Raw genomic sequence first — 60,948 nt, 5'->3', positions numbered from 1 at the left:
TGTTTATAATTGTGGCTCTGTTGCACTTTGATTATCTTATTTATCTTATCTTATCTTATTTATTTATAGTAGTTAATGCATCTTTTTTTCCGTACCACTCTACCATGACTTTCTCATTCTTTTTTGCTATTCTTTGTTTTCATCTTGTTTTTGATATGCTTGTCCTTATTTGACTTTTTATCTTATTTTCCCCTCTTAAAGACGAGGGTCTTCCGAAAACAACCGCCCTACCTTTCAAGGTGGGGGTTAGGTCTGCGTACTCTTTATCCTTCCCAGACCCCACACTGTGGGATTATACTGAGTTTGTTGTTGTTGTAAATAATGATATAGATGAGCCTTTTTCTCAAATAAAAATAACATACATGAACCTTTTCTCAAAGTTCGATGGTATATTCAAGTTTTTTTTTTCTTGATTATATAGAGCCCGTTTGGATGAGCTTAAAAAAATAACTTTTATGTATAAAGTGTTTTTAGAACTTTGAAGTCCTGAAAGTTATTTTTATAAATAAGCAGTTGAGTGTTTGGATAAAAGTGTTTATGCCGAAGAAATGAGAAAAATAATATGAATTTTAGGGTTAAAAGAATAAAAAGGGTAGTTTGGAAATTTAGTTAAAATATAAGGGATATAAAAGTAATTTTCATGGTCAAAGAAAATGGCTTTAAACACTTGGAAAAAAAAGTTAGGAATCCTAACTTTTCATTTTTGACTGACTTTAAGAATTTTATGACTTAAAGTTAGCATTAGACAAACACCATAATAAGCTAAGAAGGGCTTAATAAGCCCATCCAAACGGGCTCATAGTCCTAGAAATTAATTACTACAATACTTAAGTAGTACACAATATATCTATATACGCCTTATAAACTCTTCACTTTTGTTTATATGAAATTATCTAAGATACCGTGTATATATATATATATATATATATATATATGGCCATTGGCCATCAAATGATCAAGTCACGGACGATTGATTAAAAAGTTGAGTTGTGATATAATGGTGGGATTGCTTCATCTTTAATTAGAGGTTTTGAGTTCAAGTTTTGAATATGATTTTTTTTTTTTATTGAAAGCGTCAACCTTGAATGGCTGTGCAATGCGCAATTTAAATTTAATCAGGACTTTAAAAAATTGGGAAAAAAAAATCAAGAAGCAAAGGGACAAAAGCTCACTTATTGCTGTGCTACTTTCACCTATCCAACCTTTTCTCTTTATGGTGTATGTCACTTGTTTAAGATCTTTAACAATTAATTATATATCTATATATATTGTACATGTGAAAAGACAACACTAGCTTATAGCTCGGGGAAAATTGAGTTAATATATGGGGAGTTAGCCACTTTAATATGATATCAATGTTCTTCTTCAAAAGGATAAAAATTACAACATTTGTCCTCTTTCCTTTTTAGTTCTATAATTAGAAATAATTAAATTTGAAAATTTCTTTTTCTATTCTTAATGAAGTAATTTTTAGCCACACAAATATCTAAGAATTGTTTTAGACCATAAGTTTTAAAAATCTTTTTTAAAATATGATGTCAAATCAAACAGTGCCATATAAAATGAAATGAAGGGATTAATTTATTTTAAAAAGTATTTGTTGGAAAAGTATTTTTAAAGAGTTGCATTTAGATCAATTTGAAAAATATTTTAAATATAGTATACATTATGCTTCTTTTGAGCCAAGGGTCTCTCGAAAACAACCGTCTTACCTTGGTAGGAGTAAGGTCTGCGTATACTTTACCCTCTCCAGACCCCAAATTGTGAGATTTTACTGAGTTGTTGTTGTTGTAGTATTCGTAAAGGATGAGATTTGGAGTGAAGACGCAACAAAATGAGTCTTTTTTAATATCGTACGAGTCTATTAGATATTTATCAATTAGCTATATCGGATAAACTATATTTGAGATTTATTCTTTTATATCCCGATGAATTTTCACCAGTAATAGTTAGCATGTGAGTTAAACTGCTTTCGTAATTTTATTTTCAAGGCTTGAACTCGAAAAAAATATAATATGTAATAATAAAATAACATTTGTAATGTGAGGACAAAATCACCCCATGCTATTATATTTTTTTTGGAAGCGTCACCCCAAAATGAATCTTGTAATGTGCTATTCAAATTTAATCAGGAATTCACGAATTTTGAACACCGAGCAAGAAAGCGAAAATAAATAAATCCTGTCATATCTTTGTGGGGGCCAGACTGGTTGGTTCCTACTTCCCATCTACAATATTGGTCAATTTAGGTGCCTAAAATATAGTCCTTTCAGAAAATGACATAATATCTAGTGTTTGTTTGTCAGGATTCGAAAAGTGACCGATAAAACGATCGCTAATAAAGATGACTCAATGTCTAGCAGGATTCAAAACTCAAAAATTTTAATTAAGAATAAATATAAATATTTATTATTCTATCATAATTCTTATTGGTACATTAGAGTATTGCTGTGGTTCAATGTGCGGGCTAATATTAATATTTTTAGCATTAAATGTCGTATTGTATTTTTATTATCATGAGTTCAATTATTTTTTTTAATTATAAAGTTAGTAATAAAGTTTGAGCACATATATAAGGCATTAATAGTAATATAAATAACTTAGATTTAATAGAAGTAGACTCATTATTTGCATGTCTTATTCTTGCAGTATTGGGTAGTTACAATTTACAACTTGATAGGACCAAAATATTAAACACCATGCATTCATATTCATTTAATTTGCCTATTGACCTAGCAGCTAGTAGAAAAGATAAATGTTATATTTAATGTTATCACCTTCCCCTCAACTACATATATATATTTTTTTATTTTTCATTTGATGTTTGACACTTATTTGAAGTTCGATTTATGAAACTTTATTAATTTAAATTCGTCAAAAAAATTCACTTTGAAAAGTAAAGTGGTAATCTCTATTAAAGATGACTATTCACAGGATTAAACTCAAAACATTTGATTAATACGAGATTAATTTAATCTATTGTCATTTATAAAATATATATATATATTATTTTTTTATTTATTTACATAAAAAAATATGAAAATAACACTCAAGAAACTTTTATGGGAGACAAAAAGAAGACTTGAAAAAAGGGGAATTTGAACAAAGGTGAAGCCATAAACTTGCCACTTTGCCAATCACATTCCTATGCAACTACCACATGATAATAATTCTGAAAGGCACATAATTCCAAGGAAACTAATTAATCTAACAAAAACTTCTTTTATATTATAATAATTAGATCTTTTATAGAAAAAATATGACATGCAAAATATATTTATAAAGAGTTACAAAACAAGTTAAATTCTATCCCAAAACTGTCAAGATTAGGGTGTGCGTTCGGTTCCGGTTCGATTTTGTATCGTTTAGTTTCGATTTTTTGATTTTCGATTTTAAAAAAATGTAATTCAATTTAAATTAAAAAAAATTAATTTGGTTCGATTTTTCTCTTTTCGGTTTGATTTTTTTTTATTCTGTTAATCGGTTATTTCAATAATTAATGGCATAATCAAAATTGTATTTGCATGCTTAAAAAAATAAAAATTACGTACAAGAAGGAGTGATAATATTAAATCTCTTAAATATACTTTCTAATATAAGTCACGATTAAAATATTAAAACATAATAACTTAAATTATATATATATATATAATTCGATGCTTTTGATTTTTATTTTTCTAAATCCAAAGCCAAATCAAAAAAATCAAAAAAATAATCCAAATTAAAATTCGATTTAATTAAAATAATGCAAACCCCTAGTCAAGATTGCATCTTTCTTCCTTGAATCAAATAATATGGTAAGGTAGTTATAATCTTTCTATTCTTAAAACCTCTTTTTAGGAGAAATTAACCACCCCGGAACGTAAGAGTACAATAAAATGGCATTGTTTGATCTCCTCTTTAATAATCATATTATGCATAAATAGGGAAAATAACACATACCTAAAAAGGAAAAATATTTGCTCTTAAATGTCTCATTACTTTATATTTTTTTTAAAAAAAAATTAAAATGACATAGATTTATTTCTATGTCATTTTAAAATATAGATTTATTTTAAAATTTACACGTTGACATCATGCTGAAGTCAACGCCCACCTATATAGTACCGACATAGTATAACAGATGATTAAGCTTAGTCCTATATGATACCAATATGATATTAATATACCGATGGAGTATCTCAAAGAATATATTTTCTACTGATTTAGAGTTTAATAAATAAGATTGTGACTTTAATAAATTTTTTCTTAATTGTTTCATTTTTATTTCTTAAAAAAGAGCTCAATCCTATATGATACCGATAGGGTATCAATATACCGATGGAGTATCACAGAAAATTAAGTTCAATCCTATATGATACCAATATGGTATCAATATTCCGATTGAATATCATAGAGGATTAATTTATAACAGTGATGATGATGTCATACGCGAAATAAGAAAGGAGAAGTGGGGTAAGAGGGTAAATAGTTTGGATCATGGGTCAATTAATGATAAAAATAGTTTGGGTTGTGTTCAATTTGGGTAAATAGTTTCACAATTGTGTCTATTTTGTGTAGTTTTTCCTAAATTTAAATTAAGGAGAAACTCTTTATTATAGACATACATCCTTACCATAAATATTAATTCTATCTGTACTTTCAAATAATTAAATATCTTACCATTAATTAAGAATTTTTATCATATATTGAGAAAGATACACCTAAATAAATGCATTTTTGCTAGAGAGAGATGCGAGCGAGATAGTCATGTATCCAGATACAAAGAAGAGTGACGAGCGAGATGAGAGAGAAACGAGCAAGATTTGTCTGTGTATCTCGGATACATGCGAATCTATTTGGATATAATATGTCCAAAATAAATTACACCTAATTTTGACCTCAGGTATATATCTGAATACACCAAAATCTAATAAAATTCATAATATTACAAATTAAAGTGTACATAAATAATTAACTCATAAATTAAATTAGTGGATTTCCTTAAGTTTGTCATAAATTAATCATGTAATAAAAAGAGTACACCTCATGATTAAGGAAATAAAACCCAAAAAACCCAGATGTTTTCCTCCTCATGAAAATATCTTTAAACACTTTATAATGGGACAAAATCAATTCTACTATTTGAAAAAAAAAACGATAACTTCGCTTTCAAGTCCCAATTGAAGAGTGAGTAATTGTAGTAGAAAAAGGCACGGCCCTTTGTTCTTCCCTGCTGTTTTAGTGTTTTCTCTCACTAAATTCTATGGATTTAATTTGTGATTGATTGCTAAGAAGAAAGGATTTGTTGTTTTTAGAAATGGGTTCATGTGTTTCAGTGCACAAAGACCCTCAATTTCGTCTTGTTTTTGGGTCCAAAACTACCCCATCAACTCTCCAAGAAAAACCCATTCATCGATCTCCTCCTCCTGTTACTGCCTTTCCTGATTTTGGTATTCTCTTCTTTCATCTTCATTTGATTATTGTTTCTCTTGCATTTGGGTACAGAATAAAAAAAGTTGCTGCCTTTTTGAGTTAAATCACATTCTTGTCTATGCTAATTAGGGGTGGATGTACTTGTTGCTTATACCCTCTATTTAATTGTGAACCCACTAATATGAGTTATGGGGATTCCTTGTCAATTCAGAACTCATAAACTTCAAATCTTAGTTCCACTAATACTATGTTGTGAATTTTGATTATGTGGATGTTTTTTTAAAGAAATAATTAAGGAGGTAATTTGTTTGATCTGATGAATATCTTTTAGGTATATTAGTACAATATGTGACTCAAACACTGATAAGAATAGTTGAGGTTGGTGGCTAAAAAACAATAATTTTATGTATTACTTTAGAGTAGTTCTTAATTCCTCTTGTGGAATGAAGAAATAATTGTAAGAAATATTGACCAAAAAGCTATTTTAGAATCTTGTATAATGCCAAAATTATAGTTGTTTGGTAGATAGGGAGCCCCTATAGCTGGTGGCGGAGCCAGAATTTTGAATATGGGGTTTAAAATCACACGAACTATTCGAAAGGGGTTTGACATCTACTATATATACATAAAAAAATATTTTAATCATGTATAAATAGTATAATTTTCTGTCGAAGAGGTTTCGGATGAACTCCCTAACCACAAGGTGGCTCTGCCACTGTCTATAGCACATGTTGTCATGAGCAGGGTAATTTTTTTATTTATGGAGACAGACATTGTGAAAGCAGCTTAAGATATCACTCATAAAACAACAAGAAAATAGCTTCCACGTATAGTGGTATATTTAGAATTGCTCAGCTCATAACATGAATTATAAAGAATTGATTTTTGAAGCCTTGTAATTAGTCATTGCATCATTCTATTTTTGTTCGCTGATACTTTGATTAAATCAACATTTCTTATAAAAAGCTACAACCTGCTAACTCTTTGTGCTTGGTGCCAAATTTGTTGTGTTTTCAACAGAGATAGTCACATTATTCACTGAGTTTTAGAGCTGAAAACAACAGGTTTTTTGTTAATAAATAAAATTGATACACTTTACAAGTTTTATTTACCTTACTTTTCATTGTTGATAGCAGAAGAAAAATGTTATACAATTAGTTTGATATTGCTAGTTGCATTCAGCCTTCTCGAAATTCAGTTCTGTTCATGTAGATCAACAAAGATCAGTAGAGTACATCTACCCTTGTCAAGTATTCCATTTCATTACATTGTGTTCTTGATCACGTGCTGAATAATAACTCTATTTCTTGAAGATCATTCATCTTTTTGTGCATCTTACTATTTACACGTTAAAGACCTAAGCTGCGTGGGTTTACCAATGAATGCTCCCAACCAATCTGATTTCTCTTGATCTCTATTAGATATATTTATTTTGAGTATGCATATTAGGCCTTATGGTTCAATACTCCTTTCAGCTTTCTTCTTTAGTTTCTCAAAGTACCACTGAATGAAACAGCTCACCTTGCAGATTGTTGGAGTATCTTCCTGAATAGTATTTATGTGTACGGTCGTGTAATTTAGTTACGGCTTTTTATCTGAGAGTCGAAGACATTTCTTTCTTGTTGTAGGTAGTAAGGAGGAGACATTCTTTGATTCCCAGGCTTGGTTGGATTCTGATTGTGAAGATGACTTCCTTAGTGTGAATGGAGGTAAGATATGTTCTTCAATTGATGATATATGCTTCAGTTTTTCATTAATTAGCAGCACTCAGAGTGTAGTATGTACAACAAAAAACAAAAGAGCTCCTTCCTTAGGTCTGCAAGGAACTGATACTATCGGCATCTGCACAATATTCCTCTTTACACCAAAAGGAAAGCAATCAATTGATGGCACTTCAATATTCTTCCATCATCTCCCCTGATCCCTTTCCATAGGTTTCATAAGCTACAATATCTATTGCAGTGTATTTGTATTTTGATCTGACTCATTGGTAGTGCCTAATGATTCACCCAGAGGAGATCCAATCTATGAAAGCAGATGTATATCAGCTTTTGAAAAGTGCTTGCAACACCCTTGCTACTCAGCCATATATTTGTTGTTTACTTGTTATCGTCTTTTATTTAATTGCAGATTTTACGCCTTCTCGTGGGAATACTCCTGTCCATCCCAGCTTGGATGGAAATTTAAAAGGTAACGGAGATGTCCCTGCTTCTTTTCAGCAATCACCGCCACAGGAAAAAAAGAAGCGATTGTCTGAACTTTTCAGTGAAAGCTTGAGAAATGAGCTGGAGCTCAATGCCATAAGTACAAAAAAGGAAACTGCATTTCCTGGTGATCGAGTTCCACCAAGATCCACACCTGGGACACCTTATGTGTCTGTGTGTAACAGCGAAAGAACTCCCAATGGAGAGCTAAGATGTGATGTCAAATCATCGAAGCCATCACAATGTTGTCTTCCAAGGTTACTCTCAAGTCGTAGCTTTAGTGAAAGGAGGAAAAGAATGAGCCCAGCACGTACTGTTGGCTGATAACTAATAAGCTGTCTCTCTTAAGGTATATACATATATATGTTTGTGTGTATGTGCATGTGCATGTGCATGTGCATGTTTATGTTTAAGGTATAGAATTATGAACATTGATGGTCAGTAAAACTTAATGGCCATGAGATTTCGGCGCAAATACACAGATGTGTAGAGTTATGGTATGTTCATTCTTGAATTTGATGCTTTTATGTATAAAGATAAAGAAAAACAGCTTTTTCAATTAATCAAATGTAGTTCACTTTCTTGTTTATATATGTTTCAGCTCCTCAATGAGCAGATTGGCATTTTCTCTCTTAATAGCTGCCAATTGCCATGTTTAGGCCCAAACACATATGATCTCTGGTATGCCTTTGGGCCTTGCAAGAGAGAATGTGTTAAACAGCACCTTTTCCCCACTTTTCAGCTCCTGTAATTGAAAAATAGTCATTGTTTTCGGATTCCACTCCTGATGATTATTTGTGAATTTTACCCATTCGGATAATTTGGTTGTTGCTTACGCATCCTAAAGTTGTTGGTATTAGGGTAGGAAGTAAATAGGGGTAGAGTGTTGTCTTTCCTTTGTTATCTATCGATTATCACACTAATTGTTGGTATTGTCCATTCTTGTAGTCGTTACATTACTTTTTATATTTACTGTTATGCTTTCTTCCTCTTTTACTTGAATTTGATGCACTTGATCCGAGGGTCTTTCGAAAACAACATCTATACCTCCACAAGGTAATGATAAGATCTGCGCATATCCTATCTTCCCAGACTCCACTTAGTGAGATTTCATTCCACTTAATGGGATTTCACTGGGTATGATGTTGTTACACATCCTAAACTTTACACTATCCAATGGATAGAACATATTCGTATACCAAAAGTTCAAAGTGTTGGCTGCTGATTATGATAGATTAATTAGTAATTTCAACCTAATATTTCATAGTTTGACCAAAACAAGTAGTGTGCATGTTATTCATCTTTTAACAAGAAAAAGCAATTCATGGATTAGCCAAAATTGTGCAATTTGACTCGACATGTTCCCATTTCCATGATCAACGGCCTCATTAAATTTTGTTTCCTTTTCAAGGTAAGCACGAAATTATTGAGTGCATTCAAACTTTCATAACCAATTGATTCGATTAATTCAGGTAGGAAAAGAGTCAAAAATATCTTTAAATTATGTGAAATGAATAAAAATGTCATTTATTTATAATTTGGTTTAAAAATGCTTTTGTCGTTGATAGTTTGGTTGAGAAATGTCTCTATTGTTACTAAATAGGTCTAAAATGTTCCTTTTCCAAAAAAGATATTATTTCTTTTCTCTTTAAATACATTTTGTTCCTAATAAAAAAAATTACTTTTAAAGAGCTTTATTTTTGTTTTCTTTCTTTTAAAATCACTTTAACTAATAAATATACTGAAAATAACTTTCTGCTTCTTAATCTCACTTTATCTATTAAAATAGAATAATTTTATGTAAAGATCATAGTAAATTCATCATTCATTTTTTATTTAAATAACGATAAAAAATAATTATAATAAATAAGAAGTATTTTTTATTTTTATAGAATTGAAGTAGGATAAATATTTGTTAATAAAAAAATATTATTAAAAATAGAATGTGTTCAAAAAGAAAATAAAAAATAGTCCATAAAGAACATAGCAACAGATTCCATGAATTATGAGTCACTTGTTTGATTGCTTTGACGTGTGGGCCTTTACCAATTACACTATATTCACCTTCAATTTCTTCTTCTTTTATTTTTTTTCCATATATATATATTATGTCATCATAATTATTCTTATAACTATATGTAATGTATTAGATATACGTTATCGTTTCAGTCAGTGGATGATCTACGTTGATATTTCCCTATTTATAAAAGCTTGTTTTGTATGGTCGCTGCGATATATAGATAAAATATATCTCATGAATTGAAACAAATGATATTTATGATAAAAATCAATAGTATCAGATAAAGTACATCTCACATTTAAAAGGTGAATATATTTTAAAATGAGATTTTTAAGTCATGATCTAAAAGACCTGTAAGGTACAATATTTTAAAAAAAAAAGGTCATTTACTAAATAATTTGTTATGATTTTTAAATTCGTTCAATTTATATAGACAAATTTTTTTAATTTCTTCACACAACGAAAATAAAGATATAATAGTACTGTACTCAATTACTCATGCCCTATGACATGATTTTTCTACATTTTAAAATATATATTCCTACGTATTATCTTAGAATCTATTAATTTTATAACAATTATTTTCAACATACGTGAAACTAAAATAACGATGCATAGATACAAGTAGCCAAAAAGCAAAGTAACGATGGGCAGCATATTGGCCTTTATTGAAAAATTCTCAACAAGATAGGCCGAAGCTCCCAACAAATTGGCCACACTTTATCTCCCTAAAATCTAAATAGCGGTTCACCTTATTTCATAAGTTTTAAAATATTTAGAAAAAATTATCTAAATATATAATTTGTTTTATTCAATTCTCTAAAAAAAATTATCATTTAAAAAAATTAGAAAAATTTCTACTCTCTTCTATTCTTAAATACATCACGTTTACGTAATGTATCGGGGTATGTGTGTCTTGTATCAACAAAGATAATGTATCGGAACGCAATGTATCGGGATGTTGAGCGATGTATGGGGACAAATGTGTCTTGTATCAACAAAGGTAATGTATCGGGACACGATGTATCGAGACGTTGAGTGATGTATCCGAAATCGGAATGCGATATATCCGAATATTGGGTGATGTATCTAAAATCGAAATGTTGAGTAATGTATCCAAAATTCTTAAATGTTAAGGGATTTTTGTTATTTAAAAAATAGAAATATAATGTAATTAGCTCTTAACACTATGAGATTTGTGTAAAATTACCAAATATTTAACATATATATTAGTTGAGCTTCAAACATCAGAAAATACCCATTTAATATCATAATCGCATATCATTTGTATTTACACTAAATTAAGTAATAAAAAAAAGTGAGATTTTATTTAAATTTAATGACCATTAATGATCATGTAATTAAGAGATGCATATCTTGTATCTTTTGATTTGTTATAAAAGTCTAGCAAGTTTTTACTATAATTCCAATATGTATGATAGTGTAAGTTATATACTTTAATTTGTTGTTAAATCAGTCCAAGTTTTTCTTTTATACTATCAACTCAGCCAAATAATATAGGAGATTTATAATCTTGAAAATAAGATATGACATGTGTCACAATAAAAAAAGTGCACTTGATATTTTATAATCTTTTTAAAATATGAGGTTTGTAATCTTGAAATACAAGATATAATATATGTTATAATAAATGATAAAAATAATTTGATAATATAAATATCTGTTACAATTGACGTTAACGTTAACTATGTATATAACTTAATATTTTTTCTTTCTTTACACTTTCTATATATATCAAGAAACTTCCAAATTGGACCCCAACACCCATTCTCTTAAGAGTTAGTGTGTTCATACTAGAAACTGGAAATTAACAATACTATATGAGTAATATATACGTAGTGCGATGTATCGAAAAGCAAAATAAACTTTTTTTAAAAAGGTGTTTTGTAACAACTCATTTTCACATCTTCATCTCTCACTATAAATATCTGTGTTTTCTTTAAGAGTTCAACCATTGCCCACCTCCTCCCTTGTCCATTACTAGTTTTAGATATAGAAAATGGGGTTTATTGGAATAAAAATCTTGTCATGTTTACGTATTATGAACCTCATGATAATACTAGTTATGTTAGTGCTCGAGCCTAATGGAGTATTAGGCTCGAGACACTTGGGCTTCATTAGTCACGGCGACAATGGGGCGGGTATGTGTGCCTCCATCGTCGCCGCTCATGGTTACAAATGCCAAGAATTTGAGGTAAAATGGATTTAATTTCGTCTTTTATCTACTTACGTATCTTAATTATTATATGTCTTTGGTAAATTCTCAGGTAAAAACTGATGATGGATACATATTAAGTGTCCAAAGAATTCCAGAAGGCCGCATAGGAGGTGGTGGGCAAATCAGGCAGCCAGTGTTGTTACAGCATGGAGTTCTTGTGGTAATTGCCACCTTCAAATGATATGTACTCTTTCAGTCCCATTTTATACGCACATTCTTTCTATTTTAGTTCGTCTCAAAAATAATGTTATAGTACTATAATTAAAAATAAGGAAAAATTTCTGATATACCCCTCAATTATATCAGTTGATATATCCTACTGAAAGTGGCTCATATATACCTCTATCATTACACAAATAACTCACATATACCCCCATTGATTATCATTATTTGAGTTTTTAATTTCTTATTTTTTTAATTCTTTGGTGTAAATATGAAATAAAAGAAGTGTTAATGGAAAAAAAAGAGAAAAAAAATTAAAACTATTTTTTACAGCTATATTGTAATTTAAAACTAATTCTTTTGCTTTTATATTGTAATTTAGTTTTTATATCTATAAAAAAAAAATGGGACAATGTATAATAAAATTTTACAATAAAAGTAGTGAGAAAAATAGATTTGACCATAACAACAACAACCCAGTGAAATCCCACATCGTGGGGTCTGGGGAGGGTAGAGTGTACGCAGACCTGACTCCTAGCAATGTAGGACGGCTGTTTCCGAAAGACCCTCGGCTCAATAAAAGCATAGAAAAAGGTCAGACAAGAATATTAGAGTAAATAAGTAAATGACGAAAACGGTCCACACAAAATAAATAAATTATATGTGAGAAGGATCAAATATACCCCTATAATGTATACATTTTTTTTTTAATAAAAAGCTTTAAAAATAAATTTAAAATTAATTTTTCACTTCCATCAGAAGAAAAGAGTCATTTATTTAACAGTAGGAATATATACTAGCTCTAAATGAAAAAGTTATATCATACTCTTTTCCCTAAAAATAATTTAGCCTGAAAATTTCCTTTTTTTACTTTTAATTGATATGATTCTCATCCACACAACAAAAACCTTTCTTTTTTATTAAACATCAAAGATGCCAAAATCGGACGGATCACATATCCGATCCGATATTCGTGGAGTAAAACTTGGAGATAGCCAACTTTCACGATAAATAAATACATTAAATACTATATACTAAAAGAGTGATAATCATGATTTTCTAAGTGACCTAGCCCAAGTCATCATGATTTCTTAAGGTAGAAAGATATTTATAGTGTGAATTCAACACTAAAAATATGGACCATATGACATCCAATTATGAAGTGTATTGATTGTTGCCTCAGGCCTTGCAGTTGGCAATTATTTCAATACCAAAGTAAAGAAATACTACTATAAAGTTAGAGGTGGACCTTTGTGCCAATCATTTAAAAAAAATGTATCCTTTTTGCGAGATAATTAACAAAAGCCGAACTTTTTTTTTTTTTATCATCAGTTTATATAACTTAAATAATTGTTCTTTTTAAGGATGGCGCAACATGGTTGTTGAGTCCACCGGAACAATCTTTGGCGATGATATTGGCAGATAATGGTTTTGATGTTTGGATTTCGAATATTAGAGGAACCAGATATAGTCGTCGTCATGTCAACCTTGACGCTAAGTATTCGGTATCAAAAATTCACTTTCAAAATCATTTAAAGAAGAACACATTAATTTTAATTTGTTTCTTATTATTGAAGAAACTATTTAATTTGTTTGCAGGAATACTGGAATTGGTCATGGGATGAATTAATAGTTCATGACTTACCATCTGTTATTGACTTTATCTTCAAACAAACTGGACAAAAAATACACTATGTAGGTCATTCAATGGTACGTTAGATGAGACGGTTACACAATTTCAGATATCATGGTTATATATTGATTATATATCTAACGATCGGTATATATATGTTACAAATATATTAACAGGGAACTTTGATTGCTTTGGCATCATTCTCAGAAGGAAGAGAAATAGACAAGGTGAAATCAGCAGCATTACTTAGTCCAATTGCTTATTTGAGCCATATGACCACTGCACTTGGTGAAGTTGCTGCTAGAGCCTTTGTTGGTGAAGTTAGTATATACATTTTATTTAGGAATAATATACATAAACGGGCCTTTTAATTTGACCTCGATTGATATCTATGTCCTCTAACTTTGAATGTGCACAAATATTAGACACTTAAATTCGTATAAAATTGAACAAATAGACACATTGTCCTAAGTGGCATCCTACGTGACAATTTTGTGTCCTACATGTCGTCCCAAAGTTGAAGGGCATATATGTCAACTGAAGTCAAGTTAAATGACATATTTATATATGATGTCTTTTATTTATTTATTACAATCCATCTCTCTTAATTACAAATATATTTATGAATTTATATATATTTGTGTGTGAGTCCACAGATCACCACAATATTTGGTCTAGCTGAGTTTAATCCAAAGGGGTAAGTAAATTAAATAACTTCACTAACTCCTTTTTTTTTTTTACAAGTCTTATATATATATATATATATTTTTTTTTAATTTGTAATTTGTTGGTTTAATTTTTTAGTGGACCTGTAAATAAATTGCTCAAATTCTTCTGTGCTCAGCCAGGGGTAAATTGCTATGACTTAATGACTGCAATTACTGGTACTAATTACATTTGGTTAATTAGTTAAGTCAATTAGAAGTTTAGAACTATATATTGTCACAGGTACTCTATAATTAACTTACCTTTCATTTAATTAAAGGGAAGAATTGTTGTTTGAATTCCTCAACGGTCGAAATTTTCTTGAATGACGAGCCTCAATCCACTTCAACTAAGAATTTGGTGCATTTGGCTCAGAGTAAGTTCTTTTAATTATGTTATCAGAGTTAGATCCATCATAATATTCTGTATTTAAATATAATTTAATAATTTGATGCAGCTGTTAGAGATGGAGTACTTTCAAAATATGATTATGGGAGCAACTACAATTTGGAGCATTATGGTGAAATCAAACCTCCAAAGTATAATTTAGGCGACATTCCTCGAGATTTACCCCTATTTTTAAGCTACGGTGGACAAGATGCATTGTCTGATAGCAATGATGTTGAAACATTGCTTGACTATCTAAAGTTTCACGACGTAGACAAATTGCATGTTCAGTACATCAAGAGTTATGCTCATGCTGATTTCATCATGGCAATCAACGCCAACGATCTTGTTTATAATCAAATTATTTCTTTTTTTAGAAACTATGCCTAGATAAGAGCCCTCATCAACTTTTACCTTCAAAATTTGACCATGATGAGAATATGTACACAAGAATGTTCATGACAAAAAATGCATGAACACACTAATTATTATTATTAGATTGAATAATATGAATTAAGTATTATATTTTAATTTTTGAGTTGAGAGTTCATCGAAATAATTTCTCTGTCTCATAAAAATAATTAAGAATAAAAATTTGTATACACACCATCTTTTTCACACTCAACTTGTGGACTACATTCAATATGAGATGTTGTCACTATAGACCAACATGGTAGTTCTCTTCAACTTGGACGTCTTTTTTTTAGACAATATTCTGATAGATTATTGTAACACTTTCTTAATTTTATAATATTACAAAGAGGAAATAAGGTACATATTAGAGTTATTATATAAAAAAAGAAGACAAAAAGATAAAATGATTACTATGAACTACCAAAAATCTTTTTTTAGAAGTATTTGTAGCTTATTAAGATGCACTATTTTATATAAAAATGATAAAATTTGTCCACATTCTTGTTATTAGCAAATCTTATTGTATTTTTCTTGCTATATGCAACTCTAAAATGAAAAATAAATAAAATAGAAATACATTTAAAAAGCTTGGTCAAACATTAATTGATGTTTTTTTTAACCGTAAGGATGACCCACAGTCACTATAACCTCTGCCCTTCAGATTAATACTTAGCCCGCAAATTACACAGTACATGTAAACCACACTAGACAAGTCCAATACGGTGAGCCATTCTGAAGAACACATTAATTGCTGTTAATAATATTTTTTAAAATTTATTAATAAAACACTGTTATGAAATATAACTAACACAACAATATTTAAGAATTAAAAAACAAGAAAGAAGGAAAAACAGGAGAGAAAAATATAGTATCTCCGTGTATCCATTCTCAAAGCCAAAGATTGGCATTTATAGACAAGAGAACAAGCTAGAAAGAAGAAAAGATAACTAGTGGGCAACTTGCCCACTTAAGGTGGGCCCATGTAGAAAAAAACTCCACTAAAGGGACATTCATTTACATAATACTCCCCTTTGGATGTCCACGTGTAAAAAAAAACTTTACAAGAAATAATAGACATAGTTATTTTCAATATCCATAGATGTTGTGCCTCGTTAAAACCTTACTAGGAAAAACCTAGTGGGAAAAAGCCTAATAAAGGAAAAAGAGTACACACATCTGGTAATACGCCTTGATTGCCGCCTCATTAAAAATCTTACCAGGAAAATCTAATGAGACAAAACCATGGTTAAGGGAAAAAGAGTACAACGCGTATTTTACTCCCCCTGATGAAAACTTCATTTGATATTTTGGAGATGACGCATTCCAACCTTATATCTTAATTTCTCAAAAGTTGATGTTGGTAATGCCTTTGTGAATAAATCTGCAAGATTATCACTCGAACAAACTTGTTGTACATCAATATCACCATTCTTCTGTAGATCATGTGTGAAGAATAATTTTGGTGAAATATGTTTCGTTCGGTCTCCTTTTATGAAGCTACCTTTCAATTGAGCTATGTACGCGACATTGTCTTCGAATATAATTGTGAGTAATTTAACATCCTTTTCCAGACCTCATTTTTCTTTGATGAATTGTATCATCGATCTCAATCATACACATTCTCTACTTGCTTCATGAATAGCTATTATTTCAGCATGATTTGAAGAAGTAGCAATAATGGACTGCTTTGTAGATCGCCATGATATAGCAGTTCCCCCGTATGTAAATAAATAGTCTGTCTAAGATCGAGCTTTATGTGGGTCTGATAAATAACCTGCATCTGCATAACCAATAAGGTCTACACAACCTTTGTTAGTATCAAACAAACCCATATCAATAGTACCCTTCAGGTATCGCAAAATATGTTTGATACCGTTCCAATGTCTTTGCGTTGGGGATGAACTATACCTTGCTAGCAAATTAACAGAAAATGTTATATCAGGTCTAATTGTGTTAGCAAGATACATAAGTGCACCAATAGCACTGAGATATGGTACTTCAGGACCAAGAATTTCTTCATCCTCTTCTGGAGGTCGAAATTGATCTTTTTCCACTTCAAGTGATCGAACAACCATTGGAGTACTTAATGGATGTGCTTTGTCCATATAAAATCTTTTTAAAATTTTCTCAGTGTAGCAGATTGATGGACAAATACCTCGTCTGCTAAATGTTCAATTTGCAGACCTAGACAAAATTTTGTCTTTTCAAGATCTTTCATTTCAAATTCTTTCTTTAGATATTCAATTGCCTTTTGGACCTCTTCAGGGGTTCCAATGAGATTTATGTTATCACCATAAACGGCGAGTATAACAAATTCTGATTCCATTTTCTTAATAAAAACACATGGAAAAATAACATCATTAATATAGCCTTCATTTATTAAGTACTCACTTAGGCGATTATACCACATGCGCCCTGATTGTTTGAGACCATATAATGATCTTTGCAGTTTTATTGAGTACATCTCCCGAGATTTATTACATGCTTCAGGCAATTTTAGTCCTTCTGGGATTTTCACGTAAATTTCATTATCAATTGAACCATAAAGGTAAGTTGTAACTATATCCATTAGATGTATTTCAAGATTTTTATGTACAGCTAGACTGATGAGATATCAAAATGTTATTCCATCCATAGCAGGTGAATATGTTTCTTCATAGTTAACCCCAGGTCTTTGAGAGAATCCTTGTGGAACAAGGCATGCTTTGTATCTTACAATTTCATTTCTCTCCCCCTAATGGCGAGAAAAGTATTTCATCAAACCGACAATTTGCAAATCGAACAGTAAATAAGTCTTTAGTCAACGATTCAAGGTATCGAATTATGGAGGGTGAGTCAAACCCAACATATATGCCCAACCTTCGTTGAGGGCCCATTTTTGTACGTTGTGGTTGTTATACCCCATTTTAACTCGAGGTCAAACGGTGTACAACATATTGATGATTCCTAAATTATTTAATTTTAAGGAGTCGCCACCTAATTATTTTTAAGGTAAATTAGGATACCTAAATAATTGACAAATTTAATGCCAAAAAATAATCTCCGATTAGTGGTCTACTTAGCTTATGAGATTCTAGATAAGGGTTCTAGTTATCCTAAAGGGAAGGGGTTAGGCATCCTTCAAGATTCGTTAAAAAAAACGATTACCGGCCAAACTTAGGTTTAGATTAAAACTATAAAAAGTTGTTCAAAAGTTTTGAAAATGAAGCTTAGTAATTACATGAAAAAAGATTTTTGAACTTGAAATTATTAGGCAAATATTGCTTATTGCATGAAATAAGTGCGTGTTTAAATGCGGTATTTTTTACTAATAATTTAGCCTTAAATAAAAATATAGGTTTCTTTTATTATGATGACCCATTTTAATTAAAGTTCACAAATCTAAATATCTATATAATGTTAGCTATTGCATTAGTGAGAACATATTCACATTATAAAAGCAAATTTAACATGTAATGATAATAATAATAATACTAATAATAGTAGTAATAGTAATAATAGTAATAATAATAATAGTAATAATAATACTAATGATAGTAATAATAACAACAACAATCATAATAATAAGAATGCAACAATAACAATAACAATAACAATAATAATAGCCATAATAATAATAACAATGATAATAATAATAATAAAGTATGATAATAATAATAACGGTAGTAAAAAAATATATAATAATAATAATACGATAAATAATAATAATAATATGATAAATAATAAATATAATATGATAAATAATAATAATAATAATAATAATAACAGTAAATAACAACAATAATAATAATGAATACAACAATGATAATAATAATAATAATAACGATAATAATAATAATAATATGATAAATAATAATAATAATGACAGTAAATAACAACAACAATAATAATAAATACGATAATGATGATAATAATAATAACGATAATAATAATCGTAATAATAATAATAATAATAATAATAATAATAATAATGATTATAACAATAATACAATAATAATAATAACAATAATAATAATAATATCCATAAAAATAACAATGATAATAATAATAATAAATAAAAAATATAATAATAACAATACTAACAGAAATAAAATATACTAATAATATTAATAATAAAAATAGTAAAATAAAAATATATATATACTACTACTACTAATAATAATAATAATGATAATAACATATACTAATAATAATAACGAAAATAATAATAATAATAATAATAATAACAGTAAAAAAAAAATACAATTATAACTACTAATAATATTAATAACGAAAATAACAATACTAATAATAACACAATAATAATAATAATAATAATAATAATAATAATAATAATAATAATAATAATAATAATAGTAATATTAATAATAATAGTAGTAAACAAAATGTACTAATAATAATGATAATAATAATTACGAAAATATTAATAATAATAATAATAATAATGCTAACAGTAAATAAATACTACTACTACTAATAATAATAATAATAAAAACGGTAATAATAAGAATATATACTACTACTAACGAAAATAATAATAACAATAACAATAATAACAATAATAACAATAATAATAATAATAATAATAATAATAATAATAATAATAATAATAACAGAAAAATAAACATACTACTGCTTCTATTAATAATATTAATAATGAAAATAATAATATTAATATGAATAACGAAAATAATAATAATAATAATAATAATAATAATAATAATAGTAATACTAACAGAAAAATAAACATACTACTACTTCTATTACTAATATTGATAGCGAAAATAATAATAATAATAATAATAATAGTAATAACAGAAAATAAAATATACTAATAATAATAATAGCAATAATAATTAAAATAATAATAATAACGACAATAATAATAATAATAATAACAATAGTAAAAATAATAATAAGGATATCGACTCCATGTGAGGGAATGGAGATTACATTGAAACTCCATTTTTGCTCCCGAAGTGTTCATGCAAAAAAAAAGAGTGACGAAATTAGGAGGCTAGCATTTTTAGGATAATATTTAAGCATAATGACAACGAAAAAAAACAAAGGAACATGAAGTAAATATTACCTGTTGCAGGGCAGTGAACGGGGATGATTTGGTCATGAATCTACCCTCGTTTTAAAAGTAAAGCTAAGTGCAAATTCAAAAATACTTTGAAAGAAATATTCAAAATCAGTGTAAGAGTTTATTTTTTTGTCTGTGTTTTTTTTTTCTCTTCTCCTGTCCGTGTAAGTGTAAGCCCCCAATTGTTCTGTCTAATCCCTCTATTTATAGGGAGATAGAAATTAAAAAAAAAATAAAAAAATAATAATAATAATAATAACGGATGATTAAAATAATGCGGAGTGGGCGAAAATAATAAAATAATGCGGAACGGCGGAAAAATAATAATTAATACGAAATGGGCGGAATATTTAAATAATGCGGAATGGGCGGATTATTAAAATAATACGGAACGGGCGGATTATTAAAATAATACGGAACGGCGGAAAAATAATAATTAATAGGAAATGGGCGGAATATTTAAATAATGCGGAATGGGCGGATTATTAAAATAATACAGAATGAATAGAAGAAGAAAAAAAAATAGTTGAAATATATATATATATATATATATATATATATATATATATATATATATATATATATATATATATGTATATTGATGGGAAATTAATATATTTATATTTATTTATTTTTCGGATGAAGAATATTTTTTTTTTTTTATATATATATATATATTGAAGAGGGGACAAAAGATTATGGGTTAATTAATATAATATTAATATAGGGTATGGGGAGGGGCACGCGTGTATTTGTTTATTATTTCGGAAGAATATATATGGGGAAGGGGGTGCACGCTTGGATTTGTTTATTATATATATATATATATATATATATATTTTCGGAAGAATATATATGGGGACGCGTGATATAAATTAATATTATTTATTTTTATTTCATCAATTATTTATTTTAAAAATAAAATCGGATGTGAATATATATATTTTGGAAAAGAGATATAATATTAATATGGGTATATGTGCAGGGACAAGCATGGAATAAAAAATGGTATAGGGATATGGGAAGGGGGACAAAACATATAATAATATATATATTTTATTTAATTTTTTTATTTTAAAAAAAAAATCGGATGAATTTTTATAATATATATATTTTTTATTTTTATTTTAAAATAGGAATTCGGGTGAATATATATATATATATATATATATATATATATATATATATATATATATATATATATATAAAATGGACAAAGAATGATGGGCGGGGCACGCGTGGATTAAAATAATATTAATGTTTTAATTTTTATTAAAAAGATAAATAAAAAATAAAAAAAAATATCGGATGAATATAATATATATATATATATATATATATTATTATATTCATTTTTTTTAAAATTATTTGGATGAAAAGAAAACAATTATATATTTTATTATTATTTAATGTTTATTATTATTTATTTTTTAAATAGGAATTCGGGTGAATATTATATATATATATATATATATTAAAATGGTACAAAAGTGCGGCGGAAAATATATATATATATATTATTATATTCATTTTTTAAAATTATTTGGATGAAAAGAAAACAATTATATATTTTATTATTATTTAATGTTTATTATTATTTATTTTTTAAATAGGGGACAACGGGTGATGGGCATTATTAATATAGTATTAATATATGTATGGGTAGTAAATTAAAATATTTTTTTTTATTGTTATTATTATTATTATTATTTTTTATTATTATTATTATTATTTTTTTACGGAAGATTAACATTATTTATTTATTTATTTATTTATTATTATTTTAAAAGAGGGACAAAAAGGTGTGCAGAATATTATTATTTTATTTTTAATTATTTTTATTTTCGGATGAATAAATAATATATATATATTTTTTAATTTCTTTATTTATTATTATTATTATTTATTTATTGATTTATTTATTTTTATTTTTTGACGAGGAGATGGCATATATATTATTTGCGTGTTGTAGTATTAATGGAAGAATAAAAATAATAAAAAAAAAAAATTGTTAATTCAATATTAATTATTTGTTATTTAGGAGAAGTAATGAAAACGCAAAATTAATTGGTGAAATTGGTTATCAAATTAGACGAATTAATTTACGATCTTCTTAATTTTAACAAAAGTAAAATGATTAACTTTATTGTAACTAATTATTAATTTACGAAATAATTAATTATGGTAAATAATAATTTTCTTTTTATAAGTCAAATTTAAATATTACTAAGAGATAATGACTATATAACAAAAAAAATGCATGTGTTATAAAGATAACAAATTATTTAAAATACACTTGAAAATATGCATGGTTTTATAAAAGCCAATTATTTTAATTTAATTAAAATTGAAGAAGTCTAAAATTAAAATAAGATGAGTATGCATTAATTAATTAACAAACCTCTCATTTTTTACAAAGTAAATAATTAACTTCAGTTTAAATAAATTAACTTGAAATATGAGTCTATTAATTAAAATCCAACTAATTAACAGAGCTATTTATTTTAAAAATAAAAATCTTTTGAAACAATTTTTTTGAATAAATAATAAAATATATTCTATTCAAGAATTATTTTATAAATATATATATATATATATAGAGAGAGAGAAATTAATTTAAAATGATGATACCATATATGTATATTTCGTTTTTTTTTTATTATTATTATTATTTAATTTTATATATATATTTTATTATTATTGTATTATTATTATTTTTTGTAAAAATTACGTTGTTGAGGGTAAAAATTGGGTGTCAACAGCTGTCCCTCTTTGACCGAAGACGATGAAAGAGTTTTTGGGCAAAGAAGTTGACATAATAGCCAATTTTGTCCCGGCCATCAATGTTGAAATGAAGTTTATGAAAAATGAAGCGAAGCAAAAGGGAGCGTATTGACAATATAAAGAGATAAAGTGGAATTAAAAACCTGGACTCGACAAGGGGCGAGAATATTGGGAAGAACGAAGTAAAGCCTAACCCCCAAAGAAATCGTCCCAATAACGAATAATGGCGAGACTGGATTTTAAAACCTGAATTATGGAAGTAGGTTGAGTAGAGTTCGAGAGTAGATTCATGACCATTGTTGGTGAGTTTGACTTTCCAACAAACATCCCCCGTTCACTGCTTAGAAACAATTCCACGTTATGCTGCGATTTCTGCAAAACTTAAACTTGATAAGACAATTAGTAAATATTAAATATAAAGCAATGTGCAATAAGCTTATGGGAATGACACCTCTAGAGTGCGAGTATATATAATGCGGCCTTGCGAACCGTAATGATTAAATAAAGCCTATGAAAATAGGGTTAGCCGATAACTCATGAGAATGATGCCTTTCAGCAATGATTAATGAAATGAGGCCTTAACCCAAATAATTTATGAAGATTGCAACTTCTCAAGTCAATGATTAATGAAAATGACGTCTTTGCAAATATTGCAACTTTTGCAAGCGTTTTATGCAATTGTATTTAAAGCATTTGTGCAAAGCAGTAAAAAAACAATTGAGAGCCACTTGGAGCGCAATAAAGCATTTGAATATATCGAAAAGCATTAGTGCAGTGCATTTGAGAGTATTTGAGAGTATTTGTGCAGTGCGTTTGAATATATAAGAAAGCATTAGTGCGGTGCATTTGAATATATAAGAAGCATTTGTGCAGCACGTTTGAATATATCGAAAGCATTTGTGCAGTACATTTGATAATGTTTGAAAGCATTTGCAGTGTATTCGATAATATTTGAAAGCATTTGTGCAGTGCATTTGATAATATTTGAGAGTATTTGTGCAGTGCGTTTGAATATATAAGAAAGCATTTGTGCAATGCATTTGAATATATTGTAAGCATTTGTGCAGTGCATTTGAATATAGTGGAAAGCATTAGTGCAGTGCATTTGAATATAGTGGAAAGCATTTGTGCAGTGCATTTGATAATAGTGGAAAGCATTTGTGCGGTGCGTTTGATAATAATTGAAAGCATTTGTGCGGTGCGTTTGATAATAATTGAAAGCATTTGTGCAGTGCGTTTGATAATAATTGAAAGCATTTGTGCAGTGCATTTGATAATAATTGAAAGTATTTGTGCAGTGCATTTGATAATAATTGAAAGCATTTGTGCAGTGCATTTGATTAATAATTGAAAGCATTTGTGGAGTGCATTAGAAAGCATTGAAAGCATTTGTGCAGTGCATTTGATAATATTTGAAAGCATTTGTGCAGTGCATTTGATAATATTTGAAAGCATTTGTGCAGTGCATTTGATAATAATTGAAAGCATTTGTACAGTGCATTAGAAAGCATTTGTGCAGTGCATTTGAATATATCAGGAAGTATTAGTGCAGTATATTTGAATATATTAGAAAGCATTAGTGCAGTGTATTTGAATATATTGGAAAATATTAGTGTAGTGCATTTGAATATATTGGAAAATATTAGTGTAGTGCATTTGATAATAATTGAAAGCATTTATGCAGTGCATTTGATAATAATTGAAAGCATTTAGGGTGGACGAACTCGATATGTCCCATTTTAAGGTGGACTAACCCCATATATGGTGCAAACTTGTAAATATGAATTTTGGTGCAATGCATTGAGATTTGTGCAATTTGTTTGTAGTAGAAAACATTGATAATCTAATATGGAAGGCATGTTGCAATGTCTTTGCAGTACTTAATATTCAAAATGCAGTGCAGAGCTCGGTGTACTGTCTTCATGAAAGCAAAATTCATAATATAGTATTTGCAAGCTTGATGCAATACCTTGTAGTAGCAATTATCCCACGTATAATGCCTCTTGTATTAGCAAACATTAACAGTGCAGTGTAGCATTAACGAAAATTTCTAATGTGCTGCTCATAATTTAGGAACCTTCCACCTTGGTGACATTGATTTTCAAGAGATTCCTATGCTCAAAGAAAATTGTGAATTTCATATTTCATTCTTGATTATATTGCACCATTTGAATCTTGCGAATTCTGGTTTGATGTTGGGCCTCATGGTGCTGTCATTCAAGAATAAATAAAAAATAGCCTTTGCATTATTCAAAGAAAATTTGTTAGTATAAAATAAAATGGTTGCCTTGCATTGAACTACGAAGTTTTGGCGTTGAATCTGCATTTCTTGTTGCTATGGCTTTCAAGCAATTATGGCGTGAATATGGCTCGTAATCATAACCTTTGTATTTTCGAAGGATTATAGGTCCTCTGCAAAGCTGTCCCAGTTTTGCTTTTGGGAAAAGTGAATTTTTTATTTTATCTAAACCGAACCCAACATGGGCGCCTACGTATCCCGCTACCAATGGGAATCAGGTCACACGTAGTTCATTCAAAAGTCTAGAAAGGATAGCAAAAGAGTAGGTAGAAGATGAGAGAGAAGGCATGGTTAAACAAATATTTTGAGTTGAGCCGGAAGCCTTAGTGGTGGTAGGAAGAAGGCTAAAGGTATTTGTCAGATTGACTAATACATTTCTTCGAACCACATTCTTCTCGTTATCATCATTTTGTGCTTGCACTAAACCCATATTGTTGTTGAATGCTTTCAATTCTTCTGTCATTATATTTTCCCTTAATGCAGATTCACAGCCAAAACAATATTCAGTGCTAGACAAAAATAAAATAAAATTTTAGAAACAAAATAAAGTGTTAGCGCATGAGAATATACAAATGAAGATAAAGTAAAAAAAAATCACGATTTTGTAGAATAAGAGCTCTAGACTAGAGAAAATGATCTAAGTTTAGAACGAATTGACGAGAAAGGTTGACTTATGTCAAACAAAAAAAAAATATAATATTTGGGTAAGCGCAGAGTAGGTATGCAGCAGGTCAAGAATAAAGCATTTAAGAGTGTGGTTAACAACTAATTAATGGATCTAATAAGAAAGGTTTTTTAATAGAAAATATGTCAATACGAATTTGTTGAAACGCTTGAGATTAAGATAATTGATAAGAAAATTATGATCAATCAAGTGCACAAGGATTGGACTTGCTAAATTGAAGGATTGCGAAAAAAAATAATCAATTTTAGTACTGGCGTATTAAAAATTATCGAAGATGGAAACAATGTCAATTGTAGACCTATGATATTCTCCTCGACTTGCATGCCAAAACTTGGAATTGGCGGATGCATAAAAGATAAATTTTGAAAATCCATTAATAGGAAAGACGCAAATATTTTGAATTAAGCAGATGAAAAATTGACAAAGTATTACACTTGGACAATTTTTTAAATTGTGCAAAATAGATTTGGACACCTACTAATTTAAGAAGCAACAAATGGCCTGAAGATCACTAATAAATTGGAAGAGTTTGAGAGCATAAGCAAAACCTCCATGACTAGATTGAGTGCTAAATTATTTTCTACAGAATATGAAATTAAAGAAAAAATATTTTGTTGATAAAAATAAAATTATATCTATAATAATCTAGAAAGGTAAAATTTGGCACGTGACTAGAAAAATTAGTAGTGAATCAATGTGTAAAAATTTCACACCTAATGATGAACAATTAAGCTCATTTCAAAAGACTAAGAAAAAATAATTTAAAAGCAAGTTGCGGACAGGCATTGAAAGGGTCAAAGGAAGTAATTTTAAGATAATGACAAATTAAAATTAAAGGAAGAAAATCTTAATTGAGGACGCTAAGAGTTCGCACGAGTTTAAAATAATTATGATCTTAAACGATGCTCTAGACTCGTTAAACATGCGGCAAACGTGAAAAAAAATAATAATAATTATAAAAATGACATAAAATTTATAATAGGTAATCAAATAAAGAGATAGAAAAAATAATTTTCTCTTCTGTAAAAAAAACAAAGATAATGTTAGTAATAATCAATTAAATTCATGTTGCAAAAAAAAATTCATATAAGTCACATAGAAAGCAAGCATGCAAAAATTTATAAAGCACATAACACAAGTATAATGCGTCCTAATATAGGTGACCTCTTTATGCCAGAAGTATGTCTAACGCGTATTTGAAAAATAAATGTGCCATAATATGTCATTCCATTGCTCTTTAATTAATTAAAAAAAATCTATCCCCAAAACTAAATACAAAAATAGAATAAGCTTTATTACATGCCAACAATAATAATAAAATTCTCCATCGCATCTAAAAATCTTCATTCCATTTACATGTTCATGGTTCAATCTCCACAAGATAAAAGCTTGTGATCTTCATAGCTATCTGCATCACAAAAGGATTAGTAATACCCTCCCTCTTAAGGTTTAATTAATTTAGATAAATGGTCCATATTCTGGCACAACTATTTTTCAAATAATGCACATACAAATGATAAAATTACTTGGGGTCGTGAACCCACTCGGACATTAGGATAAAGTTGACTAATGGACTTAAGGATATTAAGCCTCCTATGATAAATGATGCATGTACTAAAAATGTGTTGGTTTAGCTCTATTCTGGTTGAATTAAGAATGGGTTTACTAGACACAAGGTTCCCGGGCGGACAACTCGAGTGAGAAAGCTACGCGGCCACACGGAAAAAAAATCCGGACACCCCGCGCATATGCCAACTCTCCTAAATTTGGATTTTGAAGAAAAATTTGTGAGTGCGCAAAACACACCTCACGTGTACGTGTGATCGTGTCAATTTTCCAGAACTGGAGGAAGTATGAACGAAATGACAATTTATATAAAGCAATAACAAATAAACAATTTATATAAAGCAATAACAAATAAACAATTTATATAAAACAATAACAAATAAATAAATTATATCACATGAGCAGGATAAACACATATTAAGCAATTTAAATAAAATAAATAAATAAATAAATTATTAACCTAAGTTAGTTGTGGTTTAGACCTTTAATCCCCAGCGGAGTCGCCAAGCTGTTATACCCCATTTTAACTCGAGGTCAAACGGTGTACAACATATTGATGATTCCTAAATTATTTAATTTTAAGGAGTCGCCACCTAATTATTTTTAAGGTAAATTAGGATACCTAAATAATTGACAAATTTAATGCCAAAAAATAATCTCCGATTAGTGGTCTACTTAGCTTATGAGATTCTAGATAAGGGTTCTAGTTATCCTAAAGGGAAGGGGTTAGGCATCCTTCAAGATTCGTTAAAAAAAACGATTACCGGCCAAACTTAGGTTTAGATTAAAACTATAAAAAGTTGTTCAAAAGTTTTGAAAATGAAGCTTAGTAATTACATGAAAAAAGATTTTTGAACTTGAAATTATTAGGCAAATATTGCTTATTGCATGAAATAAGTGCGTGTTTAAATGCGGTATTTTTTACTAATAATTTAGCCTTAAATAAAAATATAGGTTTCTTTTATTATGATGACCCATTTTAATTAAAGTTCACAAATCTAAATATCTATATAATGTTAGCTATTGCATTAGTGAGAACATATTCACATTATAAAAGCAAATTTAACATGTAATGATAATAATAATAATACTAATAATAGTAGTAATAGTAATAATAGTAATAATAATAATAGTAATAATAATACTAATGATAGTAATAATAACAACAACAATCATAATAATAAGAATGCAACAATAACAATAACAATAACAATAATAATAGCCATAATAATAATAACAATGATAATAATAATAATAAAGTATGATAATAATAATAACGGTAGTAAAAAAATATATAATAATAATAATACGATAAATAATAATAATAATATGATAAATAATAAATATAATATGATAAATAATAATAATAATAATAATAATAATAACAGTAAATAACAACAATAATAATAATGAATACAACAATGATAATAATAATAATAATAACGATAATAATAATAATAATATGATAAATAATAATAATAATGACAGTAAATAACAACAACAATAATAATAAATACGATAATGATGATAATAATAATAACGATAATAATAATCGTAATAATAATAATAATAATAATAATGATTATAACAATAATACAATAATAATAATAACAATAATAATAATAATATCCATAAAAATAACAATGATAATAATAATAAAAAATAAAAAATATAATAATAACAATACTAACAGAAATAAAATATACTAATAATATTAATAATAAAAATAGTAAAATAAAAATATATATATACTACTACTACTACTAATAATAATAATGATAATAACATATACTAATAATAATAACGAAAATAATAATAATAATAATAATAATAATAATAATAACAGTAAAAAAAAAATACAATTATAACTACTAATAATATTAATAACGAAAATAACAATACTAATAATAACACAATAATAATAATAATAATAATAATAATAATAATAATAATAATAATAATAATAGTAATATTAATAATAATAGTAGTAAACAAAATGTACTAATAATAATGATAATAATAATTACGAAAATATTAATAATAATAATAATAATGCTAACAGTAAATAAATACTACTACTACTAATAATAATAATAATAAAAACGGTAATAATAAGAATATATACTACTACTAACGAAAATAATAATAACAATAACAATAATAACAATAATAACAACAATAATAATAATAATAATAATAATAATAATAATAATAATAATAATAACAGAAAAATAAACATACTACTGCTTCTATTAATAATATTAATAATGAAAATAATAATATTAATATGAATAACGAAAATAATAATAATAATAATAATAATAATAATAATAATAATAGTAATACTAACAGAAAAATAAACATACTACTACTTCTATTACTAATATTGATAGCGAAAATAATAATAATAATAATAATAATAGTAATAACAGAAAATAAAATATACTAATAATAATAATAGCAATAATAATTAAAATAATAATAATAACGACAATAATAATAATAATAATAACAATAGTAAAAATAATAATAAGGATATCGACTCCATGTGAGGGAATGGAGATTACATTGAAACTCCATTTTTGCTCCCGAAGTGTTCATGCAAAAAAAAAGAGTGACGAAATTAGGAGGCTAGCATTTTTAGGATAATATTTAAGCATAATGACAACGAAAAAAAACAAAGGAACATGAAGTAAATATTACCTGTTGCAGGGCAGTGAACGGGGATGATTTGGTCATGAATCTACCCTCGTTTTAAAAGTAAAGCTAAGTGCAAATTCAAAAATACTTTGAAAGAAATATTCAAAATCAGTGTAAGAGTTTATTTTTTTGTCTGTGTTTTTTTTTTCTCTTCTCCTGTCCGTGTAAGTGTAAGCCCCCAATTGTTCTGTCTAATCCCTCTATTTATAGGGAGATAGAAATTAAAAAAAAAATAAAAAAAAAATAATAATAATAATAACGGATGATTAAAATAATGCGGAGTGGGCGAAAATAATAAAATAATGCGGAACGGCGGAAAAATAATAATTAATACGAAATGGGCGGAATATTTAAATAATGCGGAATGGGCGGATTATTAAAATAATACGGAACGGGCGGATTATTAAAATAATACGGAACGGCGGAAAAATAATAATTAATAGGAAATGGGCGGAATATTTAAATAATGCGGAATGGGCGGATTATTAAAATAATACAGAATGAATAGAAGAAGAAAAAAAATAGTTGAAATATATATATATATATATATATATATATATATATATATGTATATTGATGGGAAATTAATATATTTATATTTATTTATTTTTCGGATGAAGAATATTTTTTTTTTTTATATATATATATATATTGAAGAGGGGACAAAAGATTATGGGTTAATTAATATAATATTAATATAGGGTATGGGGAGGGGCACGCGTGTATTTGTTTATTATTTCGGAAGAATATATATGGGGAAGGGGGTGCACGCTTGGATTTGTTTATTATATATATATATATATATATATATTTTCGGAAGAATATATATGGGGACGCGTGATATAAATTAATATTATTTATTTTTATTTCATCAATTATTTATTTTAAAAATAAAATCGGATGTGAATATATATATTTTGGAAAAGAGATATAATATTAATATGGGTATATGTGCAGGGACAAGCATGGAATAAAAAATGGTATAGGGATATGGGAAGGGGGACAAAACATATAATAATATATATATTTTATTTAATTTTTTTATTTTAAAAAAAAAATCGGATGAATTTTTATAATATATATATTTTTTATTTTTATTTTAAAATAGGAATTCGGGTGAATATATATATATATATATATATATATATATATATATATATATATATATATATATATATATATATATATATAAATGGACAAAGAATGATGGGCGGGGCACGCGTGGATTAAAATAATATTAATGTTTTAATTTTTATTAAAAAGATAAATAAAAAATAAAAAAAAATATCGGATGAATATAATATATATATATATATATATATATTATTATATTCATTTTTTTTAAAATTATTTGGATGAAAAGAAAACAATTATATATTTTATTATTATTTAATGTTTATTATTATTTATTTTTTAAATAGGAATTCGGGTGAATATTATATATATATATATATATATTAAAATGGTACAAAAGTGCGGCGGAAAATATATATATATATATTATTATATTCATTTTTTAAAATTATTTGGATGAAAAGAAAACAATTATATATTTTATTATTATTTAATGTTTATTATTATTTATTTTTTAAATAGGGGACAACGGGTGATGGGCATTATTAATATAGTATTAATATATGTATGGGTAGTAAATTAAAATATTTTTTTTTATTGTTATTATTATTATTATTATTTTTTATTATTATTATTATTATTTTTTTACGGAAGATTAACATTATTTATTTATTTATTTATTTATTATTATTTTAAAAGAGGGACAAAAAGGTGTGCAGAATATTATTATTTTATTTTTAATTATTTTTATTTTCGGATGAATAAATAATATATATATATTTTTTAATTTCTTTATTTATTATTATTATTATTTATTTATTGATTTATTTATTTTTATTTTTTGACGAGGAGATGGCATATATATTATTTGCGTGTTGTAGTATTAATGGAAGAATAAAAATAATAATAAAAAAAAATTGTTAATTCAATATTAATTATTTGTTATTTAGGAGAAGTAATGAAAACGCAAAATTAATTGGTGAAATTGGTTATCAAATTAGACGAATTAATTTACGATCTTCTTAATTTTAACAAAAGTAAAATGATTAACTTTATTGTAACTAATTATTAATTTACGAAATAATTAATTATGGTAAATAATAATTTTCTTTTTATAAGTCAAATTTAAATATTACTAAGAGATAATGACTATATAACAAAAAAAATGCATGTGTTATAAAGATAACAAATTATTTAAAATACACTTGAAAATATGCATGGTTTTATAAAAGCCAATTATTTTAATTTAATTAAAATTGAAGAAGTCTAAAATTAAAATAAGATGAGTATGCATTAATTAATTAACAAACCTCTCATTTTTTACAAAGTAAATAATTAACTTCAGTTTAAATAAATTAACTTGAAATATGAGTCTATTAATTAAAATCCAACTAATTAACAGAGCTATTTATTTTAAAAATAAAAATCTTTTGAAACAATTTTTTTGAATAAATAATAAAATATATTCTATTCAAGAATTATTTTATAAATATATATATATATATATAGAGAGAGAAATTAATTTAAAATGATGATACCATATATGTATATTTCGTTTTTTTTTTATTATTATTATTATTTAATTTTATATATATATTTTATTATTATTGTATTATTATTATTTTTTGTAAAAATTACGTTGTTGAGGGTAAAAATTGGGTGTCAACAGTGGTGGTGCGACAGGCACGTATACCGCACAACCAAAAATTCTTAAATGGGCTATATTTGGTTCATTACCAAATACTAATTGTGACGGAGAGTATTTATTATAATGCGTCGGTCTGAGACGTACAAGTGCTGCTGCATGTAAGATAGCATGACCCCAAATAGTAATTGGCAATTTTATTTTCATTAGTAGAGGCTTTATAAATGACTCTGCAAGGCCATTTTGAGTATGAACATGAGCAACATGATGTTCAATTTTTATCCCAATTGATAAGCAATAATCATTAAATGCTTGGGATGTAAATTCTCCAGCATTATCAAGGCGAATGACCTTAATTGGATAATCTGGGAATTGCGTTCTCAATCTTATTATTTGTGCTAACAACTTCGCAAACGTCAGGTTGCGAGATGATAACATACACACATGAGACCATCTAGATGATGCATCTATTAGGACCATAAAATATCTAAACAATCCACTAGGTGGATGAATAGGTCCACATATATCTCCATGAATACGCTCTAAAAAGTCAGGAGATTCGATGTCAACCTTCAGAGTCGATGGTCTAGCAATTAATTTGCCTTGATAACAAGCAGCACATGAAAATTCATCATTTGTAAGAATCTTCTGGTTCTTTAATGGATTTCCAGTTGAATTTTCAAGAATTCGTCTCATCATTATTGATCCAGGATGACCTATTCGATCATGCCATAACACAAATGTATTTGTCCTGCTCAGTGATCTCTTCTCCGCATAAATTTAACAAGCTATAATTCTAAACAGAGCAGAATTATATTCAATCATATTTTTGAAATCCATTAATCTCAGATTTAGCCAATCTTGACGAGCTTGTGGAAGCATGACCAACTTCAAGTGGTCATATCTTTCTTTTAAATTTTTCCACAATTTAAGGGGGTCTTTTAATGTGAGATATTGTAATTTTTGCCCCTCGTCAAGATGGTGATGGAGAAGTATCATGGCTTTAGCACGATCATGATTGGATGCCGTATTGTCATCTTTAATGGTGTCTGCCAGATCTATTGATTCTAAATGAATTTCGGCATCAAGTGCCCATGATGAGTAGCCTTTTCCAGAGATATCAAGGGCCACAAATTCAAGTTTGAAAATATTTGCCATTTTATGAAAATAAATTTAAATAAAACTCTTACCACTTTTTGTTATCTTCTAAAAATAGCTGGAGCCTCGTGCTAGTAACGTGTTATGAAATATAACTAACACAATAATATTTAAGAATTAGAAAACAAGAAAAAAGAGAAAACAGGAGAGAAAAATGTAGTATCTCCGTATATCAATTTTCAAAGCCAAAGATTGACATTTATAGACAGGAGAACAAGCTAGAAAGAAAAAAAATAACTAAAGGGACATCCATTTACATAATAACACAAATTATTTTATCACAAAAAATATACTTTTGAAAATAAAAATATATTTTGAAATAAGTTAATTTTAGAGATAACGGTGTTCAATATTTTTATCCGTTCCCGCCACTTGCCGGCGATTCCATTTCCGATGGCGGTGAGCTTCTTCTCTCCGGCTGCTCTTCCAATCCATCGCATTACCTGTCAAGCTACGACGACCACTCTCTCCACTGCTGTGCCATCAATAGCACCTCTCCCTATAAACCTTAATCCTCTAGCCCCTTCCTTGTCCTGCGCCCTCAACTGTACTCATTTCCAATCGTACGTAAATTCTTCTCTCTTCTCATTATGATACGGTATTTGAAACTTCGGTATGGTAATTTTGGTATGATATGGTAATTCGGTATGTACCATACCGTGGAAGACAGAGGATTCATTCGCCTCAATATTTGTTTAACTGCATCAAATTTGACAGGTGTTCTGGTTGCACGCAAGAGTATAATCTCCATCATCCGGTTTCAATTGATGAAGCTATCGGTTTCTTCAACAAGCTCGGTGTCAAAGATTTTTCCTTTGACACCTGTAGATTAGTATGTAATTGTTTGCTTCTTCATTCTATGGATTCATTTTACGGCATCGAACATTTGTAACCTAGATTAAATGCAGTGGGGATGGAGGTGTCGGGCAAAGCTTGCTGTTCGCGGTTCATCGAGCAAGCCCTTGATTGGGCTTTATGAGGAGGGAACTCATAACATAGTTGATATCCCAGACTGTAAAGGTATACTATTTGGATATCTGCTTATTGTATAGACAATAGAATTATCTAATTTAATCCTCTTTTCTGCAGCTCATCATCCAAACATCAATGCTGCTGTTGAGCTCCTGAAGAAAGGCTTGTTCTTATCCTCTCCCAATTTATGTGCATATGAATTCAATACCTATTATACATACTATTCTTTGTTCTCATTTGGATTTTCTTTTTCTCTTTCATCCTCCAGGGATAATTGAGTTGAATGTTGAACCATATGATGAAGATCAAGGCACTGGTGACCTGAGGTATGTTCAGGTGAGTAATACATAAATGTTTTAAGTGGAAAGATTTAGGTTGCTGAGGTTTTTGCTCTTCTTTATTTACTAAGATGCTACTCGTTGATGTGCAGATGGCTGTCACCACACATGATACCTCCCTTCCTATACCGGAGAGATATAAGAATGGTTTGTATATGATATACTGAAGGGGCTTATGATTGTTCTTTGATGGAGTTAATATAAATTCTCTCATTTCAGGTAAAGTGCAGGTCTCTTTGGTTTGGAATTCAAGAAGCGAAAATTCAGCTAACACTGGAAAATTAAATGCTTTAGCCAATGTAAGAAAGTGATGTTAGCAATACTAGATTTCTTCATCAATGAATTACATTTATTTTACAGAATCTCACTTGCTAATGTAGTTCCTCTGGGGAAGCGGTGGGCCAAAGAGAAAAGTTCATTTAATTCATTCAGTTTGGGCTAATTTCCAGACATCATCAAATAATGTGAGCAAATCTCTTTCTCTCTCTCTCTATGAATGGATGCCAATATATATATATATATATATATATATATATATATATATATATATATATATATATGATTGGAATTTTTAGCTCATAATTTGGCCACTTTATCACATTCATGGATATGAGGTCCTTTCGTACACTGTGTGAGATCAAAACAAGAGCATGCTACTAATCATAGCTCGTTTACTCACCTTAGAGTATCCTATCAATTTATTTCTTGGTTTCCATATCCTAGACGATGCAAAATTGAGACGCATAGCTTGTAGTCTTTTTCCTTTTCCTAGCTGATCCGAAATTGAGATGCATAGCTTGTAGTCTGTTCATTTTACAGTGTCTATCTCTTCAATTGGGAATACATATATCTTTTTTAATCTTAAAAAACAACTAAAACATATAGCTTTTTTAAATGAAAAAGTTAAAACAACTTAATGGTTTTGATGCTGTCATTTTATCAAATATACTCTCTTCATACTTGCAGGTATGTTAAATTTGTTAGCTCAAGTTATTGTAAGAGAGTAGTTCATCGTGTTAAATATGAGCTTCTTATAGAAGTGAGGAAATTGGTGGAGGAGCTTTGTGGCTGGCTAATGAATTTAAGACCCTACAATCATAGAAATAGGCCTCCCATTCCATGAAATGGATGAGAAATATGGCTCCTATGTTGAAGGGAGTAGATTCATAGAGAAAAGAATATTCTTGCTCCTTGGTGGGGTTGCATGAAGTGAGGATATTTTAGTTTTTGCTTTTATTCAAGTTTCTGGTAACAGGGAAGTCTCAACTTGACAATGAAAACCACAACACATTAGAATTACAAATGGTTCTTGTCACTTTCTCGTATTAAGGGTTACTGGAGGGTGATGGCATCAAGCATTCAGATTCTTAATGTTGTGATCCTGGCTTTGTGCTCCCTATACCGTCTTGTCCAACAAAACTGCAAAATTATTTGAATGTAGATACTGAAGTACATTGGTACCTTTTTCTTTGAACAAGTTACTGAACAGTGTAGTTTTACTTGTCACATCTCCATGATATTTTTTTTGAACCTGGTAAAGTTCTTGTCACTTCTCCATGATTTCGAACAAAGTCAATGAGAAAGACTTGTGAATTTCCTATCTTATGCATGAAAAATTATTTGAACGTTCTTTCTCAAATAGGACTCTTCCTCAGTTTGCTACGTAAGAACTTGCTGTTAGTGTACCTATTACGATATCAGCTATATCAATTGGATCATAGTTTAAGACTTCTCAAAATTAATTTGTTTCTTCAGAGTTCAGCCAGTGATTGCTTTAGATAACTATACAGATTTTAGTAGATCAAATATTGTGAATAACAAACGTCAATACCATATGTATTGTTGCATGCAAAATTTATCAAGATTTCTCCTTTCCAGATTCCACTAAACCTTGTTAGCTGCGCTGCTAATATTTAACTAATCTACAGTACTTTGATATCTTGATAAGAGTGCCACAGTTTGTTGATATCTTCTTGCTGGCATGCAGATTATATTTGGAAACAGATGGAGACATTTATTAGGGGAAAGAGATTTCTGGGATCACGTTGGAGGGATTGATGTCTCTTTGGCTCCATCAAGCTTTGGGCAAGCAAATACGCGGGTATAACTCCTAAAAATGGATCTTATTTGTTTTTTCTTAAAGGAAAGATCAATCATGTTTTTTACCATTTCCTTGAGCTCCACTTTAAGTAGCTCAGACGAGACATAGAACAGATGTCACGGATCAAGCACGATAATGGATCCTTCCAGCCTGAGTCTTCTATGAATAAGGTTCTCAGTACTCCAGAAACTTTAGGCCTGGCTGGAATAAGCATCCATGAATCCTTATTACATGTCACTTATCAGAGAAAAAAAATAGAATCTTTATTATTTACATTGGACATGTCTTCTTTTGGGTAAATAACTTAGTTTCGTTCTTTTCCCACCTTCTTCCGGTTCTGGTCTTTGTCTTGGGCCAATCCACAACTTCTGACCTTGCAATGGCATGTTGTTGATGATTACTTTCTCATTTTAGTTTACACTAAGCCCACTTAAGGATGAACTAAACTTGGTTTGAGCCACAGAACATACATTTTTCTAGGGGCATATTTCTCATTATCGTTTTTTTTTCTTATTTTGGTTACCCACCATACAACCTTGACCAATTTTCCCATTACTATACGTTTTTCCCTGGATTTTAATTAATTTGTTTGTCATTCTTCAGGCTTTTGATTCTTTGCTGCGGAAGTTACAGAAATATGTCCCTCAAGGTGCATCAGTTGTTGATCTCTATGCAGGAGCTGGTGTAATTGGGTTGTCTTTGGCTGTTTCAAGGAAATGCAGGTCGGGATGATAGTCCTCTACCCCTTTTATTGACCTACTGTCTGTTTTAGTGTCCCAAAAAGATTAATCTCTCTGGAATTGGAAAATTCTCTCATATTCAAAAATTGAAGTTAACAGTTGATAAAATCACTTCGTATTATTTCAATTATTTTTCCATGTGCATTGTTTTGAATTTGATGTGACATTTTTACACCATTTTCATTTCTCTCCCTTTTGTGGATAAATACCCGTTCACATTTTCTAGGTATAGTTTTAACACATCTATAGCGAACTCAGATCTGATAAGTTGTCTGAAGATAACGTGTCTGAACTTTCTCTTTTAATGTATTTTTTGAACGTTAAAGTCAACCAAGTCAATTAAATTTGGACAGAGTCAGTTTCTAAGCACTTTCAATCAATTTTCTCAACTTCAACCATAAAACTTCAAGATTCCAAAGAAGTTGTTTTCTTCCAGGTCAGTTAAATGTGTCGAGGTTAACAAAGAGTCCAGGCAATCTTTTGAGAAGACGGTGGAGCGCTTGCCTACAAATGTCGAAAGCAATATCAGCTGGCACCATGCAGACGCTTCAATAGTAAGTCTGAACAAGTCAATTACATATGTCATCACAAACATGCACCACTTTGTTTTTTGTCGCATAAACTTGTCTGCAATTTCACTTCAATATATGGTTTTTGAAATCTATTTATGTGTTCATATGGATGCTGAGAAATACACTTCTGTTTTATCATTCATGTACATCTACAATTCTGGAGAAAACTCTACTGGTGGAAACTTTGCAATGTCTGTGTAGATTCAACTTTTTTTTCTCTTTCTTTTCCAGACCTAGAACTCCGTTGGTATGCTGAATATCTGTATATGATTTTGATGTTGTGTATAAGTTTCACTTGAACTTACAACTTGTATAGGAACCTAGTTCATGGCTCATGGGATCGGATGTTGTTGTGGTTGACCCTCCGAGGAAAGGACTGGACCCTTCCTTGGTGAAGGAACTACGGCATATCTCAGCAGTGGAACTCAGAACATCCAAAAGGTAGAGTGAAAGGAAATTCTAAGAAGTAAATAGGTTGCTAAATTTGTTATGAAAATTCACGATCATTGATGTACTACAGCATGTGATGATGTTCGTCATTCACTTATGGTTTATTTGCTATGTTAGACCTGAAAAGGTCAAAGACGAGAAGAGACCGTGGATCCTGCGTGCCAGAGAAGCGGCAATTCAAATTGAAAGCACAACTGTACATGAGGAAAATCAATCATTGCCACAAACGCTTATCTATATTAGTTGTGGTTGGGAAAGTTTTAAAGAGGTATATGTGGCCTTCAAATCCATATTAGAAAATTTAGATTGAGATGCAGCTCTTTGATCTCTGTGTATTCATACAATTTGTTTGAACTATCATTCAGTTCAATCATGGTTTTGGTTCATAAGATGCCATAAAACTTTGGGCACTGAACTATGTCATCTTGAAGCTGATGATAGGCCCCTTTTTCATGCAGGATTGCTCGTCACTGCTAGCTAGTAAGGAATGGCATTTGCATAAAGCCCATGGCTTTAATTTCTTTCCTGGAACACAAAGGTTTTGCCTTCCCCTTAGTCCTACAGACAAGTTTAAACTTGCATCTGTTTCAACTAACATTAAATTTCATCCAACATGGTTACAAAATAACTTCTATTATTTATTATTGTCATTCATGTATATGCATAATAAACACATCTGCTTGAAGAAAGAAACTCTGTGCTGCACAAAAAATTCTGAATGGTCTTCCAGCATAGTTTATATCTGTGCCACTATGGAGAAGACGATGGAAGATTCTCTGTCATTGCTCACAAATACAGGAAATTGCTACTCAATGTAGTGTTAGATGTGTTGAAGGGACTTGCGAATTTTGACTATGCTTGTCGTTAGGACATTTCTAAATTTGAGATTGTGCATTGGTGGTCACTGATTGTTGAGAAAACATAACTCTCAACTGGAATTGGAGATAGCAAGGGAATGAAAAACATCACAGAAGACCATTAGGTTGAAAGGCTGGGGTCCGTAGATGCTCTTTAAAGAAACCAAAAAGAAAGATTTTTTTTTTCTATTTTGGACATATAGATAATTCTTGTTAAATATATAAAGTTTTCCCCCTAGCTTTTTTTTAAAAAAACTTCTTATTCTCTTCCTTATGCATATTGTTATCTTTTTTTTTTTTCAAGATCGTGTCCCTTGCTTTGTTGGTATGTGAATTGTGATGCTCAAATGCTTTTGCTTGAAAAGCTTCATTCTTTTGACTGCTTTGGTGATCTTTTAATTTAACTGGATGCAGTATTGAGATTCTAGCTGTGTTTAAACGAGGCAGAGGAGCTAGCGCCAAGAAGAAGAAATCGGGTAAAAAGCAAAAGAGACCCCACTGAAGAATTCAGTAAAAGAAAGGCCAACGTTAAAGCTCATATTCAACTGAAGTAAATTACAAGGAACAGAAGGGTAGAGAGGAGAAGGCTTAGCTCTGAAATTTATTGAACGCACAAGTTCCATCCTCATGATTGCTGTTCTTGCCTTATGGGTTAATATGACTCTTGCCCGCCCAAGTATCCAACTGCTGTATAATTTGCTAGTGCGGAAGTCATTTGGTGGGTAACTAAGAATGTTTGTTTCACTCATTTTCTGGTCTCACATCCATAGCATTGTATTTGCAAGAAGCAGATAGTGCTGGGGGATTGTTTTGGGGGTAGAGAGAGAGAGATTCACGATTTCATGTATAGCGGAAAATAATCTTTTGGCTCTTCAAGCATCTTCCTGGCCTTTTAGTTTGGTCCCAATTGTTTCTTTTTTTATGTTGCTATGAGTAACGTAGCAGTTGGACATCTGGATGTTTTATGTGACGAAAGTAGAGTAGTAGAATGTTATTGCTCTTTACTCTATGCTATGTAAAATGAGTGATGTACTTGAATAGTTCTTCTAAAGCAATTTCTGAAAGGAAATTGGATGTGGCCAGACATCAATATTGTAAGTTCCTTTCTCATGGTCTGAGCACAAATGCAGGAAATTTGTGGTGATACACTCCTAGTTCATGACTACAAATTCAAATCATTCGTCTTTCACCTTATATTAACCTAGGAAATTTACTCAAAGCTAGTACTTTGACAATTGAACTATAATCGGAAGTACACATTTCAACTGCTGAGGTTGGTTTATATTCGACGTAAAATCTGCACCTAAACAGCTGGACTTGTACACTACTAATGCCACAACAATGCATGTTAGGAAGATGCATAAAAGAGACTACAAAGACCTTATAGAACAATACAAACTTGAAGATTTAGAAGACAATGAGAGTGTGCAGTAAAATATACATTTATCTTAACACGTAGTACTTGATTTTCACATATGTATATTCATAAGGTTCGAGCTGATAGTCGTGGGGAACCACTCTAGATCTACTGTAAAAACCATACACAAGAAGCTCTTTTTCCTGGTTTATATCCATAGGCCTTTTTCAAATGGCATCCTCTTTTGCTAGTACAAGTATACAAACCTAGCCAAAGTAAATGCTCCTCCAGCCTTTAGCAACAACTCCTCTGATCCCAATCTGAGATTTTAAGAAGAATAGATGGTACCTAAAACATTAACAGAAAACTTTGAATTCCTAGACAGTAGTGCATAAAGAGTAAACCATATACTATACCTGTATATTTACATGTATTCATCTCCAATGTTCATTCTCATGCAGCACTAAACTTTTTGCACAGAATTCACCTGTATTGCACGCTGAAGAAGAGACCTATACTCTTTACTTCTCGACCAGTCATCAATCTCGCGTGCACGTAAAACAGGGAGTGGATGTGAAAGTTGCCTTGTTTGAGCTTTTCTAAAGTGAAAAAACTTGTTGAAGTTAAAAGAGTTGAAGAAAATTGCAAGACAAACCTATAACAGTTATATTTTACCTAATATACCACCCTACTGGACTTGATGATGCTTTGTCATAAGATCGAGCTTGCTCTAAGAATGCATCCACATTCAGTTGATCCGATAGAGATGGACAGCCACCAGCTAGTTTCATTAGTACTGAAACAACCACCTCTTGTGGGAGCATGACAAAAGAAGGAAATTCATGCATAAGATTTTCTGATGTTGTTAATGCCATTAAACTGAATTTACTATTTGGATTTCCTCTACCTTTGGATCTTGAGCAACAAGAAGTGCTGCACGATCACAGGTGAGTTCTGCTGCTCGAAGCCAGCGTAAGAGCTGTTCTTCTAGTCTTTGAGCAATCAAACTGCCAACACCTGTGGGTAAAAAGATTTCGAAATTCATTTGTAACTAAAATATGCCCCTCTTTTTGCCCCCCAAAAATGCATACTAAGCATCCTATCCTATCCGAGTCCAAGTTTACCCTTTGCACTTTAGACAGCTGTCCTTAGCATCATATGGAGGACCCTCATTCGAGGTACAAAAAGAGTACGGTACAAAGGAGGTTGGTCTTCTTAGTTCGAATTCCATATCAGCATTGAGATAAAATGTACTATGAGCCCTAATGCCCTTAACCATAAACCTTTTGTAGCATAGCAAACAAAGTCTCACATATATGTTGCGGACAAGATTTTTTAGTTTTGAATCATCAAATCTGAACACCAATCTTTTTGTTCACCATGGTCCATGGTTACACATGAGACTATCAGGATGTAGATAAAAATATCGATCTGTCAAACAAAAGATGATTTTAAATAGAAAACATAAGGATACTTCGTTTAGCATGCAGTGTTCATGTCCAAACAATTTGGGCAAATATTTCTTGGAATCTCTGTTGCTGATAATCTATCATGATTGACTTACTAAATTGACTTAGGATATCTATAGTTTAACTCTTGCATCGCAACCTTTTTGACTGTTATTTTACCAGAAATATCTGGATTATCTGCTACTTCCATGTTCATTTTCACTATTTCTGTGTTATGTAAAGTAGAATGTAACCCATACCAGGAACAGTATAAGCCCCAAGAGTGAGAATATTAGCAAATGTCAACCACACACCATGATCACATTTCAGATGACCTAACTCATGAGCCAAGACAGCCTGGAATAACAAATGACATAAAAAGAGGCAAATCAAACGCATGCAGCAAAAATTACAAGTCATAACAGACAAGAAAAGTAAGGTACCATGGAAGACAAAAGAGTGTTTTTTAGATGCTGAGTTCATTTGACAAGAAAATTAAGGTACCATGGATGACAAAGGAAAAAGAATTACATCCTGAGCTTGATAACCCAAGTTAGCTAAGAATGATTTGATGCACGAAGAAAAGAAGACAGATTGAAGTAGGTTAAGATCTTCAAATAATGCTTAAACCTGCCATAGGGATATACACTAACAAAAAAATTCCAAGCAAATCTTTCTTTTGCAGTAGTTAAGTTGATACATGCCTCTCTTTGGAATCGCATACAAGAACCACAAGCAGATACTAACAGCAATCATTTGAAAGTTAAATACAAAATGAATACCTGCAATTCCTTTCGACTCAGCAGCTCCACTAGGCTTGTATGAACCACTACAAAAGGCTTTTTACCACTGACAGCCAGGGTATATGCATTAGGTACAGGACTTTGACGTATATACAAGTCAGGAGCCTCAGTATTGAGTATTCTAGCAGCCTCAACCATTAAGCAATGAAGTTCAGGGAGCTGAAAGACATATTAAATCCGTTAGATGAGTGAAGATCTCTCTTATCTCTTTATTCTTTAATTGTAAAGTACGTTGCAAACATCCATCAACAAGGGGCATCCATTGGAAGTTGACAATCTTATGTTAACAGATAATTAAGCATCTACAGAACATTACAAAGAAGTACTACGAAAGGATCTAACAGTTACATGAATTAAATCATCACGCAACAAACAGTCTAAAATGCAAAATGAATAACCTGATTTTCCGAAACAAGAACTGACGTCCCTATGTTCTCCAGAAGCATAATTTGCTCTGAAACAGTCCCTGCAATAACATCTTCAGATTAGACATAAAGGTAGGCTTCAATTCAACATGTATGTATCACATAAAGCAAATATGTTCGAGTTAAATTCCACCTACTTTTATCCAAAGTTCAAACTTGACTTATACAATAAACAAATGTTTTAGAGAGTTACCTAGTAAGGCTTTTCCAATGTCATTGAGACCAGGTATTGCTCTCAAAAGTAACGTATTCTGTGAAGGTAATTAAACATGATGAATATCACACCTAAACAACATCAGCTGCAGCAAAAAAGGAAAGAAGAATGACCTGTCTGTCAAGAGGATGCCTAAAATCGTCCGCATCAAGATCACCAAACGTGAGGGAGGCTGCTCGACATACAAAAAGGCTGACTTTTTGATTCCTGAATCCTGTAATCGGAGATTTGGTGCGAAAGTTAACGTTACAACTGAGAACCGATGGGGAGAAGTAGAGTGAAGCCATTCAAAGAAAGACAAGCAAGATGAAGAAGAGAGTAATTCACACCAATTTTGGCTTGTGTTCTTGTTCACCACACCACTATTTTCATTGTCCTCCACCAATATTTTGTAAATAAATAAATACATACGGCTGCTTAAAAAGATAATATCTCAGTTGTTTGTTTGGTTCTAATATATGCTTTTCATTATTTGACCAATCATACTTTGTATGGAAAGTCTCATGTCCAACCCACACAAAAGTCATACCCTTTAGGAATAATCATCCAATTAGTGTTGGACATATTCTCTTTTAAAAGAAATATTAAATTTTTTCCTTTATATTTTTTAATAACTTCAGATGTATTTTTATGGATTTACACAACCTTTATAATTTGAATAGAAAAACATACCCTCGCTCTTATTTCAAGAGATTATAAATACTTTTACGAGTTAACAATTTAATTTTTAATAACATTTATGCATTGATTTTGAAGATTTGAGTTGAGAAGTAATTTTGGCGCTTTTGTAATAATATTAAATGTTTTTAATATTGACAATATTAATCTTTAGAAGCAATATTTTGGGATTAATCTCAACCAAAATCTAGTGGAGGATATAAGTGGTCACCATGGCTAACATGTTATCGAAATGGTGCATAGTTGAGTGAAGAGAAATAGTTGAGAATGGTATCGAAGGAGGAATTGCTTCATCTCTTTGATCGCTTTGCTTTCCTTACTTCCCAAACTGGTACTTCATTTGCTTTTCTTCAACTATATATGTCTATGCCGCCTTTGCTTTATTCTCAAAATCAAATCATTTGCAGATGTCAAGCAAAGGATTGTGGATGCTGTTAATCACAAACAGGTTAACATTCATTCTCCTTCTTCACTTTCATACCTAATTGATTTTGACCTCTGTTCTTCTTCTTTTAAAATTACAGGAAGCTATTGCTATTACAACTGCTATTCAAGAGGAGATATTTTCAGAGATGGGAATTGGTGAGAAAATGTGAAAAGAATCAGTTTTCATACAAATTGCAGTGGTGAAAATGCAGTGTTATCTAGTATTTGGGGAAAATGCTTCATAGAGTTATATCATTTTGTAATATATAATTTTTTTTTTGGGAATTCCTTATTTCTCTGTTGCAGATCCACAATTTGGTCTTGCTTGCTTGGGAAAAATAAACTCAACCTATGAGAGTGATCGAGATCTGATGATTCGATTTTACGAATTTGTTGCAAAGTAAGATTAGAATGTTCCGTCTTTAAGGGTGTTGCAGTGCATTTGCTCATTTCTGTATATCAATTTTAAGCAGTGTATTTCTCTTATTTATTCAATAGAGGGCACTTTTACCATTAAGGCTACTCTTGCTAACAATTCAAATACAAATTAAGTGAATATTGAATTCTATGAAAGTAGCTGACTAGGATTGTTTTTTCTTTATTTTACCTTCCATGAAGAGAAGAAATGGCTTGTGAAGAGGCTGAGCTTGGGCCGGATAGGTTTGCTGAAAGATTAATGATGCAACAGAATTTACATGAGCAGGTAATAGATCTTTTCTCTTGAGGATTAATTATGTTATAGATGTGATAATGAGAGTGGATACAAATATTTTGACAGCAACTGGAGATGCTGAAGTACATGCGCAGCTTTCACATGGATGATCAGTCTGCAATACTTGAGAAGGTAATGATGACTAATTACATATTAATACGATTTCCTCATGAATGAAGATGCTAATTTCATAAACAAAACATTGAAAAACATGAACTCTCTGCTTGATCAAGAGATTTGATAACACCAGGGGAAATCAAATAAGTATCTGAAGCGATTGAGTATGTCGACCATGAGCTTTTGTCATCAGAGTTTACAACTCCATGAAAGTGATGGAACTTACAAAATTAGATTTCCACATCAATTAGCTATTTATTTTGCTTGTGGTACCAAGTATTATTCTTCTAAATTGATCTGCATGTTTGACAGATTCACCAGCAGTTGAAGAAGGCTAACTTTGAGTCTGAAGCTTCTGTGCTGACAGTGGAGCAGATGCAGGATGTTGTTCGACGGAGAGTATCACCTTTGTTCCAGCCTAGATAATTGGAGGGAGCTCTCTTGGAGTTTCTAATTTCATACTGGCTGCAAACTCGGGAAGATGAGGGCTATAGTTTCAGTTTTTACTTGGAAATAGCCCTGCCAGTTTACTTAAATGAAGTATTTCTATTTTGTTTGTATTTGAAAGTCCATCTGATGTGGTGTAGCTGAATTGTAGAGTGGTACAAAGGTTTCAATTGTACTTTTTGTTGCATTATTTCAATGCTCTTACCTTATCAAAAATACAATAAGAGTAGTTGGAAAGTTGAATTCTCCATTTAGCATTGCCATGAATTTACTAATCGTCCTCTTGGTGATATATATTTCTAGTTCCACCCTGAAAAGGATCACACAATATTTTCTTTGACACGTTTGGGCCAAGGTTGACTTCTCTTGCTTACTGCTTGTATATATGTCCTAGTGTGATATATACTGAATGTGAGGTGCAACCTGAAAACCCCAACAGCTATAGAAACCGAAAGAGAGAGTCCTGCAGATTACAGTAGAGTTCAACTTCGACTGCTCACTACTCAGTGACGATTTCATTGACTCTCAGAACTCAGAACTGAAGCTCACGATTTCTCATTCTCTACGCCTGGCGCCTGGTAAGTCTCAAATACTCAATTTCATGATTTCACTACGAAGTTTGTGTTCGATTATGAGAAAACTATCCTGATTTCAACCCAAGTTCAATATTTCCCTCTTTTGTTTATGGGTTCAGTCATTTTTGTGGTTTTTAATTCCTGAATTTCAACTTCAAATAGTCTCTCACTGCCTCACTTTTTAATATGATATTTTTGTTGGGCAGTTTCTTTGAGTGTTGTTGTGTTGTAGCTGTTGATTAGCCTAATTGAATGGCTATTGTATGAGCTGCCGTTGTGTTGAAGCTTATAGCTGGCTAGTTGCTGATTAATTGCTATAAATCTGTGTGAAATGTGAAGTGTTGAATGTTGAATATTGAGGCTTGAGCATCAGAGCATGTATTGCCTGCAAATTAGGAGTCTGTTAAGACTTGAGGACGTATTGCCTGCAAATCAGCAACCTAATTGATTGCTATTGATTAATTAGCTTGTTTCTAGAGACTGGAATTGTTTGCATCTGATTTCGTGAAGCTTGTATAAATTTTTGGCTGCAGTGATTAGTCATTAAGCAAGTATTAATTTTGGCTTGTATTAACCATCTGATGACATCTTATGCAGTGATTTTTCTCAATATGACAAGAGATGCACTGATGCCTGAAAAAAATATGATTTCCAATTTTAAAAAATTTGTAATGTTAACAGTTAACCTGATATGCGAATCGATGACGATCAATAACCGATAAAGCATTAACCGATAAGCCGATATCTTAACGGTTCTATAACGGTTTAACATTTTTACAAATCGATAACCGATAAGTAAAATCAATAAATTCCAAAATCGAACCGAACCGATCGATACGCAATTCTAAATTTTTAACTTACGTGTCTTGTAGAGGTGTCTTCGATGGACACATCATTAGCTTCTTCTTTCAACTTTCTCCCTTCACCGCTCTCTCTCTCTCTGCTCCTTTTGTTTTTCCCCATTCATCTCAGGTAAGACTCCTTCAAATTGTTTCTGTGATTTTTTCTAAGATTTTTGTTTTTTCCTTCTTGTAGCTGTATTGTTATTCTATGTTTTCTCCCTCTTTTCAGTCTTTCCTTTTAGTTGAAACCCTAACCCATATTGGCATGGGTTATTTCTGCCGTTATTTTGCTCTGAATCTCCACTTTTTTGGCTGAATTTGAAATCAAGTTACTAGCTTTTTATCTTTTGTTGATGAAATTTGATCTCGGTGTCTTCATAGTTTTCTTTTTTGATTTGGGTTTGTTGTTGATGTTCAAGTTTGCTTTTGCTTAGGAGACCCTAATAATTTGAAGCTTCGACTTTTGTTTTGTTGATTAGTCTTTTCATTCACCCATGTTGCATTTCAAAGCTTTCTTGCCCCATGCAGTAATTACTATAGTCTTCTGTCTGTTCATATGGGTTTCCGGTGTAATTAAACGGAAGAAAATTTTACTAAAGATTTGATTCCGAGTGAATCAACTTACTGGGGTTGTCAGATTTCGTCTTCCGCTATTGTAGGTTTGGCTTAGAGTTTCTTCGGCTCATTGCACTGATGTTTTGAAATTATTTCCCCTTGCAGTGTGAAGTTAAGGGCAGCTACCTTTACCAGAATTTCAGCTACAGGTATGTCCGTTGAATCATGCATTAGTTTTATCTACCTTTATTGAGTTCTGTAGAAAATGATTTGGTTAGTTATCATTATTTTGAAGTGCCGCCGCGAATTTGTTGTACTCTCTGCACTAGATAAGGAACAAACAGTTTCTCCAGTATTAGAGATGTTGACTCTTGACTATGTTAAAGTGCTGAAGAGTAAAATCTTGGAGCAAGTACTACCTTTAGTTTCATTTTAGCTAATTCTGATCATTTGGATTAAAAAATGTGAAAGTTATCCTAATCTATTGAATGAAGATGTAAAAAATTAAAAACAATAACCTCACAGACTACTGTTGTGCCTTGGATTGCAGTGGAGTATCATGATTCTGCCGTCAGCACGGCTTCAACCTCTGACTTCTGTGGCTGACTAGTAGTTTCAACTGTTTTAGGCCTATTTGGCAGCTATTAGATCTCTCTTATGGAGTCAGCAAACTTGGTTTCATTTGTTTTCCTTCCGATCATATTTTCCTCAACTTTCAAATTCCTGAAAGAGGAATATTGATCTTTATGGGAAGTGCCAAATGTTGAATGCAATTTATGTTTAAAACGGAATGCAACAATGAGTATCCCATATCATAAAAAGATTAGTTAAAAGTATAGTTTTCAAATGTCAAAAGAGGAGACCTGTGCTCTTCAGTACCAGTTTAAGAGGTCAAAAGGGGCAGCCCGGTGCACTAAGCTCCCACTATGCGCAGGGTCCGGGGAAGGGCCTGACCACAAGGGTCTATTGTACGCAGCCTTATCTTGCATTTTTGCCAGAGGCTGTTTCCCAGGCTGACCTCCTGGTCACATGGCAGCAACTAGGGCTGAACACGAAAAATCGAAAAATCAAACCAAATCGATAACCAAACCAAACCGGGAAAAAAACCCGACATTTATTTGGTTTGATTTGGTTTGGTTTTTAAATTTAAAAACCGACTATATTTGGTTTGGTTTTGGTTTCAAGTCTAAAAAAAACCGAAAAAACCGAACCAAACCGACTTTATATATACATATTTTAAAAATTAAATTTGTATATATATATGTGTGTGTATTTTAATTTTTTTATGAAAAAAATACAATTTATATTGAATTTTTATATTCTTGATCTTGGCCATGCTTTTGAATTATACTAGATTGGGTCAAAATATTTTGATGGACTTCTAATGAAATGAGTCCATCTTGCATGGTTGGACCCAAAGTAAAAGTAAACAAAATGTGGACTTCATATCATCATTGCTAAGAATAATTATGCTCCTGAGTTTAGTTTTAGGAGTGACTATTCTTGGCAATACTATTTCAAATAAGTTTAAATTCAAATAATGACTAGTGTCTACAAGGTGTTTTAAAAACCGACAAAAACCGAAAAAACCGATAAAAACCGACAAAAACCGACAAAAACCGAATAGTAAAAACCGATATAGTTTGGTTTGGTTTGGTTTGACAATTTGAATAACCGACTCAATTGGTTTGGTTATTTTTTAAATAAAAACCGATCCAAACCGAACCGTGAGCACCCCTAGCAGCAACTTTACCAGTTACTCCAAAGCTTCTCTTCCTAAGAGGTTAAAAGGATAATACTAAATTAAATAGGTTCCCACTAGATGATATCATCTCCTTTTACCTGAAAAAGGATATCATCAGATATTCCCCTAAAACAACAACAATCCAGTGTAATTACACAAGTGGGGTTTGGGTGTACGCAGACTTTACCCCTACCCTTCTTCATATGAATATCATTTCAACATACCTCAACTTTTTCACTTTCTTCCATAAGGATCGACATTCCATAATCACTAAGTCTTGCAATCTGATGCTCGTCAAACAATAAACTATCCGTCTTCACGCTATTGCCAAATGAAGGAGGCATTATGCCCGTGTGGAGAAAGTGCGCACAGCCTTGGCAACACCAATCAGAATTGCCAACCTGTCTGACCAATTGAGGACCTTTCCTGGAGTAGTTTCTGCTATTGTAGTTCCTATGGGGGCAACGGAGGGCCAAAGAGAAGAGTTCATTTAATTCATTTAGTTTGGGCTAATTTTCAGACATCATCAAATAATTTGAGAAAATATCTCTGTCTGTCTCTCTCTCTCTCTCACTCTCTGAATGGATGTCAATATATATATATGATTGGAATTTTTAGCTCATAATTTGGCCACTTTATTGCATTCATGGATATGAGGTCCTTCCGTACACTGTGTGAGATCTAAACAAGAGCATGCTACTAATGATAGCTCGTTTACTTACCTTAAAGTATCCCATCAATTTATTTCTTGGTTTTCATTTCCTAGCCGATGCAAAATTGAGACGCATAGCTTGTAGTCTGTTTCATTTTCCTAGCCGATCCGAAATTGAGACGCATAGCTTGTAGTCTGTTTCATTTTCCTAGCCGATCCGAAATTGAGATGCATAGTTTGTAGTCTGTCATTTTACAGTGTATCTCTTCAATTGGGAATACATATATTTTTTTATGTTAAAAAACAACTAAAACATATAGCTTTTTTAGATGAAAAGTTAAATCAACTTAATGGTTTTGATGCTCTCATTTATCAAATATACTCTCTTCATAGTTGCAGGTATGTTAAATTTGCTCGCTCAAGTTATTGTAAAGGGAGTAGTTCACCGTGTTAAATATGAGCTTCTTATAGAAGTGAACAAATTGTTGGAGGAGCTTTGTGGCTGGCTAATGAATTTAAGACCCCTTCTCCCCGTTCCAAATTCCAATTATAGAAATGGGCCTCCCGTTCCATGAAATGGATGAGAAATATGGCTCCTAAGTTGAAGGGAGTAGATTCATAGAGAAGAAGTTGCACCTTGGTGAGGTTGCATGAAGTGAGGATATGTTAGTTGTTGCTTTTATTCAAGCATCTGGTAACAGGGAAGTCTCAGCTTGACAATGAAAACCACAACACATGAGAATTACAAATGGTTCTTGTCACTTTCTCGTATTAAGGGTTACTGGAGGGTGAAGGCATCAAGCATTCAGATTCTTAATGTTGTGATCCTGACTTTGTGCTCCCTATACCATCTTGTCCAACAAAACTGCAAAATTATTTGAATGTAGATACTGAAGTACATTGGTACCTTTTTCTTTGAATAAGTTACTGAACAGTGTAGTTTTACTTGTCACATCTCCATGATATTTTTTTTGAACCTGGTAAAGTTCTTGTCACTTCTCCATGATTTCGAACAAAGTCAATGAGAAAGACTTGTGAATTTCCTATCTTATGCATGAAAAATTATTTGAACGTTCTTGCTCAAATAAGACTCTTCCTCAGTTTGCTACGTAAGAACTTGCTGTTAGTGTACCTATTACGGTATCAGCTATATCAATTGGATCATAGTTTAAGACTTCTCAAAAGTAAGCTGTTTCTTCAGAGTTCAGCCAGTGGTTGCTTTAGATAACTATACAGATTTTAGTAGATCAAATATTGTGAATAACAAACCTCAATACTATATGTATTATTGCATGCAAAATTTATCAAGATTTCTCCTTTCCAGATTCCACTAAACCTTGTCTGCTGCGCTGTTAATATTGAACTAATCTACAGTACTTTGTTATCTTGATAAGAGTGCCACAGTTTATTGATATCTTCTTTCTGGCATGCAGATTATATTTGGAAACAGATGGAGACATTTGTTAGGGGAAAGAGATTTCTGGGAGCACGTTGGAGGGATTGTTGTCTCTTTAGCTCCATCAAGATTTGGGCAAGCAAATACGCGGGTAGAACTCCTAAAAATGGATTTTTTTTCCTTAAAGGAAAGATCAATCATGTGTTTTTCCATTTCCTTGAGCTCCACTTTAAGTAGCACAGACGAGACATAGAACAGATGTCACGGATCAAGCACGATAATGGATCCTTCAAGCCTGAGTCTTCTATGAATAAGGTTCTCAGTATTCCAGAAAATTCAGACACCAGGAATAAGCATCCATGAATCCTTATTACATGTCACTTATCAGGGAAAAAGAATAGAATCTTTATTCTTTTTTTTTTTTTGAGACAGTAACAATTTGGATTTCTATTTCCAAAAAATCAAACCTGCCACAACTTACAGGTTCTCAATTACAAATGTAAGAGAGTATATCGGAAGATCTTCAATTCTATGACAAAAGTTACAGGGATCCTAAGACATTCACAACTGATTCTAGATCCTCCATATACTCTTGTTTACACCAAAAATGAAACAATACAAGACAGTTCATCTTCATTTTCTGGATAGTGTTGCTCTTGTTCTGGAAGCATCTAAGGTTTCTTTCTTTCCACATTGACCACCAAATACAAGAAGGGATGATTTTCCATCTCTCTTTATGTCCAGAGATGTTGGCATAACTACTCCAGATCTTCAGGGTTTGTGTTACTCTCCTTGGCATCACCCTGTTCAGTCCCTTTAAACTGATTAAGAGGTCCCACAACAGGTTGGTGATCCTACAGTGAAGAAACCGGTGAGTCACAGTCAGCTTCTTCCACACATAGGAAGCATCTAGGAATCAAATGGATACCCCTCTTCATGAGGTTTTCCCGAGTCAAAACAGCCTGTTTAGCAAGTAGCCAAGTAAAACAAGACACTTTATAGGGAATTTTGGTTTTCCAGATCAGTTTCCAGGGCCACCCATTAGTCTGGCAATTGTAGGGGTTGAACTTCTTGTAAGCCCTCTTGACACTAAAGCTTCCTTGCTTGTGACCCTGCCATTCCAAACAGTCTTGGACAGTAGTGTCTCCACTGAATTGTTCCAGAATTCCATAAAATTCTACTAATATCTGGATCTCCCAATCATTAAAAGTCCTTCTAAAGCTCAAATTCCATCCTTGGTTTGACCAAACCTCTGCCACAGCAGCCCTCTGTTGTTGATTGAGGATGTACACATCAGGGAAAAGGATTTTTAAAGAACCTTGTTCCAGCCAACTATCTTTCCAAAAAGCGACTTTCACACCATTTCCAATCTTGATTTTGCAGTTCCCTCTAAGCTTTGACTAGAGATTCCTTATGGTTCTCCGAAGGCTGGTTACATACGTATTTGTAACCATATTAGTTGACCATTGGTCTTCCATTTCATATTTTTCCTGGATCACCTCCTTCCACAATGCTTGTTCATTGAAGGCTAGCCTCCAGAGCCATTTCATCAGTAAGCATTGATTCTGAGTCTTCAAGCTTCTCACTCCTAGACCTCCAGCTTGTTTTCTCCCAATCAAGGCTATCCACTTAACCAAATGGAATTTTTTTGTCTCACTGTTGCTTTCCCACAAGAAATTTCTTCTCAGAGCATCCAGTTTATCAATTACAACATCAGGGATAGGAAAAAGGGACATCATATAAGTAGGCATGGAATCTAAGACTATTAATTAGTGTTAGTCTCCCCCCCCCCCCCCCCCCAAGTATAGATATTGACCCTTCCAATTCACCAATCGTCTTTCACACTTCTCAATCACCCCATTCCAAATGCCTATAGACCTGCTTTTAGCTCCCAAAGGCATCCCCAGATAAGTAGTTGGGAGGTCACCAATTCTTCCACCAAGGGTCCTAACCATAGAAGGTTGGTCAGACACTACATTAACTGGATATAAGAAGCTCTTGTTCCAGTTTATATGAAGTCCTGATCTAGCTTCGAAGAGAATGAAGATTACCCTCAGCATGCTGAGTTGTTCTCTATTGGCATCGCAAAAGATGAGAGTGTCATCTGCATATTGTAGATGGGTGATCTCCAGTTCACATCCTACTCTTTCTGATACTCTGAAACCTTTTAGCCAGAAGTTCTCTTGAGCAGTTTTCAACATATCATTAAGTCTTTCCATTGCAATGATAAATAGAAAAGGAGAAAGAGGGTCACCTTGTCTTATGCCTCTCTGAGCATTGAAAAAGCCTGTAGGGGAGCCATTGATAAGAACTGAATATTTGACAGTTTGAATGCAGAACTTCATCCATCTTAGCCATCTACCACCAAAGCGTCTTTTAGAGAGTTTCCCACAGAAACTGCCAATTCAAGTGGTCATGCGCCTACTGTATGTCCAACTTGCAGAGAATTCCTGGAGCATTGCTTCTGATTCTAGAATCTACACATTCATTTGCCATGAGGATGGCATCCATTATCTGCCTACCTTTAATAAAGGCCAACTGATGAGAGTCCACTAGTTTATGCATCACCTTTTTGAGTCTCTCAGTAAGTAGTTTAGATATGATCTTTTAGACTCTACCAATCGGACTGATTGGTATGAAATCAGTGAGCTCTTTTGCACCTACCTTTTTGGGAATCAAAGCCACATAAGTAGAGTTGAAGCTTTTTTCAAACATACATCTCTCATGGAAGTTCTTAACAGCATCAATCACCTCCCCTCCTAACTTAATTTCGTTCTTTTCTTACCACCTTCCGCTTCTGGTCTTTGTCTTGGGCCAATCCACAACTTCTGACCTTGCAATGGCATGTTTTTGATGATTACTTTCTCATTTTAGTTTACATTAAACCCACTTAAGGATGAACTAAACTTGGTTTGAGCCACAGAACATGCATTTTTCTAGGGGCATGTTTCTCATTATCGTTTTTTTTCTTATTTTGGTAACCCACCATACAACCTTGACCAATTTTCCCATTACTATACATTTTTCCCTGGATTTTAATTAATTTGTTTGTCATTCTTCAGGCTTTTGATTCTTTGCTGCGGAAGTTACAGAAATATGTCCCTCAAGGTGCATCAGTTGTTGATCTCTATGCAGGAGCTGGTGTAATTGGGTTGTCTTTGGCTTTTTCAAGGAAATGCAGGTCGGGATAATAGTCCTCTACCCCTTTTATTGACCTACTGTCTGTTTTAGTCAGTTCCAAAAAGATTAGTCTCTCTGGAAATGGAAAATTCTATCATATTCAAAAATTGAGGTTAACAGTTGATAAAATCACTTGGTATTATTTCAATTATTTTTTCATGCACATTATTTTAAATTTGATGTGACATTTTAAAATCATTTTCATCTCTCTCCCTTTTGCGGTTAAATACCCGTTCACATCTTCTAGGTATAGTTTTAGCTTTTAACACATCTATAGAGAACTTAGATCTGATAAGTTGTCTGAAGATAACATGTCTGAACTTTCCTCTTTTAATTTGTGTTTTAAATTTAAAGTCAACTAGGTCAATCAAATTTGGACAGAGTCAGCTACAAAGAACGTTCAGTCAATTCTCTTAACTTCGACCATAACACTTCAAGATTCCAAAGAAGTTGTTTTCTTCTCAGGTCAGTTAAATGTGTTGAGTTTAACAAAGAGTCCAAGCAATCTTTTGAGAAGACAGTGGAGCTTGCCTACAAATGTCGAAAGCAATATCAGCTGGCACCCTGCAGATGCTTCAATAGTAAGTCCGAACAAGTCAATTACATGTCATCACAATCATATGATTTCATCACAAACATGCACCCACTTTGTTTTTAGTCGCATAAACTTGTCTGCAATTTCACTTCAATATATGGTTTTTGAGATCTATATATGTGTTCATACCTATACTGAGATACACTCTTCTGTTTTATCATGTACATCTACATATAGATTTTCGTCTCGCAAGTATGATAGAATTGATTCAAGAATAGATAGAATGTAGCATTACAAAATTACATGGGACATACTGCAGTAGGAATGTGACTATCTACTCAAAATGCACCCTCAGCTAAGACTAGTAACCAATGGTATTCAATCATGGCGCACATGCCTACACCTAGAAGTTCTAAGCAGAGCAGTGCATATGTCCTACACAGATACTTGAAAGGGATCTGCTTATTGTGAAAGGCTCTAATGTTACTTACTTTCCAAACAAACTGCAGACTATTAGTAATCTCATTTCAATAGACACTTTTGCCAATTGTAACCCCGACTATCTTGGATGAGCTATGGCAATTCAGTAGGCCATGCATCAAACCATCTTCTCATCAAGCTGTTTTGGAGTGCCCTGTATACTTGTGTGGCTATTCTGTATCAGTATCATAGAGAAACAGCTTGATTAAGTGGAGATTCCCCATTTCTGAAGTCTTGTCTTTGCAGCCAATCTGGTCCTACATAAAATCCACAAAATGGAGCTACATTGTAAGATATGATGTTTGCACCAATAATTGTATTCCAATCAACCTTGGTCACTATCATCTCCAAGTAGAAGTAGTACTTCAATTGGGAAACCAGATGCAATTCTGAAAATGACCTCATAGGTTCTCTATTATTGGAAGAACTGCCTCAATGACTCTTCTAAGTTCAAGTTACTTCCACTTGGCCAGTTCCGTTTCACACTTTGGTGAGTTCAGTCACAGTGGAGTAATGTGTAAAGACCTTAGTGCCTTTAAAATATTAACAGAACAATATATATATTTCATCTCATTAGACACCGTAATGAAGTGTGGGCCTTGCTATAACCCACACTGAGATCTATCATTCAGTTCCATCAAGTTATTGGTTCATAAGATGCCATAAAACTTTGGGCACCGAACTATGTCATCTTGAAGCTGATGATAGGCCCCTTTTTCATGCAGGATTGCACGTCACTGCTAGCTAGTAAGGAATGGCATTTGCATAAAGCCAATGGCTTTAATTTCTTTCTTGGAACACACAGGTTTTGCCTTTCCCTTAGTCCTACAGACAAGTTTAACTTGCATCTGTTTCAACTAACATTAAATTTGATCTAACATGGTTACAAAATAACTTCTATTATTTATTATTGTAATTCACGTATATGGATAGTAAATAAATCTGCTTGAAGGAAGAAACCCTGTGCTGCACAAAAAATTCTGGATGATCTTCCAGCAGTGTTGTATCCGTGCTACTATGGAGAGGAGGATGGAAGATTCTCTATCACAGCTCACAAATACTGACAGTTCTGTTCACACCACTTCTATGTGGAAAGTGCTACTCAATGTAGTGTTATAGGTGTTGAAGGGATGTGGATGTGGTTCGTAGATGCATTGTTCTTTACTCTATGCCATGCAAAATGAGTTTATGTACTTCAATAGTTCTCTAAAGCAATTTCTAAAAGGAAATTGCATTTGGCCAGGCATCAATATTGTAAGTTGCTTTCTCATGGTTTGAGAATATATGCTGGTCAGTTTAACATGTTGATAACCCTATTGGTGATCCACTCATAGTGCATGACTACAAAAAAACTTATAGAACAATGCAAACTTGAAGATTTAGAAAATGAGAGTGGAGTGAAATATACATTTATCTGAATCGTGATTCTGCGGAACCACTCCAGATCTACTGTAAACAATACATGAGAAGCACTTTTCCCTTGTTTTCCCGTAAAAGTTTTGGAAAATAAATTGAGCGAAAGTCATATCACCAAAATATTCAGGGGTTAATATACAAAAAATGAGAAAATAGTCTAATTTCGCTTGGGTGGCTCCTAAATGCTATAAATATGTTGTGGATCATTTTGAGGCTATACATACTGCTTCCTCAAGTACTTAGTAAAGGTTTTTGAAAAAAATGAATATGTTTTGAATATCACCAAAATATTCATGGGCTAAAATAGACGAAAAATGAGAAAATCGACTAATTTCACTTGTGCGGTTTTTAAATGATATGAATACGTTGTGGATTGTGTCGAAGCTACACGTTTTGATTCCTCGGGTACTTACAGGTCCCATAAAGGTTTTAGAAAAAAATTGATCAAAAATTATATCACCAAAATATTAATGGGCTAACACACACGAAAAATGAGAAAATTGCTTAATCCTGCTTGTGCGGACCCTAAATACTATGAATATGTTGTGGATACTATCAATGCTACATGTATTGCTCCTTCGCGTACTTATGAGGGTCTATTAAAGGTTTCGGAAAAAAATTGACCGAAAGTCGTATAACCAAAATATTTATGGGCTAACACACAAGAAAAATGAGAAAATCGCCTAATTCTGCTTGTGCGGTCCCTAAATTCTATGAATATGTCGTGGATTGTGTCGTGTCTACACATATTTCTCTCTCGGGTAGTTACGGATGTTCCCATAAAAAAATTGAAAAATAATTGACCAAAAGTCATATTATCAAAATATTCATAGGCTAACTAACACACACAAAAAATGAGAACATCGCCCGGTTCGACTTGAATGGCCCTAAATGCTATAAATATTTTGTAGATCGTGCCGAGTCTACATGTATTGATCTCCCGGGTACTTATAGAGGATCACGTAAAGGTTGCGAAATTTTTTGATTGAAAGTCATATCACCAATATTTATAGGCTAACACACGAAAAATGAGAAAATTACCTAATTGCGCTTGAGTGGCCCCTAAATACTATAAATATGTTGTAGATCGTGTCGATGCTACACGTACTCCTCCCTCGGGTAATTACGGAGGGTCACGTAAAGGTTTCAGGAAAAAATTGACCGAAATTCATATCACCAAAATATTCATGGGCTAACAAACATGAAAAAAGATAAAATTGCCTAATTCTGCTTGATCAGTGACCCTTAAATGCTATAAATAAGTCTTGGATCATGCAGATGCTACACGTACTGCTTCCCTGGGTACTTACTGAGGGTCCCATATAGGTTTCGCAAATTTTTTTTGATCGAAATCTATATCACCAAAAAATTCATGGGCTAACACACGAAAAAAATGAGAAAATCTTTAATTCCACTTGAGTGGCTCTTAAATGCTATAAATATATTGTGGATCGTGCCAAGACTATATATACTGCTCCCACGAGTACTTACGAAAGGTTCCATAATGGTTTCGCAAAAAAATTGAACAAAAGTCATATTACCAAAAAATTTATGGACTAAAACACATGAAAAAATATATGAGAAAATCGTCTAAATCCGCTTGAGTGACCCCTAAATGCTATAAATATAACGTGAATTCTGACGAAGCTACACATACTACTCCCCCGGGTACTTACGGAGGGTCTCATAAAAGTTTTGTAAAAATATTGACAGAAAACCATATTACTAAAAAATTAATGGGCTAACACATACGGAAAAAAAAAAATCGCCCAATTCCGATTGAGTGGCCCCTAAATGCTATAAATATGCCATGGATCATGTAAAGTCTACCATGTACTTCTCCCACGAGTACTTACTAAGGGTCCCATAAAAGTTTCGCAAAAAAATTGACCCAAAGTCATATCTCCAAAAAATTCATAGGCTAAAACACACGAAAAAATATATATGAGAAAATCACAAAATTCCGCTTGAGTGACCTCTAAATGCTATAAATATATCATGGATCATGCCAAGGCTGCAATACTGCTCCCGTGGGTACTTACGGAGGGTCCCATAAAGGTTTCGCAAAAGTTTGATCGAAAATCATATCAATAAAAAATTCATGGGAACACACGAAACAAATGAGAAAATCGCCTAATTCTGCTTGAGTAACTTCTAAATGCTATAAATATCTGTGAATCGTGACGAGGCTAAATGTGCTACTCTATTGGGTACTTATAGAGGTCCCATAAAATTTTCACAAAAAAATTGATCGAAAGTGATATCACCAAAAAATAATGGGCTAATACATACGAAAAAAATATGAGAAAATCGCCTAATTTCACTTGAGTGTCTCCTATATAATATTAATATTCCATGGACCCTGCCGAACTACACATACTGCTCCTATGGATACTTACAGAGGGTCCCATAAAAGTTTTGCAAAAAAATTAATTGAAAGTCATATCTCAAAAAAATTTATTAGCTAACACATGAAAAAAATGAGAAAATTCCATAATTCCACTTAAGTGACCTCTAAACGCTATAAATATGTCGTAGATCATGCCAAAAATACACTAACTCTTCCCCCGAGTACTTACAAAGTATACCAAAAAGATTTTTCAGAAAAAAATGACTGAAAGTTATATCACCAAAAAATTCATAGGCTAACACATGAAAAAAATGAGAAAATTCCATAATTCTACTTGAGTGACCTCTAAACGCTATAAATATGTCGTAGATCGTGCCGAATCTACACGTA

At 31.3% G+C, this 60,948-nt stretch overlaps 5 protein-coding genes across 9 annotated transcripts; 4 read left to right on the top strand and 1 right to left on the bottom strand.

Moving 5' to 3' along the window:
* Positions 1–5,156: 5,156 nt before the first annotated feature.
* LOC129896408 (uncharacterized protein At3g27210-like) lies at positions 5,157–8,208 on the top strand. The gene is made up of 3 exons (XM_055972295.1): positions 5,157–5,432; positions 7,044–7,124; positions 7,546–8,208. Exons 1-3 carry the CDS (start codon positions 5,300–5,302, stop codon positions 7,941–7,943), a joined length of 612 nt encoding a protein of 203 aa, XP_055828270.1. The 5' UTR covers positions 5,157–5,299; the 3' UTR covers positions 7,944–8,208.
* Positions 8,209–11,561: 3,353 nt separating this feature from the next.
* On the top strand, positions 11,562–15,296 carry LOC129895170 (triacylglycerol lipase 2-like). Of its 2 annotated transcripts, none has more exons than XM_055970845.1 (9): positions 11,562–11,854; positions 11,928–12,038; positions 13,405–13,545; positions 13,640–13,750; positions 13,850–13,900; positions 14,330–14,370; positions 14,478–14,557; positions 14,659–14,754; positions 14,836–15,296. In XM_055970845.1, the coding sequence occupies exons 1-9, from the start codon at positions 11,660–11,662 to the stop codon at positions 15,153–15,155; spliced, it is 1,146 nt and encodes a 381-aa protein (XP_055826820.1). In that variant the 5' UTR covers positions 11,562–11,659; the 3' UTR covers positions 15,156–15,296. The 2 variants fall into 2 exon arrangements, with proteins under 2 accessions (XP_055826820.1, XP_055826819.1); XM_055970844.1 differs by having other exon boundaries at positions 11,563–11,854; positions 13,850–13,993.
* A 19,179-nt stretch (positions 15,297–34,475) lies between these two features.
* On the top strand, positions 34,476–41,210 carry LOC129895062 (uncharacterized). Its single transcript, XM_055970695.1, has 15 exons — positions 34,476–34,739; positions 34,894–35,008; positions 35,085–35,196; positions 35,266–35,310; positions 35,417–35,484; positions 35,579–35,633; positions 35,706–35,785; positions 35,867–35,950; positions 37,474–37,587; positions 38,191–38,309; positions 38,764–38,881; positions 39,216–39,340; positions 39,467–39,617; positions 39,808–39,887; positions 40,621–41,210. Exons 1-15 carry the CDS (start codon positions 34,570–34,572, stop codon positions 40,706–40,708), a joined length of 1,524 nt encoding a protein of 507 aa, XP_055826670.1. The 5' UTR covers positions 34,476–34,569; the 3' UTR covers positions 40,709–41,210.
* Positions 41,211–41,587: 377 nt separating this feature from the next.
* LOC129895063 (plastoglobule-localized metallopeptidase 48, chloroplastic) lies at positions 41,588–44,862 on the bottom strand. Of its 4 annotated transcripts, none has more exons than XM_055970698.1 (9): positions 44,567–44,862; positions 44,433–44,490; positions 44,213–44,280; positions 43,794–43,973; positions 43,272–43,368; positions 42,471–42,580; positions 42,239–42,372; positions 41,980–42,162; positions 41,588–41,930 (listed from the first exon to the last, which is right to left on the bottom strand). In XM_055970698.1, the coding sequence occupies exons 1-8, from the start codon at positions 44,738–44,740 to the stop codon at positions 42,027–42,029; spliced, it is 957 nt and encodes a 318-aa protein (XP_055826673.1). In that variant the 5' UTR covers positions 44,741–44,862; the 3' UTR covers positions 41,588–41,930; positions 41,980–42,026. The 4 variants fall into 4 exon arrangements, with proteins under 4 accessions (XP_055826673.1, XP_055826674.1, XP_055826672.1 ...); XM_055970699.1 differs by having other exon boundaries at positions 41,588–41,911; positions 41,992–42,162; XM_055970697.1 differs by having other exon boundaries at positions 41,588–41,883; positions 44,567–44,861.
* A 392-nt stretch (positions 44,863–45,254) lies between these two features.
* On the top strand, positions 45,255–47,083 carry LOC129895064 (uncharacterized). Its single transcript, XM_055970700.1, has 7 exons — positions 45,255–45,462; positions 45,539–45,579; positions 45,656–45,713; positions 45,864–45,957; positions 46,176–46,260; positions 46,336–46,401; positions 46,699–47,083. Exons 1-7 carry the CDS (start codon positions 45,399–45,401, stop codon positions 46,810–46,812), a joined length of 522 nt encoding a protein of 173 aa, XP_055826675.1. The 5' UTR covers positions 45,255–45,398; the 3' UTR covers positions 46,813–47,083.
* Positions 47,084–60,948: the final 13,865 nt, after the last annotated feature.

This window comes from Solanum dulcamara, chromosome 7, assembly GCF_947179165.1.
Source record: "Solanum dulcamara chromosome 7, daSolDulc1.2, whole genome shotgun sequence".
In the NCBI taxonomy this organism is placed as follows: domain Eukaryota; kingdom Viridiplantae; phylum Streptophyta; class Magnoliopsida; order Solanales; family Solanaceae; genus Solanum; species Solanum dulcamara.
Note: the sequence above shows the minus strand (reverse complement) of the source record. Positions and strands in the feature narration are given on the sequence as shown.

Coding starts and splice junctions, on each gene's coding strand:
- LOC129896408 (XM_055972295.1), top strand. CDS start 5,300: ATGGGTTCATGTGTTTCAGTGCACAAAGACCCTCAATTTCGTCTTGTT. Junction 5,433..7,043: donor TACTGCCTTTCCTGATTTTG/GTATTCTCTTCT, acceptor TTCTTGTTGTAG/GTAGTAAGGAGGAGACATTC. Junction 7,125..7,545: donor CTTCCTTAGTGTGAATGGAG/GTAAGATATGTT, acceptor ATTTAATTGCAG/ATTTTACGCCTTCTCGTGGG.
- LOC129895170 (XM_055970844.1), top strand. CDS start 11,660: ATGGGGTTTATTGGAATAAAAATCTTGTCATGTTTACGTATTATGAAC. Junction 11,855..11,927: donor ACAAATGCCAAGAATTTGAG/GTAAAATGGATT, acceptor GTAAATTCTCAG/GTAAAAACTGATGATGGATA. Junction 14,371..14,477: donor GCTGAGTTTAATCCAAAGGG/GTAAGTAAATTA, acceptor TTAATTTTTTAG/TGGACCTGTAAATAAATTGC.
- LOC129895062 (XM_055970695.1), top strand. CDS start 34,570: ATGGCGGTGAGCTTCTTCTCTCCGGCTGCTCTTCCAATCCATCGCATT. Junction 35,786..35,866: donor AATTAAATGCTTTAGCCAAT/GTAAGAAAGTGA, acceptor TTGCTAATGTAG/TTCCTCTGGGGAAGCGGTGG. Junction 37,588..38,190: donor TTGGGCAAGCAAATACGCGG/GTATAACTCCTA, acceptor GTCATTCTTCAG/GCTTTTGATTCTTTGCTGCG.
- LOC129895063 (XM_055970698.1), bottom strand. CDS start 44,740: ATGGCTTCACTCTACTTCTCCCCATCGGTTCTCAGTTGTAACGTTAAC. Junction 43,974..44,212: donor TTCTTGTTTCGGAAAATCAG/GTTATTCATTTT, acceptor TATGTCTTTCAG/CTCCCTGAACTTCATTGCTT. Junction 42,581..43,271: donor TGGGGCTTATACTGTTCCTG/GTATGGGTTACA, acceptor TTTTACCCACAG/GTGTTGGCAGTTTGATTGCT.
- LOC129895064 (XM_055970700.1), top strand. CDS start 45,399: ATGGTATCGAAGGAGGAATTGCTTCATCTCTTTGATCGCTTTGCTTTC. Junction 45,580..45,655: donor ATGCTGTTAATCACAAACAG/GTTAACATTCAT, acceptor TTAAAATTACAG/GAAGCTATTGCTATTACAAC. Junction 45,714..45,863: donor ATTTTCAGAGATGGGAATTG/GTGAGAAAATGT, acceptor TCTCTGTTGCAG/ATCCACAATTTGGTCTTGCT.